This window comes from Tenrec ecaudatus, chromosome 9 (assembly GCF_050624435.1).
Source record: "Tenrec ecaudatus isolate mTenEca1 chromosome 9, mTenEca1.hap1, whole genome shotgun sequence".
In the NCBI taxonomy this organism is placed as follows: Eukaryota; Metazoa; Chordata; class Mammalia; order Afrosoricida; family Tenrecidae; genus Tenrec; species Tenrec ecaudatus.
The window spans coordinates 19,717,362-19,789,450 of record NC_134538.1 but is presented as its reverse complement, the minus strand read 5'-3'; the positions used below and the strand labels follow the sequence as shown (position 1 = coordinate 19,789,450).

General features: G+C 42.5%; 1 protein-coding gene and 2 pseudogenes across 1 annotated transcript; all 3 read left to right on the top strand.

The window, feature by feature from the left end:
• Positions 1-14,086: 14,086 nt before the first annotated feature.
• On the top strand, positions 14,087-14,353 carry LOC142457146 (large ribosomal subunit protein eL42-like). The gene has a single exon (XM_075558498.1). It carries the CDS (start codon positions 14,087-14,089, stop codon positions 14,351-14,353), a length of 267 nt encoding a protein of 88 aa, XP_075414613.1.
• Positions 14,354-39,352: 24,999 nt separating this feature from the next.
• On the top strand, positions 39,353-40,837 carry LOC142457145 (serine/threonine-protein kinase RIO3 pseudogene; annotated as a pseudogene).
• Positions 40,838-41,070: 233 nt separating this feature from the next.
• Positions 41,071-42,154, top strand: LOC142456303 (nucleoporin SEH1-like; annotated as a pseudogene).
• Positions 42,155-72,089: the final 29,935 nt, after the last annotated feature.

Sequence of the window (72,089 nt, the reverse complement as noted above, 5' to 3'; positions counted from 1 at the left end):
GTTGTAAGAGTAATACATGAAGCGTATAAGCAAATGCAGTGAGTTATATATGTAATAGTTGTTGAATTGGAGAATTTTTTGTTGTGTATATCTTGCCAAATAAAAAAAAGTAACTATATGAATAACAATGAGTGTAAAGAAGAAAAATTTGGATCGATAATGATGATTGTATGTCTTTCTTTTCCTTTTCCAGAAACATCTTTATTGATACAGTTTTTATTTGCCATCCCTCTGTCATACCCTGAGCTAATTACTATCCCTAGGCTGCCTGGGGAGGTGCAGGGAAAGGAACATATTGGGCAGACAGACGTGGGACAGAGAACTGTGGGGGGTGGATACTGCTCCTTCACATGGCAGAGGATGTGGAAGGCCACCATCAGGCAGGAAAGCCCCATGGTCATCGAGAAAATAAAGCCCAGGATGAAAAAAGAGAAGAGCTGCTGCTTCAGAGAAGAGTTCCTGGTAGAACCAAGGATGAAGCTCCCAAACCCAGTCCCAATGCCGGCTCCAAAGCCCGCCACTCCAACTGTGGCAGCCACAGTCACAATGAACTTGTCTGCTGTGTCAATGTCCCTCGAGATGGCACTGGCTTAGAAGCTGCGCCTAGGGATCAGTGAGGTCAGGGAACTTGGGCTGTCAGTTACTGAAGTGCTCATCATGAGTGTCTCTGGCTGTTTGTGCACCAATACAGACAGGGTCGGGTCAACAAATGGAAGCTGCTCCTCACCAGGGGAATGGTGGAGACGAAAATGTGCACACATACATTTTTAGGGGATGAGGGTAGTGTCAGGGGAGCTACTTTTAGTGCAGACAAGACTTCTTGATATGAATAAATTATTGAATTGCTGCATATGTGCCTGAAGTTCCAGTAGAACTTTTAAGAAGGAGAGGTTGTCTGTTACTTACACAGACCTTCAGGTAGGACTGTGGGTAACAGGCTCATGGCCCAGGATCTCTCTTTGTGAATAAAATTCAATTAACACACAGCTATGTCCTTCTCTACTGCCTGCTATTGTTTTCACACTCCATCAGCAGGGTTGAGTAATTGTCTCCAAGGCTATATGACCAATGGAATAACAAATTATGGTTTTCAGGCCTTTTTCAAAACCCAAATTTGCTGATCCCTGATGTAGGGGAAGAGTCAGGAAGAAAAACAGCAAGGCTTTCTGAAATACATAATTTTAAACTATGATTATTTTACAAGATATTTTAAAATTTTCACCTGCATGGATAGGTTAGAACTACCAACCCTGGTTGCACAGTGGAGACTTGCCCAGCTGTTAAATGAAAAGTAAATCATTCGGACCCACCAACTGCTCTGTGGGAGAAATTTGTGGTAGAATAATCTCATAACGAAATACAGGCTGGGAAATCTTTTTTTAAAAAAACAATTTATTAGGGGCTCATACAACTCTTATCATAGTGCATACATATACATATATCAATTGTATAAGTCACATCTGTACATTCTTTGCCCTAATCATTTTCTCCTCTTTTCTTTTTTTACATTTTATTAGGGACTCATACAACTCTTATCACAATCCATACATATACATACATCAATTGTATAAATCACATCCATACATTCCCTGCCCCAATCATTCTCAAAGCATTTGCTCTCCACTTAAGCCCTTTGCATCAGGTTCTCTTTTTTTTCCCTCCCTCCCCGCTCCCCCCTCCCTCATGTGCCCTTGGTAATTTATACATCGTTATTTTGTCATATCTTGCCCTATCCGGAGTCTCCCTTCCCCCCCTTCCCTGCCGTCCCTCGCCCAGGATGGAGGTCACATGTGGATCCTTGTAATCAGTTCCCTCTTTCCAACCCACTCGCCCTCCACACTCCCAGCATCGCCCCTCACACCCTTGGTCCTGAAGGTATCATCCACCCAAGATTCCCTGTGCCTCCAGCCCTCATATGTACCAGTGTACAACCTCTACCCTATCCAGCCCTGCAAGGTAGAATTCGGATCATGGTAGTTGGGGGGAGGAAGCATCCAGGATCTGGGGGAAAGCTGTGTTCTTCATCTGTACTACCTCGCACCCTCATTGACCCATCTCCTCTCCTGAACCCCTCTATGAGGGGATCTCCATTGGCCAACACATGGGCCTTGGGTCTCCACTCTGCACTTCCCCCTTCATTCAATATGGTATATACACATACACATACATGTACACATATATATATATACATACACACACATATATACATATATACATATACACACATATATCTTTTTTTTTTGCGTGATGCCTTATACCTGGTCCCTTTGGCACCTCGTGATCTCACTGGCCGGTGTGCTTCTTCCTTGTGGGCTTTTTTGCTTCTGAGCTAGATGGCCGCTTGTTCCCCTTCAAGCCTTTACGACCCCAGGCACTATCTCTTTTGATACAGGCTGGGATATCTTATAGAATTTCTAGTCTGTCCTATAGGATTACTATGAGTTGGAACTGGTCAATGTCAACAGATTTATAGTTTGTGTGAAAGGCAAATTTTTACAATATACTGTACTTGAATAAATGACACCAAGTTTCACACCACCAACTTTACAGTCATTAGCTGAGTCCTTAATAGCACCACCCAGAGACTCCACTGCGTCTGCCTGAAAGATATTCACTGCTGCAGTTACATGATCTCCTATCAACTTGCAACGGAATGAAGTCTAGCCTGTCAATCAGGTCATAGCTTAATGACCTCATTTGGAGGCACGAAGGACCTCACCGAAGGCCAGACACACTCTCTCCCTGCCAAGCATTCCTGTTGACAAGCCACATGGAGCTATGCAAATGGCAGCCAGAGCCTTGTAGCTGGGGAAGCCATATGGAGAGAGACCCATGCTAGCACTAAGATGCTTTCAATGCCACTGTATCCACAAGACCTTCCACCCACTAGCCTGTGATCTGCCTGCACTCAGCATTGTTGCATGAGTCTGAAGACAAACTTAGAGACTGGTATCAGACATATGGGCTGATATTGGAGTGGGCTGGTATGTTTTCTCAATTTACAATTGCTCTTTATATAATGCTCTTTCTATACACATAGGAATGTCTAAGAATTTTTTTTTCTACAGTCCACGCAGACCAACATACTGACCTTCGGAAAACATGCTGATCACCCCTGGCAGAGTAATATCCACTCCATTTAGAACAAGCTCATTTGCTTGGTTTTCTCTCCAAGACAATGTTTTCTCTTCTTAAAACTTTGAATTCACAGATATTAAGGGTAGGTACTGAATCATAAAAAAATATAGATTCCAAGTGGGAAACTGAGAGATGAAGAACCCTGGATTGAAGTAAGAAATCAGACTTGAACCTCCCTCTCCAAATGCTCCTGAGGCAGAATCCTTCCTTCTTTTCAGACCCGTACAGCGCCCTGCAACACAGCTCCCTCCCTGCACGGGCGGTTTGTATCTGTACTCACACTGACTTCCCTCAGTGTGTTTTCCCCACAGCAATACATGGACGCGTGATTGACTTTTAGACTGTTCATTCACTGATAGTGCATTCTTAGCAATGTTTCTGGAGATGGTACACCAGCCTTCACAGAATCTGTATACTATGATAGCAACAGTAGTAATATATGAGACCCACTGTAGGCCTGGAGGTTGGCAGATACAGGTCACGGCAGGGCTACTCTAAGTGAATCCAGAGATTTCACAAAAGAATCTCAGAGACATTTTATGGTCCCTCAAGTCTCCTTCAGACTCAACCAGGTGCACATTAGTGTTGACATATGCAAACACAGTATATGCTGGTCATGAAAACCATCACACATTTCTACTGTCTCCTACTCACACACACTAACTCTCAATAACATGACTTGCTAAAATACCTGAGTGAAAAACCCAGACCAGCACAGACTCCATGACGACTCTGTGTTCATATAAACTACTGAATGGGGATACCTGGGGACTATGGGACTGAGGATCTACTCCCAGAGCTGTGTGGTTGGGAATGGTGTGGAGTTTACTAGCACACGGTGAGGAGGAGGGCTCTATTTGTATATCTTCCTATTATACAGTGGCAATTACGGCTAGATACTTTCAGAATGCTCACTCTCCCACCGTACACATAAATATCCCAGAAGGATTTGATGGCAATGGTATTTGGAAATGATTTTTTTTTTCTAGTGAGAAAGTGAATGAGAGAGTGAGTGAGTAAGTGAGAGAGTAAGAAAGTGAGTGAGTTAGTGAATGAGACAGTGAGTGAGTTAGTGACTCAGTGAGAGAGTGACTTAGTGAGTGAGAGAGTGAGTGAGAGTTAGTAAGTCAGTGAGAGTGACTTAGTGATAGTGAGAGAGTGAGTTAGTGAGTGAGTGAGACACTGAGTGAGATAGTGAGTGACTTAGTGAGTCAGTGAGAGAGTCGTTGAGGGAGTGAGGGAGTGAGGGAGAGAGAGTGAGTCAGTGAGTGTGAGTGAGAGAGTGTGAGTGAGAGTGAGAGAGTGAGTCATTGGGCGAGTGAGTGAGAGAGTGAATGAGAGTGAGAGTGAGTTACTGAGTCAGTGAGAGAGTGAATTACTAAGTCAGTGAGAGAGTGAGTGAGTGAGACAGTCTGGAAATGATTTATTATGTGATTGTGATACACAGAATAAAGTCCTGTTCATATTGTTTCATACACAATAAGTGATTTATATATAAATGATTTAAGACCGTATGTATGCTCATTTGCTTAACTTATTTCACTCAATTTATTTCATTTATGTGGCAATAGACCCATAAGTTTATATCTAGCCAGCACGAAGTGATTTTAATGCTCAACATCTTAGAGCAGGAACCCATGTACACCACTATTTCTTTATAGACATTTAGGTTGTTTCTCGTTTCTGGTTTTATAACAAAAGTTACTATTTGGGTCAACATTAAAAAGAGAGGAGAAAAAAAGCATTCACATTCTTATTACCAGAAATTACAGTAACAAACATGGCCATACTATAAACTTTTCTTCAACACAATTGCAATATTAAAAACAACAATAAATATCATATTTTTAGTGACAGAGTTCCCATTAGGACAGAAAACACCAAAGTCTTAATTTTACTAGAGGAGATGTCTTGGATGACATTTAAAGTGCATAAAGTTTTTTCGAAAATATTTAATAGTTTAAAGCTTCTTGTGTTAAAGTGAATAGGATGTCCCAGAAGCACAGACTTAGGACAATACTCGTTTTATTGCAGAACATTTCTTAAGATGTAGATAATAAACAAAAATCTATTTCCATCTAATCCTTTCATGGTGGCTAGGGTAGCAGGAGAGTAATCACTGACAAAATGCAACCAAATTTACCTCTCCTGACCCTTAGCAGAATAAAATCACTGAAATCATAAAATCTATGTCTAACTGGCACAGGTCAGAACAAATGTAAAATTTTGTCCAGAAGCAACTTTCTTTGGTTTGTCTATGTATGCAGCCTTCAATCTGAAGAGGAAGAATATAAAAATTTGTAGCTGAAAATCTTTTTCAGCAAGGGAAAAAGGAAAGGGCAGGCATAGCTTCTCGACCAGTACAACCTTTGCAGGAGGAAAGAAACAATGAGAAAGCCTTATCTCAGATCCAGGTTCTAAAAGAAAAGAAAAGGTCTTTCTTGAGACAATGGGAGTTACCTGGGCGCAAGATGGATGACCTTCAGTGGGGCCTAACACCCTGGCTATCTATCATCAATCCTCCAAGGCCAAGCCAAGCAGCTCTAGCACTGAGGAATCTTGGGCAGATTGCTCCGGAGGTCTAGTGGGATAAACGATCCCACCCACTTTCCGTCAAGTTGGGCAGTCATTTCCCAGTGACCTTTCTGTTCATAGTATGGACATGGCCTTCTTGGAGTTCACAGATTAGGGCACACATTTGCCCAATGCCCCGATTGGGAGCATTTGAAGCCAGGTCTTCATGGCACACTAGTGTGTGGCCCAATGACTAGTTTAGACACACCCACTCTGCCCTGGAGGGCACTTTCTAACATTTGACATTTAACCTTATCTCTTTGTAGCTTATGTAACTTTTCTTGATCCTCCCTAGAGTTGAAAACTTTTCTGGATTGAGAGATCTTGCTGTGAAGTCTGGGGTCCACATTGTAACCTTTTCAGTTTTCTTTTAATGTCTGGAGCTGATTGTGAGATGGAATTTGACTGAAGTACAATGATCCCTTATGGTGTAGTATGGTCTACTTTGGTATACTTAAACCTTCTGGAAGATGTGAGAGAAAATTGGCAGAATTTTGTTTTGGTTCCTGAATGATTTCCCTAATTTTGTAATAACTGACTTCCTTTGAGGCTTTTGGCAAGCCCTCAATGAGATACAAATCATATCATTTTGAAGAACACGGTCCTCACGACCATCGGATAATTCTAATTAGGGTTGTGCTGGGGACTGCCTGGAAATCCATGGGCTTATCCCGGTTCCGTGTATGTACTTTATCACGTCTCTTTGTGCAGCTATCCAGACTCGCTCCCTAACTTCAGGGGTAAAGGTAGTTGTTAAAATCATGTGGAAGTCATGCCAGGTAACATCATATGACTGAGTGAGGTATTTAAATTCTTTACTATAAATGTCTGGGTCCAATGTGTAACATCCAAGATGTTTTCCTAAACTGATGAGTAATTTAACAAGGGATATGAACTTTTACCAAAATCTCTGCTCCTGCGACTTTACAGAGAGCAATGAGGGGGTGAGGATTGAGGACGGATCCTTTGGTTTTGAAGCTGCTGCCTTTATGCTCAACGGAGCTGAACTTAAAAGACTGAGAGGCGGAGATGTGCTGCCAGTAGGGGGCAGGTGTCAGATGTCTTAGAACATGGCAAGGTTGGGAGGGGAACTGGTGACAGAGCAGAGGTGGGAGGAGTGGACAATCATGGTATGGGCAAGGGAGGAGTTTGGGTAGAAATTGTATGAGGTAACAGGTAGGGGATATTGGATTATAGTTTGAAGGCTCAGAGGTGGTGGGAGGAGGTTGAGACAAGGCAGGGGTGGGAGGAGGCGCTGAGGAGGAAGTCTAAAGAAGAATGAGACACGATAGCAGGAGATATAGGGTTACAGTCTGGCAACTGGGAGAATGCAGCAGTTTCCAGGGAGGTTGGAGAAACCTGAAGGGGGTTGTAATGGGGAGGGGAGAAAGAAGGCTCAGCAGCACTTTGGGCAGAGACAATAGGCACTGAAATTGGTGGCACAGCATGATCAGAAGGACTGATCTTAGTCTGAGAGGAACATTTGCCTGAACCAGTAGGACTTGCATGGTGGAACAATTCGGACATAAACGAGGTTGAGCACAAAGGAAAGAGAAAACTTGGATATAGGCAGTATCAGAATATATTTTGTAGATTAAAAGGAAGTTATTGAGATCCTGAATAATTTTTAAATCAAGTATACCACCTGCTGTCCATCTTGAGTTGTTGTCCAATATGTACTGCAGCCACACATTATTACATAAGAAAATCCGTTTTCCCCTTTGGATAAATGAGTTAAGACCCAGTGAATTGAAGTTTGTCAGTAAACAAACTAGAGGTGTTTTATGCCATTGCTTAGTGTGGTGTTTATATAATTGTTTGTGAATTTGATAATTAAGACGCAAGGGGGAGACTCCAGCCTGTCAACCAAAATATAACCAATGGCCCCTGTGTGGTTATGGCCTTCTCCTGACAATTCTGGGAATTCCAGAATTTCCTCCTCGGAGGCAGGACACAGACTCACTCTCTCTTTCGGCTCACTCCCTTAGAGACACACTACTGACCAGACACATGGAACTGTGCTGATAGACCCCGTGCCCTAGGAACTGGAGAAGCCATGTGGAGACCCCTGCCAATGCTGAGATGCTTACCCCACCACTGGATCCAAAGACTTTCTACCCACTTGTCTATGATCATCCTTCATTCAGCGTTATTGCATAGGTTTAAGTCTGAAGAGGATTTTATAGACTGATATTGGACATGTGGGCTAACATCGGACTTATGGGCTTGAACTGGACTGGACTGGGATGATTTCTTAATGTACAATTACCCTTTATATAAAACTCTTATACACATGAGTTCCTATGGATTTGTTTCTCTAGCCTACCTAGACTAAGACACTTAGAATTCTTACAAACCATTTTAAAAGGCTGAACGAAAATTTGAGCTCTCTTAAATGAGGTAGCAAAACAGGAGAGTGTCCTTACACTGAATAATTACCACCTAAGCCCCTGGACGTGGGAAGGCCATCTGACTGCGCAAAGATTTCTGGTATCTGGACATTTTCAGAAAGGCCAAGAGTAAATGAGCAGACGACCTTGGAGTAGGGAACTTTGGATTTAACACTTACCGATGCGTTTTCAGAAGGTCTTTAGCAGAAGATGTGGAGATCCCTTTGCTAGGCTTGCTCGAAGAGGGTCCAGAAAGGCAGCTGGGGCCTCTAGTGAATAGGGAAAGGAAAGTGTCACTCCAGTCCTAGCCTAGACAGCCTCCCCATGCAGGCCACCATGTATTAGGTTTTACAGAGACAAGAGACAGAATGAGACCTTTAATTTATACATTTATTGAGGAGGTGCGGTTTGTAGGGAACAAGAAATCAAAGGAAATTAGGTGAAAGGGGTTTAGGATAGTAATATTTAGAAAGGTTAGAGCTGGCCCATGGTGTAAAGCCAGAGGATTAGCTAAATTAAAAGGTGGAAAGTCCATGAGACCCGCTATTACATAAAGGAAGGAAACATTAGGTTTCATACAGACCCAGGAACAAACTACAGCAGAACTGGTGAGGAAGGGGGTAAACAGCTCTAATGTCAGCAAGAATCTAAGCGGGAGGGAGAGGTAGCCTTAAAGGTAGAATGAAGAGGTGAGAGCAAAGGAGGCCAGAGCAGCAGGAGGGTAAAAGGAGCCCAGTCCAAGCAAGAACAAAGGACCAATTTGGGTATGTAAGTCTTCGGGAGGTCTGCAACTGTTTTTGATAGGAGGGTGTCCCCACATCTTTCTGGTAGGTGTGCATAACGCCAATGAGCTGGCTGCCAGCTCCCACAGACCTACATCACGTAATTGGGCGGCAAGATGGGTGGAGGAAGCTTTGTAAACAGAAGAAACCTACGTTGTCCTTAGTAAAGGCTTCCAACGGACCCTAGAAGGGGCCCAGCTCTTCTATAGAGACTTGTAAGCTTTCCCAAAAAAGACTGGCTTCCCTTTGGCTGAGTTCAAGTTCATGGAACCCCATCTCTCTAGAGCTGGGCCTATCTCTTCTTCACTTGCCAGCTGCCACGGTGTTGACTAATAGCCACCAAACTGGGCCATCTCCTTGAGGTCCCCAGTCCTGGAAGGGCTTAGCCCAGCAACCTGGGAATACCAATCACGTTTCGTGCATGGTGGTTGTGCTGGGATATCGCTTCCAACACCCACCGGGCTGAGTGTGTTCCCTGCGGCCACATACCAGCTGGCACGATGAGCCAGGGAGTTTCCAGACCTGGACCTTGGGTTCCCCCCACACCCACCCCCACCCAACCCCACGCCCTGCTCCTGGGAGAAGGTACCGTACAGGTGACAAGGCTTAGGAAACCTCGGGAGGAAACCCTAACGTTTGGTGCATCAGCTGCAGCCACTGGCTTCCTGGGACACGTTGAGTCCTCTTCTTAGTGAGAGAAACAACAGATGTCGGGGCCTCCCCAAGGAGTGTCTGGGAGAAGGCACCGGTGTATGAAGAGGAAAACATGGAGGGTGGTTAACAGAAAACCACAAGGCAACGAACCTAGGAACCCCGAAGACAAGACCCCCAGCCCGGGATTAGCCCTTTCTCCAACAGGGATTCCCGCCACAAACCCCAACCAATCCAAAGGCTAGGGAATGCGATCGGCCTCCCGGGGCACCCGCTCACCAATCACCACTAGAGGCGCCACATGGGGGAAGGGGAGGAGAGAAAGAGCGCTTGCACCCCAGCAGGGCTGCTGTGTGCACCAGGGTACCCCACTCTGGCCGGTGCCCACACGCAGGTCCCCGGAGAAGGGCACCCCTCACCTAGGAGCTTGGGTTACACAGTGAGGGAGCTCCTCTGGCTCCATTAACAGCGCACAGTAAGTAGGACCCTCCCAAGAAGCCACACTTCCGGCTAGGACACCGCCACTTCCTCCCCGTCTCACAGCAACCCTGGATGGGAGGAGCTTGCGGGGTCAGGGTCTCCGCCTTCACTTCACCTTTGAGGCGGCTATGGACCCGCCCATTGCTATTGCTGCTGCTGCTGCTGCTGCAGCTGCTGCTGTTACTCAAACCCAGGTGCCTGGGGAAGTGCGGAGGGGCGGTGCTGTTTGGGCCGGGGGCAGGGGGCGGGGCCTGGGGCGACGCGGGGAGGAGCCAGGGAGAGGCGGTCCTCGGGCAACAATGGGCCCTCAAGCTGGCTGAGGCTGCAGCTGCAAAGGCTCAGGTAATGATGGCTGAGGCACCTGCGGGCAGAAATGATACTTTCCCCCAGCGCCGAGAGCGTGCTCGGGGGACATAAAATGATGCACAATGAACATGTGCAAGCCTGTGATCAGATTCCCCAGATGGGGACTCCTCGTAACTAATGCGAACCACCCAGCCACCCAACCCTGCCAAGGTGTTAATGGGGCTGAAGCAAGAACCGAAACTAATGACCTTTGAGGTGAAGGACCTTTCCGCGCCCCAAAGCATTGTCGTGTATGACTGCCTTTAGGAAAAGAGAAATACCTGGCATCATATGGTCTAGGTAAATTATATGTCAGTGTAACAAAATTTAAAAATAAAACTCATGCAGGAGCACTAAAAAGTAATGGGAGGAAGGGGGCGGGGTGGTTGCTAAACTTGACTATGCTTAGAGTTAAAGTTTGTACTTTTATCTTGTTTTATTTTGCTTGAATGCTATTGGGCAGTTAAACATGACAGTTCAATGATGCTTATCATGATTTCCGCACCCTGATAATTTAATTTATCACTCTCCAGAGGTTCTATCAATCCAGTGGTTTCAAGTGCATGTGCAGAATGTTTGTAGAGCCACTTCCAAACTGAGAAGTCTGCAATTTAAATTGACTTCCTCCAAGTAACTCTTGACTGCAGTGTCTCTCAGAACAAGGGTTTTTGGGGCAGACCAAAGTGAAGCATTTACCTATTAATTTTCATCCATAAGGATTATGCTTCTTTTATGGCTGTTATACTAGAAAATTCCTTTATGAAAGTTCTAGTCAGATTCCAAAGTTGCTGGCTGAAAATGGAGATACAAGAATTTCAACGTATTGTTACATATCCCTATATGGTCAGATAGTTCTGCAGACTATGTAGAAAACTCAGGGTCACTTATCAACAAATATTTACTGAATTAAACTGATTTATATTCCACGTTCTGATGGAGCCACCTTATCCTTAAATCTTGGGAAACAGAGGCTAGATTTGCAACTAAAAGGGATCAACAAGACTTTCCAACCATTGGCCTGTATCTTCCTGCATTCAGTGTCATTGCATGTGTTGTGTGAGTCTGCAGAGGAATTTACAGATTGGTATCGGACATAGGGGCTAACATCTGACTTATAGACTTGATCTGGACTAGGCTGGGATGTTTTCTCAATGTTCAATTGCTGTTGTATATAAAGGTCTTTCTTATACAGGTATGAGTGTCTGTGAATTTGTTTCTCTAGTCTACCTGAACTACCACATAACCCTGAAAGGAATCCCTGTTGGATTCTGAGATTAACCAGTAAACCAAAGCATTGTTCATTGTTCATTGTGACCTCCACCTGCATTTCTGTCACAGCCCTCCAGACATCATCCTAATTAGCAGTCCCACCAAATGTGTAATGAATTTTTTTTTGCCACACTCTCCTAAGGAAAATGGTGTAAGCCTCTGAAATCAGTAAAGGCTTATATGAAAAAAAAGAAACTCAGTATAAATAAAACACTATTAATAAGTTAAAACAAAGTAGGAAGTCTTTAATAACCAGACATTAAGACATATTATATAGCCATGGTAAACAAAACAGACTGGTACTGGTATAACAATTCATATGAAGACCAATGGATTAGAATTGAAAACCCAGAAATAAAATCAATACTTACAGAAATCAAATATTTAGTAAAGGTTTAAAGACAGAGTAAGTGGGGCAGAGATAGCCTTTTATCTCAGAGATGCAAGTTAAGTTGGATCTTCTCCTTCAAAAAAAATTTTTTTAAATGAAGAGGACCCAAACTGTCCACCATGTACAAAAATGAACTCACCATAAATCAGAGACCTAAATAGAAACCCCAGAAACATAAAGAGTAATAATGAGAAATTAGGGGCAAACTAAAGGCCACTAACACAGGACACAAACACACTGTGAACATAATAAAATATCTGCAGTATAAAAGAAAAGAACTGAGACCTACTCAAAATGCAACATTTATGCACATCGAAAGACTTCATCAAAGAATTTACAAAGAACGCACAGATTGAGAAAACCATTCAGAAATAATACATCAGATTAAGGGAAAATCTCCAAAACCTGTAGGCAACCACAATATTTAACAAGAAAAATACAAATACCCAATCGAAAAATCAGCACTAGAGAATTCATTATAGATGGCATCCCAGTGTCCAACAATCATATGTGGAAATGTTAATGTTCCCTAGGAAGAAGAGAAAAATAGATTAAAACAATAATCAAATACCACCTGATACCCACATTTTAATCAAAATTCAATAAGACAAAATAACAAATGCTAAAGGAGAAGAGTAGAAATTGGAATGCTCATACATTACTGGTGGAAATGTACAATTTTAAAATCTCCGTGGAAAACAGTATGACCCTTCCTTAAACAAATGCACACACTAATGTCTTATAATCTAGTAGTCTCTTCATTAAAAAAAATAATTTTATTGGTGGCTCTCACATCTCATCACAATCCATACATTCCTTCAATGTGTTCAGCACAATTGCAAACATGCCACCATAATCATTTTCAAAGCATTTCTTTCCCACTTGAGCCCCTGATATTAGTTCCCCATTTCTTCCCCCTCCCTCCCCTGCCTGCCCTCCCTCACGAACCCTTGATAAATTATAGGTTATTTTTTCCATATCGTACACCTTCCTCTGTCACCCCTCACCCACTTTTCCACTATTCGACCCCCTGGGAGGGGGTTCTAGTTTGATCCTTGTTCTTGATTCCCCCTTTTTCCCCAACCCTTCGCTATCCTACTGGTATCGCTACTCTCCTTATTGTTCCTGAGGAGTTTTATCTATCCTGGATTCCCTGTGTTGTGGGGTTTTATCTGTAGCAGTGTGCATGCTCTGGTGTAATCCAATTTGTAAGGTAGAATTAAGGTCATGGTAGTGGGGTGAAGGAAGCACCAAGAACTAGAGGAAAGTTGTGTGTTTCATCAGTGTTAAACTGCACCCTGACTGGCTCATCTCTTCCCTGTGACCCCTCTGTAAGGGGATGTCCAATCTCTACAGATGGGCATTGGGTCTCCACTCCATGGCCCACCTCATTCATATTGGGTATGGTTTTATTCTGGGTCTTAGATGCCTGATCCTGGATCCCATTGACACCTCATGATCATACACGCTGGTGTGCTTTTTCCATGTGGGCTTTGTTGCTTCAGCGTTAGATGGGCGCTTGTTTATCTATAAGCCTTTAAGACACCAGATGCCTTATCTTTTGATAGCTGGACACCATCAGCTTTCTTCACCACATTTGCTAAATGTACACACATTTTGTCTTCAGAAATGGTGTTGGGAAGGTGAGCATCACAGAATTTTGGATTGTTAGAATGGAGTGGTCTTGTGTTAAGGGTGTACTTGAGTTTAGGTCCAATATCCACCTGCAAACTTATTTCTTATCATATAGATATAAGTACATAGGTCTATTCCCCTCATTATATATATTTACATATGTACATTTAATATATGCCTTAAAGAAATAATGTACACAACACAGACATATGCACATCTATGTTTATTGCTGAATTTTCCAAAATGTAAAATACAAGGAAACAACCAACGACACCTATTAGAAAGCAACAGACAAGCCGTGGTACTTCCATGCAATAGAATATCATGCATCAATCTAAACAAAATGACTGTCGGGTTAGGCACAAGTGTAGTGAGGCAAGGATCGCAGACTCAGTTACCATTTACACTGTGTAGACCATATCTCTGCAAAGATGGTCAATGTATCCCAAGCCCAAAGAACTTTCTGTAAGAAGTGCGGCAAGCATCAACCTCACAAAGTGACCCAGTATACAAAAATCAAGGATTCCCTGTACATGCAAGGAAAGTGGCGCTACGATGGGAAGCAGAGTGGCTACAGTGGGCAGACAAAGCTGATTTTCTGGAAGAAGGATAAAACCACAAATAAGATCATGCTGAGGCTTGAATGTGTTGAGCCGCATCCTGAACTGGGAGGTGATAAGAGAAAAAGGGCCATGTGACCCAGTTCTAAGCCTTGTTTTATCTGGTAAATTTGAAAAGTGTTGAATTATCTATATAAGTCATATTATCTATATAAGTCATATTATCATATTATAAGTCAAATATAGTTACATTCTTACTTGAAAAAAATGTCTTAAACACCACAAGGCATGGAAAAAACTATTATGCTTCGCAAACTCAGTCAATTTTACAAACATAAATATTTAATAACCCTAGCATTATAATGAAAAACAAAGATAAAGAAACTTGGATACTTGAGAAGATAAGACTTTGATGACTGTGAGGAAGTAAAGCACAGGGAAAAACAGGGATGTGAGAGCGACAGGTCATTGAGGAAGATGGGGCAGAGAAAACAAAGCGAACCACTTACATGGAGTGTTTAAAATGATATTGCTTTTGATTTCCATTTCTTGAGAGATGGGCTGTGTAAATATTTGTAGTGTACATCTATTTTTAATCCCCCAAGATTTATTATTCCTCCAATCTAAATATTGGTCTAAGTGACTAACAAAAACAAAACAAAACAAAGAGCAGGAAAAGTAAAACTGTACTGGATAAGGTCTTTAACTATAGAAAAAAGTTCACTTCAAACAAAAAAGAAAAAAAATTAGTAAAGCCTTTTTTTAAATGGGTACCAAGCTACTAAGAATCATTGATTTTATTAATTCATTATGCTGGAAACTGAGAGCAGCATAGTAAAACACTACACAAACACGTAAGTAAAGAAGCAGACTAAGACTCGGAACAAGAGAAAAGAGGGAAGAAACTGGTGTTGCTGGTTTTTAAATTGAAATATGCTTTCTTCCAGAGTTGATAATGAACACATTTCCGTGGCAGAAAAATTCATTCTATCTCAGTGTCCAATAGAAATTTTCCTCTGTCAAAGGTCTTTTAATTCATTTTTACCATGATTGCCTGATGATCCCTGACCCCTTTTCATTGTGAGCCCAACTTCTGCTTTTTCACTGGCTGTTTCAATAGCAATGATAAACAATCCTGGCCTCAGAAGAGTTTGGAAAGGTAAAAATCTTGTGGGTCATTGACCATCAAGGACACCCATTCTATATAAGGTATTGAATGGCATATTAGATGAATTCAGATTAAGATAAATGATAGCCCATGTGATTTTAGGTGAAAGAGTGAAATAGAGCAGAAACCTCTTCAGCTAATTTATTTTTTTTTTAATTTTAACAATTTATTGGGGCTCATACAATTCTTTTCACAGTTCATATATATACATACATCAATTGTATAAAGCACATCTGTACAGTCTTTGCCCTAATCATTTTTTTCTCTTTTCTTCTTTTACATTTTATTAGGGACTCATACAACTCTTACCACAATCCATACATATACATACATCAATTGTGTAAAGCACATCCATACATTCCCTGCCCCAATCATTCTCAAGGCATTTGCTCTCCACTTAAGCCCCTTGCATCAGGTCCTCTTTTTTTCCCCCCTCCTCCCTCCCCCTTCCCCCCTCCCTCATATGCCCTTGGTAATTTATACATCGTTGTTTTGTCATATCTTGCCCTATCCGGAGTCTCCCTTCCACCCTTCTCTGCTGTCCCTCTCCCAGGGAAGAGGTCACATGTGGATCCTTGTAATCAGTTCCCCCTTTCCAACCCACTCACCCTCCACTCTCCCAGCATCGTCCCTCACACCCTTGGTCCTGAAGGTATCATCCACCCTGGATTCCCTGTACCTCCAACCCTCATATGCACCAGTGTACAGCCTCTGTCCTATCCAGCCCTGCAAGGTAGAATTCGGATCATGGTAGTTGGGGGGAGGAAGCATCCAGGATCCGGGGGAAAGCTGTGTTCTTCATCGATACTACCTCACACCCTAATTAACCCATCTCCTCTCCTAAACCCCTCTATGAGGGGATCTCCATTGGTCGACACTTGGGCCTTGGGTCTCCACTCTGCACTTCCCCCTTCATTTAATATGATATATATATACATATATATACATACATATATACATATACACATATATACACACACTTATATCTTTTTTTTTTTTTTGCATGATGCCTTATACCTGGTCCCTTGGGCACCTCATGATCGCACTGGCCGGTGTGCTTCTTCCATGTGGGCTTATTTGCTTCTGAGCTAGATGGCCGCTTGTTCACCTTCAAGCCTTTAAGACCCCAGACACTATCTCTTTTGATAGCCGGGCACCATCAGCTTTCTTCACCACATTTGCTTATGCACCCATTTGTCTTCAGCGATCCTATCATGGAGGTGTGCAGTCAATGATATGATTTTTTGTTCTTTGATGCCTGGTAACTGATCCCTTTGGGACCACTCGCTCACTCAGGCTGGTGTGTTCTTCCATGTGGACTTTGTTGCTTCTGAGCTATATGGCCGCTTGTTTATCTTCAAGCCTTTAAGACCCCAGTCACTATCTCTTTTGATAGCCGGGCACCATCAGCTTTCTTCACCACATTTACTTGTTCACACACTTTGGCTCCAGCCGTTGTGTCGGGAGAGTGAGCATCATAGAGTTCCAATTTAATAAAAGAAGGTATTCATGCATTGAGGGAGTGTTTGAGTAGAGGCCCAAGGTCCTTCCGCCACCTTAATACTTGACCTATAAATATAGACACATAGATCTATTTCCCCATCCTCCTATATATATTTGCATGTACATGTCTTTGTCTAGACCTCCATGAATGCCCTTTGACTCCTAGCTCTTTCCTCCATCTCCCTTAACTTTCCTCCTGCCCTACTACCATGCTTCATCGCCACCTGGGCTAGAGTATACCTCTTCTCTAAGCAACCTTACCCTTGATCATTTCCCAGCAGGCCTGCCACTCCCACTTCTCTACCATTTGGGGTCCCATGTTTTTCCCTTGTCCCTGGGTTTGTTAACACCACTTCCTTACCCCCCCCAACCCCCCACCCCAAGTCCCCCCAAAACTGTCGGTCCCGTTGTTTTTCCTCCAGATAGTTCATCCAGCCTGTCCTATTCAGACAGACCTGTGGAGTCACTAACATGCACGAAAACTAGACAGAGGAAAACAAAGCAACAGTATACAACCAGACAACAAAGCAACAAAAACAAACCACTGACAAAGAACAGAATAAAACAGTTCACAAGAGAAAAGCTTGTAGTTAGTTCAGGGATCGTTTGCTGGCCCTTAGGAGCGTTTTCCAGTCCAGTCTGTTGGGGCACCACGCCCTGGCCCCGAAGTCCACTTTCAGCATTCCCTGGGGACCTTGCCACTCCATTCCCTTGCTGTTCCGCTGCACTCCCCCAGTGATTTGCCTCGGGTGGTGGGATCAGGTCAGGTGCAATTCCCACACTGTGTCTCCGGTGCTGTCCCCTGTATCGCCCTTAGTCACTGAGGGGCATCATGTCTCATAGTGGGGCCAGCCATGTTGTTCTCTCTGTGGACTGGCTGCTCTACTCAGGAACATCATCATCACGGCCTGGTGGGCCAGGCTGTGCTCCACTCTCTCCTCCTGCCCCTTCATCTGCTCCCGTGTGCTCTGATCAAATATGTCCATCTCCCAGAGCTGCAGAGTCAATGTCGTCCTTTGGAAAAAATTCTTTTCGGGGGAGGGGCAGGAATCCACTTAATTTATGGTGCTGGGGCCAGCCTCCCAGACCTCTCCACCGGTTCCCTCCTCCACACCGGGATATTGTGTTCACACCTTGTGACACTGGGTTGAAGTCTGGTCCCACTTTCCCTGTGGAGATATAAACAATACCCTCCCCTTGGGTGGATTTATGCCCTATGACCCCACTACACTTTTCTTCCTTGTATTTATCCTTTTGTTTTCCTTTCCCCACCTCCTCCACCATTGTCTACCATGTACATCCCTGGTTTTGGTCTGGTCTCTTTCATACTACCCCGTCTTCACCCCTAAAATGTTTGTATATAGTAGCTTTTTTCCCTGTGCCACTTTTGCTTTTAAAAAAAAATTTTTTTTTTAATTCTTACCTCAGCGGACTCATGTTGTACTTGTCCTTTTTTGCCTGACTTACCTCGCTTAGCATGATTTCCTCCAGTTCTTCCCATGCCGCTATGTGCCTCATACGTTCATCACTGCTCTTTAGTGATGCGTAGTATTCCATTGTATGTATATACCACAGTTTTTTAATCCAATCGTCAGTTGATGGAAATTTGGGTTGCTTCCAACTCCTTGCAATTGTGAACTGTGCTGCAATGAACATTGGAGCACAGATGTCTGGTCTTGGTTTGCTTCTTGCCTCTTCTGGGTGTATGCCCAGTAGGGGGATTGCTGGGTCATATGGTAACTCTATTTCCATCTGTTTTAGGTATCGCCAGATTGATTTCCATAGTGGCTGTACGTACTTACAGTCCCACCAGCAGTGGATGAGAGTTCCTGTCTCCCCACAGCCCCTCCAACACTTGTTGCTTTCTGATTTTTTGAATTGGGCTACCTTTGAGGGTGTCAGGTGGTACCTCATTGTTGTTTTAATTTGCATTTCTCTTATGGCTAAAGATCGGGAACATTTTCTCATATGTTTGTTGGCCATTCGGATTTCTGCCCCTGTGAAACTTCTCTTTAAGTCCTTTGCCCACCTTTCAAGTGGGCTATTGGTTGTAGATTTTAGTAATAAGGCCTTTGTCTGATGTGTCATTGCTAAAGATGTTTTCCCAGTCTGTGGACTCTCTTATTACTCTCTTGGTGAATTCTTTAGATGTACACAAGTGTTTTATCTTCAGTATATCCCATTTGTCGATTTGTGCCTCCTCTGTGTTTGTGTCCTTCCCTATTTCTGATAGCCTGTGTATTCGCTGCGCCAAAGTTCTCAAGTTGGTCCCAATTCCCTCATTGATGGCCCTAATAGTTTGGGGTTTAACTTCAAGGTCTGTGATCCACCTTGAGTTTATTCTTGTGCATGGAGTGAGATAAGGGTCTTGCTTCATTTTTCTGCATGTTGATATCCATTTTTTCCAGCACCACTTGTTAAAGAGGGCATCTGCTTCCCATTTGATCTTTTTGGGGCCCTTGTCAAAGATCAGCTGTGTGTATGCTGATGCTTTTATTTCTGGGTTTTCAGTTCTTTTCCATTGGTCTGAGTATCTGTCATTGTACCAATACCATGCAGTTTTGAGAACTGTGGCTGCATAGTATGTGCCAAAGTCAGGTAAAGTAAGCCCTCCCACGGCGTCCTTCTTCTTGAGGAGTTCTCTGCTAATTCTGGGCTTCTTCCCTCTTCATATGAAGTTGGTAATCAGTTTTTCCATTTCTTTGAAGAAAGATGATGGTAATTGTATCGGGATAGCATTAAACTTATATAGTGCCTTTGGCAGAACTGACATCTTAACTATATTAAGTCTCCCAATCCAAGAGCACGGAATATTCTTCCATTTGTTGAGGTCGCTCTTGGTTTCTTGTAATAGTGTTCTATAGTTTTCCCTATATAGATCTTTTGTTTTTTCAGTCAAGTGTATCCCTAGATATTTCAGTTTGTGTTTGGCTATTGTGAAGGGTACCACCTTTTTGATCTCTTCTTCTGTGGTCTTATCTGATGTGTATAACAGTCCGATGGACTTCTGTTTGTTGATCTTGTATCCTGCCACTCTGCCAAACTCCTCTATTGCTTCCAGTACTCCCCTTGTGGAACTTTTGGGATTTTCCATATATAAAATCATATCATCTGCAAATAACGATAGTTTCACCTCTTCCTTCCCCAGACGAATACCTTTGATGTCACTTCTTTGCCTTATGCTGTTAGCTAAAACCTCCAGCACGATATTCAATAGGAGTGGAGACAAGGGGCATCCTTGTCTGGTTCCCTTTTTCAGTGGGATTGTGTTAGTCTTTTCTCCATTGACTACCACTTTGGCTGTTGGTTTTTCATATATAGCTTGTATTGTCTTGAGGAACTTTCCTTCCATTCCTATCTTCGCTAGTGTCTTAAACAGGCATTGGTGTTGGATGTTGTCGAATGCTTTTTCTGCGTCTATTGATATTATCATGTGATTCTTATACTTTTTCATGTCAATGTGACGAATAATACTAATGGTCTTTCGTATGTTGAACCATCCCTGCATCCCTGGTATGAATCCCACTTGGTCATGGTGAATTATTTGTTTTATATACTTTTGTATTCGGTTGGCTAGTATTTTGTTAAGGATTTTTGCATCAATGTTCATTAGGGATATCGGTCTGTAGTTCTCGATTCTTGTGGGATCCTTGCCCGGTTTGGGTATCAGAGTTATACTAGCTTCATAGAAGGAGTTTGGGAGTTTGCCATCTTTTTCTATGTTCTGGAAAAGTTTGTGTAGGATTGGTATTAGTTCTTCCCTGAATGCTTGGTAGAATTCTCCAGTGTATCCATCTGGTCCAGGGGATTTTTTTGTTGGTAATCCCTTGATAACCTTTTCTATTTCTTCTATTGCGATGGGTCTGTTGAGATTTTTGATGTCCACCGAGGAGAGTCTAGGGAGGGATTGTTTTTCCAGGAATTTGTCCATGTCTTCCAAATTGTTGAATTCATTGGGGTACAATCCTTCATAGTATTGTGTAACTATCCTTTTGATTTCATTAGGGTCTGTTGTAATGACCCCTCTTTCATCCCTTATTCTTGCTATTGAGATTTGTTCCCTCCTTTCTTTGGTTAGGTTTGCCAATGGTCTATCGATCCTGTTTATCTTTTCAAAGAACCAACTTTTAGCGATATTAATTTTTTCCAAAGTTTTTTTATTTTCCCTCTCCTGAATCTCAGCCCTGATTTTTATAATTTCTTTTCTTTTGCTATTAGTAGGGTTGTCCTGCTGACTCAGCTCTAGTTTTTGTAAATTTTGTGTCAGCGTATCCGTCATGAGTCTCTCTTCCTTTCTCAGGTGTGCTTGTATTGCTATGAACCTTCCTCTGATGACTGCCTTTGCTGTGTCCCATAAGTTTTGGTACGTCGTGTGCTCATTTTCGTTGGTTTCGAGAAATTTCCTGATTTCGTCTCGGATCTGCACCAGTATGCACTCATTTTGCAGTAGAGAGTTATTCATCCTCCAATTATTTGCTCTTATTTTCTTTGTCTTCCTTTTGTTGATTTCCAGTCTTATGGCACAGTGGTCAGAGAGAGAGGTCTGTATTATTTCAATGTGCTTAAATTTATGTAGATTTGCCTTATGCCCCAGCATGTGGTCTATCTTCGAATATGTGCCATGAGGACTTGAAAAGAATGTGAAATTTTTTGTATTTGGATGAAAAGCTCTGTAAATATCTATTAGGTCAAATTGTCTAATTGTGGAGTTTAGCTCTCTAGTCTCCTTGTTGAGTTTCTTTCCCTGTGATCTATCTTTCTCAGTGAGTGGTGTGTTGAAGTCACCCACTATAAATGTCGAGTCTGTGATTTCTTTCTTAATCTTTTGGAGTGTTTGGTTGACGTATTGAGCTGGTCTCTCATTCGGGGAATATATGTTTACAATGCTTAGTGGTTCATTGTCTATCATTCCCTTGAGCATTATATAGTGTCCCTCCTTATTTCTTTTTATGGTTTGCACTTTGAGGTCAATTTTATCCGAGATAAGGATTGCAACCCCTGCTTTTTTTGTGTTGCTGTTTGCTTGGTAGGTCCTTCTCCAGCCTTTGATTCTCAGCCTATTTTTGTCTGTAGCCTTGAGGTGTGTCTCCTGTAGGCAGCAAATTGATGGGTTGTGTTTTCTAAGCCATTCTGCAAGTCTCAGTCTTTTAATGCCTGAATTCAGGCCATTGATATTCAGGGTTATTATCTCCATGTGCGGACTCTGTGAAGCCATTTTATACTTTTTGTGTTGGGAGTTTTCCTACTTTCCTTTCTCATTAGTGTGTGTTTTGTGTGTGTATCATTCTTGACTTCTTTCCATCTTAAGTCATTGCTATCTTGGGGTCTGTTTTCTCTTTGTTGTGCTCTGGGCGAAGTTGTTCTATGTGCTGGTGTCTTATTTGTGCCTGGTGAGTGTTGTTCTTCTGCCCATACTGAGTCGGCGAGGATCTTTTGTAATGCTGGGTTTGTTGTAACGTATTTTTTGAGTTTTTCCTTGTCTGGGAAGACTTTTACTTCTCCATCGATCTTGATCGATAATTTGGCTGGGTAGAGTATTCTTGGATTTGCGTTGTTTTCTTTCAATTTTTGGAATATGTTACTCCACTCTCTCCTTTTTTTCATAGTTTCTGCTGATAGGTCTGAGCATATCCTTATGTGGGAACCTTTATATGTGATTGCTTGCTTTTCCCTAGCTGCTCTCATGATTTTCTCCTTTTCCTCAAAGTTTGAAAGTTTAACTATTATGTGCCTTTTTGATTTCTTCTTGGGGTCCCGTCGTGCTGGTGTTCTTTCAGCCTCCTGGATGGTTGCTTGGTTTTCATTCATTAGGCTGGGGAAGTTTTCCTCCAAGAATTCTCTCGCTATTGTTGCAGATGACTTCTTTGTTGTGTCTTCCTCTGGTAGGCCAATAATTCTAATGTTGTTCCGCTTCATAGCATCAGACATAGCTCTTAGGTTTTCTTCGGCTTCTCTGATGCTCTTATTAGATTTTTGTTCACGTTTATTAAAGTCTGCTTGGCTGTCCTCCACGCCACTGATGCGGTTCTCTGATTCCTCCAATCGATTCTCAAGGAACATGATTCTGCTATTGTGTTTCGTTACCTGCTCCTCAAGCTCCTGTATTTTCCTTTGGTATGTGTCTTTTATATCCTCTATCATTTCATCCTTTTTCTGTAGTGTTTCCCTCATATTCTGCATCGCTCCAAGCACCATTCTGAGAGCTTCTTTGTATGGCATCTCAATGTCTGCTTCTTCTATGTATGTTGTTATGTTCAGGACATCTTCTTCCTTTGCCTTTTGTTTCTCTTGTTTTTTCGTTGAGGTCATTGGGGGTGATGGCTGTTTGCTTTGAGTTGTTTTTGAGGGACCAGGTGCCATTTTCTAGTCTCTCTCTGGAAGACTTATAGGAATTCTTCTTCGATCTGCCTACAGCTGATTTTGCTATGGGATTAACCTACCACTTTATCTTCCTGTGGCTTCCCTATTAGGGGAGTGCCCCAGATGGCAGATCAACTGCCTGCACCAGTGTTGCAGAGGCTGGGCTGAAGTTCCCGCTATTGGTTTGAATATTGATAAGTGTTGGCTGAGCTGCCTTATGTCCCCAGGTACACAGGCAGGAACTCCCTGGTGAGAAGTCTGAGGAGTATCCCCTGGAGAGCAAGCAGGCCTTACCCTAGCCTTGGGCTATCTATGCAGGGTGGAGTTCACCTAGCTGGGTGTGACCCAGGCGCAAATGCCCTAGGGCAATGGGAGTGCCCCGTAAGTCCGCAATGGAGTGTGAGAGAGCAGGGCAGGAACAAGGGGGGTGAGAAAAATCAAAAAGTGAGACTAGACTGTGCAGGGGTACAGGGAAGCGAGGGAAGCAAAGGAAACTATGTAGCTGAGTCCCACTCCCTGCCTGTGGATCTACAAGGGCTTACTCCCTGCCCCAAGCCCCAGCGGTAGTTCGCAGCTGAGCCCCAAGAAGGGTCGCAAGAAAACTGCTGAGCCGCCCCCAGAGAGCAGAGAGGGGGGACAGAGAGCAGAGATGTTAACAGACGCCGCCGTGTAGCTGAAGCTTGATCCCTGCCTATGAAGCTGTGGGGGTTTGGGTTTATTCCCTGCTCAGACCACACGGCGCGGCTGTGGCTGCGTCTGTGCCTTGAAAAAGCCCCTGCGCAGCCCTCCAAGGCTGTGTGGGAATATAAAGCAGAGACGCAAACAGAAGCAACAATGTAGATGAACCCCGATCCCTGCCGGTGGAGCCGCAAGAGTCCTGTTCCTGCCCTGAGGCAGATAGGGAAAAACTGTGGCTGTGCTGAGACCAAGCCCTGCAACAGGCTCCAAATGGTCCCGGCTTGGGCAGATCCGGCAACTGGACTAGGGTTGAGCCCCAGCCGGCTTCCACTGAGGTAAGCCAAAAGCCCCCAGCCCCTCAAAACCCCGTGGATCTGTGCCTACTTATCTTTATGATGCACCTCCTGCGATCCAGTGGCGTTGAATTTCACTCTGAGCAACTCTCCTGGGCTGGATTCTGGGGAGTCCCTCTGGTGTGTGTCACTCCGTCGCCATCTTCCCGCAAAACTCTGTCTCTTCACCTAATTTAATTAGATGTTTTTTCTCTCTGAATTGCTAATTTTCAATAACTCAATGATGTGTTCAATTGTCACTAAGACCCATTTTTATCAGGTTTATGCTCACTTTATTACCTCTGTCTACTTAGAACTGTTCTTAAAGGAAAGACTTATCCCATTCAATTTTTTGTTTGTTTTTAATATGATGTACTTTCTCCCTGAATTGCTAATTAACAAAAAAGTCTGATAAATTGGAAAGCATGTCTTCCACCCACCACTTTTCTGTCAGTTTGTCTTTCTCTCATGGGTACTGTGCTGTTGTGATTCAAATGCAAAGGTGTTTCAAATGCAAGCGGGGGGTCATCCAGAGTGAAGAGCTTTTAACAGAACTTCCAGACTAAGAAGAAACTACTAGGAATGGATCAGTTGCCACTCCAGGACCTGATTTCACTTCCAGGCCCCTCCCTCCAGGAGTCCCTCATTACCTCCAGGCACTGCCCCTTCGGAAAGACCCACCCCTACCCAGGTGGTGCAATTTCCTGCCGAACCCACTTCCTCTGACTGAGAAGGTGCAGACTGAGCGGCCCACCAGGGTAAGTGAGTCTCTATTTTCCTATGCTGATCCTGGGCTTTGAGTCCGCTACAGGCCTGGCATATCCAGCTGTGACCCGATCCCTATGGATATTAAAGATCCTGCTCCCTTTCTGCCCAAGTTCCAGGTCGCCGCGACCCCCCGGGATATTTCCAGTTAAATCCTTTCTGAGCTGGTTACAAGCTTCTCTGCCTCCCGCTTTAGGAATATGCCGGTCCCCTTTTCCTGCCCAGAGCCCCTCATTCACCCTCACCCTTCACACCGGAAATGCCCGATTGAGGGTAGGTTCTTGCCTGGGGCCCGGTTCCCTCCTTGTCAGTTACCAGGCATGAGAGCAGGGGACCCCAGAGTGAGTAGCCTTTATTGAAAGGAGAGGCCAGCCTTGCAGTCATCGGGCCACTCCACTGATGACCGAGGTCTCTATTAGCACTTAACTTCTCAGCACCTTGCTTTGCAAAGGATACAGTAGCAGTGACAGCCCCAAATCCCCACACAGATTAGGTCCTCACATGGATTGCAGAGTCCCACACAGAGTAAACCTCCATTACTGCCTTCTGAGCAGGAAGCAAGGTTGTAGGTAATCGGGCCCTGAGGCTGCGGGCTTTGGACTGTGGATTACTTTCCCCTCTCTCCAGGCAGCCTGGGGAGGGGCAGTCTTTCTTAAAAGCTTGCCTGCCTGTGTATCCTTGATGGAGGTCACCAAACTGAAGACAGTACAGGTCTCCTAGCCATCCCTATGTGTCTTGCCCTGATTGCATGGGTCAGAAGGCCCTGGACCAATTGGAAGTGTCTGTCATTGTGATGTATTGTTTCGCCACCAACCATGCTTTTGTGACCATTTCTTTTGCCCTGCCGCTTCCCCACACCCTCTTTATCTCACATCTCAATTGTGAACCTGGGAAGCCATTTCTTTTTTTTTTTTTTAAACGTTTTATTAGGGGCTCATACAACTCCTATCACAGTCCATACATATACATACATCAATTGTATAAAGCACATCTGTACATTCTTTGCCCTAATCATTTTCTTTTCTTTCTTTCTTTTCCCTTTTCTTTTTTTTACATTTAATAGGAACTCATACAACTCTTATCACAATCCATACATATACATACATCAATTGTATAAAGCACATCCATACATTCCCCGCCCCAATCATTCTCAAAGCATTTGCTCTCCACTTAAGCCCTTTGCATCAGGTCCTCTTTTTTCCCCCCTCCCTCCCCGCTCCCCCTCCCCCATCTGCCCCCCCGCCCCGTAATCCATACATCATTATTTTGTCATATCTTGCTCTATCCGGAGTCTCCCTCCCCCCCCCTTCTCTGTCGTCCCTCTCCCAGGGAGGAGATCACAAGCGGATCCCTGTAATCAGTTCCCCCTTTCCAACCCACTCACCCTAAGCTCTCTGGGAAGCCATTTCAACCTCCTGGTGTTGGCTTCTCTCATGCAGATGACGTGTGTGTGTCTTTGTGCTGTCTTTGTCACTTACTATTTAACAAATGTTCCCTTTAAACTATATTTAAAATGGAGTTTCCTTTTTACTCTAAAACAGATCTTTCCTGCTTGTGCCACCTCAATCATTTCTTCCCATGAGAAACTACCTTGTGCTCTGTTTTAGACTGCAAAATGGACTCCAATCTCAAATATAATTTAAGGAGAACATTTATTAAGTCTTAGTAGTGATAAAGAGAACACAAAGATGCAAGCAGAAGTCACCTGGATGAAGGAGATCATTAATGTAAGTCAAGGAAACATTCAAGTCAGGAATCTCATTAAATAATATTGGAACATAGGAAACTGTCACAAGTTGATGGTTGGTGGACGAGCAACATCATTGTTATAAGTGGGACTACAGAAGCAGGGACAGGACCATAATTGGGGCACCCACACTGTCAGAACATTTTATAAAACTGGTCCAGGGCCATCTGATTTAGTCAGTCAGGGCTAAATATAAGGAATAGAGGACCCCTGGATTGGCTGGAGAATGGTGGAGGTTGTCTACTTTCAAAGTTCCTCTGCCTCTGGGCAAATTTAATCTATATGCTTGATTAATAATCAGAAATAATTCAATGGAGAATTAATCTATGTGGAGACCCTTCAATTGGACTTTAGGCAGTCATTGCCATCCACAGTCCTTTACTAATTTGGGTGCTAAGACTTTAATCTCTAACACAGCGCCCAGGACTTGTGTCGTAATCTCTACTGATGCTGTAACTTTCCACTTGTAGTGTGACGAGTCCAACTTGGGGATGTCTCCCCAAATAAACCTCACCTCAGAGATCTATCCTATTATTGGTTCAATTCTCTTCAGCACTACACTCTGCAACCAACTGCCACCACCCCATACCATCCTATTGGCTCTTAGAGCATTGCTGGCCCAGATATAAAATCCACTCAATTTTCTTAGTACAGAATTTTGAATTCCTTTTATATTCTCTTAATTTGCAGAATCCAGCAATTATTTATTGATGTTTCAGGTCCTCTTATATGTTAATCTGGAGAACGAATAGGTTTTCTTCACCTGTAAAGAGTTTGTTTTGAAAATCCACAGGGTAGTTCTCCTCTCTCCTATAGGATCACTATGAGTCAGAATTGACTCGACGGTAGTGAGTTTTGGTTTTGTGCATTAATATTATATTTTAGTGACACATGCCCTCAAGGTCAGCACTTCTTTGGTTGTTTTATTTTATTTTCACAATGACATAGAATTTAAATTGGTCCTTTATCAGTTATCCTAGTGCAGTGGTTCTCAAATTGTGGGTCACAGCTCCCCTGGCATGTTTTTCATATTTGACATGGTGATTTCCTAATGAGATTTTTGTGTTTCTGTGCACAGAAATTCTTTGTTTTAGGTCATTAATTCATCACTATGAGGAGCTTCAACACTACAGCAAACTACAGAACTTTCCTCACAAAATGGGTGGAAACAAATTCCCTGTTTCAGGGTCCTTAATAGAATCATTTTGCAGTTCCTTTTGTGTAAGATAACTGCTGTAATTTTGATCAAGATGGTGCTTTCTTCTCCCAAAAGTGGCACGGCTCTCTACTCTGCTAAAGAGATACATTCTTTGAAACCCACAGGGGCAGTTCTACCCTGTCATATAAGCTCTGTATGAGCCAGTGTTAACTTGATAGTATTGAGTTTGGTTGTTCTGGTTTAAGAGGCTTGTGCAGCTTCCCTAACAATAGATTTGTACCCTTGGAGCTATGCAAATAAGATGTCTAAAAACCTAACCTGGCAATTAATCACATTGGACATCGCGTTAGGCTTCATTGAGCCATTTCAGAAACAGAAATTAGGATCTCATTACCATCTAGAAAGAAGAGTCAGGAGTTAGGGGCCTTTGCACCCTAGATTCTTGTAATGAAACTCTTCAATCCAGAAGACAGAGAGCTGTGACACAAGAAAGAAAGAATTGGGGAGAAGCAGAAGCTTCGCTGTCAGCCAACAGCCAACTGTGTGACCTTTGGGACACCATCTTTCTTTCGAGGAGAAATATATACATATCAGTTTCAATTTTAAATAATATGTAAGTTTTTTTTTGGAGCCCTGGTTTTGACATGTATTAAGAGTTGGACTGCTAACCTCATGGTGAGAGGTACAAACCCATTAGTGGCCTGTTTTGGCTTTAGAGACTCAGAAACTGTACAGCAGTTTTGTGTCCTATCAGGCACTTACATATCTAACTCTTCTTTCTTGATGGTGCGTTGTAAAGTGTTTCTAAAGTGATTGTGCAATTTGTAGATTTTTTCCTCGAGAAAAATCATTTTCAATGTATAATAGCCTTTTATATAGCCTATTTAAAATATTTCCAGATGCTTTCTTTAACATTATAATCTTCAAAGTTCATTGACTTTATTCTCCTTGAGTGTCACACAGTAAGGAATTGATGGTTTTGTGTGCTGTGAGGTAGGGATCCACCGCTTCTCTTTCTTCCTTTTGACATGTATTTTTGATTGTCCAATCTCTATTTTTTGTAAGTCATCTTATATTCACTTGTCTGAAAATTATGAATTTTAGATTTTATTGCTCATGGCATAAGCATGTTTTCTGTCAGTTAATAAAGTGAGTGTTACCAGTATTGGGGACTTTGAGTTAAGAGGGAAGAACAGTAACAGCACCTGGACCTACAGGTTATGTGTTACATTGTATTTTCCCATCAGCCTGCAGATTGTGCATCACCAGCATCTTAGAGGAAAGAGGAAGAAGTGCCTGGTTTGGGTAATATTATTTCTGTGGTGACCACATGAGAGATTCAAATTTGTGAACATCATTAGGGCTGATCCAGATAAGAAAAAATAGAGCATCTCAGTTGCCGGCAGTGTTCTAAGGACCAAAGAAAATGGCCAACTTTCAGGTGATTTTGATGTACTTTATCCTTTTCTGTATTTCCTACTCGAATTGTAGAAACCTGTATAATACTGATTCAGTTCATTGAAAATGTGGAGATTTGAAATAGTAGAAGTTAGAGATCCACGTTGATTCTGATTTCAGCATTGTACTGGAGAAGATTAGGAATATATTGATCATAGGACTAACACTAAACTACTGACATTGAGCATAACATGTCACTGATGATTCTTTGGATGATGTTAGCTTTCAATTCATAATTCATTATTCTATGGCCAACCCATGAGAATCATTCAAATGAAATGCTATGCCTTGCTTTTAATGAGGAAATAAGATCACATCTTTCACAAAGTTCATTATTCCATGGGATTTTTGTCTCAGTAAGTTTCTTTAATGTTTCTTTCTGCAGGTGATGTGTTAGGTCTTCTCCCAAACAGCATTCTCTTTAATGCATCTAAAATGGGCCTTGTAGCAATACTGGTTTAAGCTTCTCACTTCCTCTAACTATAGATGTACGAGAGATCATCAGCACCAGCTCTGATTCCTATATGGGAGAGCTTAAACATACCTGTACCCTCCAATGGTTTTCCAATTCTGGCAGCAGTTAATTTACCACAGTTCTCTCCTCAGTTCACTAATTCGTTGCAGTGGCCACACAGAAATCACAGTCCAGAGTCATAGGTTCAAGTTTTATTAAGTAACAGAATGTCATTTGGGATCAGAGTCAAAAGGGATTCATACTAAGGAAACATCAGGCACATTTGCTCTTCTTCATTGCAGGCCTGTTTTCTCTTTCCACTATCAGACATTTTTCCTTCTAAAGATAAGCTTATTCCTTACTTCCATCTGCATAGACACCTTTCAGCTCCTTGAGGATATCCTCCTCTTGATCTTGCTTGCCTGTCCCACTATCTTGGCCGAAAAGCCTTCTCTGGACTTGGCCCCATTGGCTCCGTTGCTGTGTCTTTTCTGCCCTGGTCATTATCTCCATTGGTACAGCTCTTGACCCATGAATATTACAGTGCATTGCGCAGGAGCAGCAGTAGACCAGTCCCTAGGAGGTAGAGGTTTAAGCTGTTCTATGATTTACTCTGCAGTATCTCACAAAACCAAATAGCCATCAGGTAAATAACTCTTCAGGATGTGGAAGCTGGTGAGTCCCAAATCCACATTTCCGGTATCAATTTGGAATGTTCTTTTTAGTGATGTGTTTGCAGAGGCTGATGAATCAGATCCGCAGGTAGACAACAGTCCATGGCCTCACAAGTTAAAGTTGTTGAATCTGGTCAGAGAGTAGGTTGCCGGGGTGTAGGAGCCCAAATGGGAAGGTCACACAGTTGGCTGTTGGCTGACAGAGTAGTGAAAACTCTCAAATCAGGTCACACAGGTGTCTCCTAGTTTCAGGGATGTCAAGAAAATGGTTCATGCATTTCTGGAAGCTGGCAAATCCCCAAACCATGGGTTCATTATGAACTATGTGGCTACTAGGGCTAACAAAACCAAATCAACAAGCCAGCATCTCACTGTCCCTTTTGAACCATGCCTACAGGCAATTCTCTCTCTCTCTCTCTTTCTCCCATGTGCTCTGTCACGCGCATGCTCTTACTCTTTATATGATACGTTCTTGGGCCATCCTAGCGCATTCCCCGCCTAGGCAAGATTAAGAGGGCTTCAGATGTCAAGCCAATGGCAACAGAACTAGGAGGGGCCCATTGGTGAGCATGTGATTACAGGTAGCAGTTCCAAAAGGACCTTGTAATTAAAGTGAAGGCAATACTGTCCTGTCCGTAGGTGGCTGAGACGAGTTTGTTGTAAGGTAGGCAATACTGTCCGAAGATGGCTGAGAAGAATTTGGCTATGGTATACAAGAGGCACGTGTCATAAGGTGGCCTCCAAGAGCTTAGAAAGTTGTTCTGCACTCAGGAAGGAAGGTTTTGCCTTTGAGCTTTCTGTTCTTTGTCCTGAGTTAAAGGTTCTTGTTCCTGATTCTGAGTTAGACCTCGTTCCTTAGTAAACCACTTTGACTATGAGTTTTGTTTGGCCATAGCAATGGATTATCAAATCCAGAAGTGAGACAGAGTGGTGTGGGAGGAATGATTTGTGTAAGAATTGACAAAACGTGTTGGAGAGCTGAGGTATGTTTGACCTCCCCCTCATAGGGATCAGCTCTGAATTGCGCCTGATACATATCACAACTAAAGGTACAGAGCATCTCATAACGGTGATGCTGCTAGATCTCTTAATTACATTTCTTTTTTTTTTTTCTTCTTTTTTGCTTGACTTAAAATTTACTTGCAAAAATGGAGAGACTTAAAGGACCTAATAGCTTCCCAGGATCCAACTACTTTTTTAAAAATTGTTTTCGACAGTTTGTAATTACTACCACCTTTAGAGCAAAAGAAAACATTTCAAAGGAAACATTTCCTGGCAGATATTACTGTGGAACCCAGCTAACTGCTCTTCTTAATTACATTTCACAATCTAGTGTAAACTTGTTTGTTATGTAAACAGGTATGAGTTTATCTAGTGTGTGTGAGTATAAATGTGAGCTATTTCTAGCTCACTCAGCTAATTCCACTGCTAGAAAAAATTCTAATTTTATGAGGGGGTACATTGTTGGGGCAGTAGTGTCTCCAACACTGGATCGGATCCTTAGGAATGACTTTGTGATTGTGGAAAATATTAAAGACAGACAATACAGGCACAGGAGCTCCTCTTCGCATGTCAGGACTAAGTGAGTGAATGTATTTTCCACTGGATATATATGTATATATAATAGCTCTTACAGATCTTTCATAAGGAATGCACATCACGGAGTTAACATACATAGTCCATGGGTAATATCACTAGGTAACAATAACAAAGCAAGATCATGAGTCACTATCTTGACCTATGGCTAGTTGACGTCCAAATACCCCGTGTCTACCTCTTCCCTCACCTTTCCCAGGGGTTTATTACATTTATGGTGGGTTGGTTACAGAACATGATTGCTCTAATCAGCAGATAACCTTGAGGTATAGTAAAGTAGTCTAGTCAACACAAATGATTCCTCTAGTATGGTAGCTCCTTTAAGACTGCTCCTTAACGGAGTGCTATTGCGGGGGGAACATTAGTTGGCCTGGAGAATGTGTATTTGCAAACATTTCTCTCTTGGAACAATGGAGAGTTTTCTCTGAATAGGGCTTGTTTCCTGTGCCTATGGTAGCAAGTAGAAATAAGGTCAAATACTTTCTACCAAGTCCTCAGTTTACCACACACCATGGAATGTACTAGCACAGAATAGTTTTTATTTCTGTTTGGCTTTCTTTATTGTACAATATATTTTTAAATCTTCAATAGAAAATAATTAAATAGACTCCTTTTACTACAGGAATCACTGACATTCAACGACGTGGCTGTAAACTTCACCTGGGAGGAATGGCTGCTGCTGAACCCTGCTCAGAAGATGCTGTATCAAGATGTGATGTTGGAGAACTATCACAACCTGGTTTCCATTGGTGAGGACCATTTTGAAGTCATTGGTTTTTCCTATCTTATGTGTTAAAATCTTTGCCGTGTCTGTGGTGTTCTCAAAGAGGTAGATTCTCATTGCATTCTCTAGTTCTATGTTAGTGGGTAAGGTCTTCTACCCTTGAGAGAACACCCTTTCCTCTGTTCCTTTGAACATGATTTTCCTAGAAATACAACATTCTGCAGGCTTTACAAATCTTAGGTTCATTTTGGTGTGTCTGATTCTGTAATTTCTCATGAACCAGGTTATCTAGTTGTCACCCCCGTAGCTTTCACTCAATTGGAACAAGGAGAAGTGTGGTCTATATTAGAAACAAGCTATAGTGGATTATTTTCAGGTGTGTGGCCAAACTACCTTAAGGGGAATTGCCCGGGTTGGTTGATGTAAGTGGTAGAAGACCTCAAAAACATGATAGGTGTCGGATAATGCATAAAACTGTGTCCTTCTTCGAATGTGAGAACTCACTTTTTGTAGAAGTTGAGATAAGTATGTCTGTAGCTCTTCTGAGATTAGATTTCCATTTATTTGATTTACACTATGTTATGTTTGTTTTAGTAATTTTCTTTCTTGAATATACTCAAACCTTTCCCTCCTTTATGTTCTTCCTCCTTACTATGAAAGTCCATCTTATAAGCCTCTCTCAATACAGAGAACTGTCAGTTTGTAACTGTTGTCCAAATACAGCACATTCTTCCCCTATTGAGTAAGAATGGATTTCCCACCCCACCTTGGATCTTGAGCTCTCATCATAAATGGTCTCCATTGTCCTTCCTTAGCTTTCCCCCTTGGAGTTTCCCTAAAGGAGTTGGTTTTATTTTTCTCGTTTGTTCTCCCAACCCTTTAAAGTTTTCTTCATTCTGGTGATGTAAGTTCTTTTTGTTTTCTAATAGAGATGGTCAAATTGCCTTCAATGTTGGAATTACTTGAGACATGTTTCTCCATATTTTACTTCTTTTGGTGAAACATGTTTATGACTTCTATTATTTTCAGATATCTAATATCATCTTCCCAGCAGGAAAAATTGTTATCATTTTAGTATATCCTTTAGCACTGTACCTTCAATTTTGTTACACCTGTAGGATTTTCTGTAAAGTTGTCTGCTCCTCTGATAATCTTGTAAGTGGAAAGGACATTTTTAACATCTTGCATTCTTGGTTCTTTCATTCAACGCATATCTGCTGTACAGTCCTTACTATGCCGTTTGCCTTCTTTAGGCCCACCCCTTCCTAACATGTCCAAAATGGGAAAGACGACCTTGCTGCTTTTAAGGAACTCTTTGGGCTGTATTTTCCAACATTGAATTTTTGTTTGATATTAAAACAATGCATGGTATAGCCAGTACTACTCTCTCTTTTGTTTTCTGTCTTTTGAGTAACCTTTTGTTTTCCATATGTATGATGTCTTTGGTATCATCCCACAATTTATTTGGTCTTCAGTCATTAGTCATCAGTCTTTCATTCCTCAAGTTTATTCTTTAGATTGTCTCAAAGCTCAAATGAGGTGGGTACTTTAGCTACTGTCGACTTCTTTTAACTTCTTCAGCTTCAACTTGTATTTGAGCAATTGATGATCTGTCCTACGGTTGATTCCTGGCCCTGTTTTGACTGATGAGCTTCTCCATCATTTCTTTCCACAGATATGGTTGATCTGATTTTCAAGTCGTTTATTCAGAAAATTCCATATATATAGTTTTCCTTTTTATTTTTTCATAAGGAATTTGCTATGAATTCATCATTAGTTTCTCAAAATTGTATTGTTGGTTTTGCATGTCACTTTTATCACCAAGGCCACATTTTTCAACTACTGATGCTTTTTCCAAATTTCACATTCATCATTGTACATGATTACATGATTGATCAATTTTAGGCTACAAAAGTTAGGCGAAATTTTCAATACATACATTTTTAATCATTGTATTTTGAGCTCTTACAGAAGCCATAACATTCCATAGTTCAATCACATCAAGCAGTATTACACAATTGCTACCACAATCACTTTCAAAACATTTTCTTTCTTCTAGAACTCCTTGCTATCAGCTCCCTTTTATCCCCTCCCACATCCACCCTTCCATTTCCTTATTGTGGAAAACAGAACCTGGATGAAAGTGTAAGCAGCCTCATCTCTACATTCCTGACCATAGGGCTTGGAAGACAAGTGCTAATGCTAGAGGAAATCCTCCACAGTCCAGAGGATATAGGTAAAACTGATAATACACAATCTCCAGATAGAGGTTTCTCTACAACTGCCTTCCATTAAGACGCTAGTATAAAGCTGTCTCCTACAGGCACCTGACTTTCATTACTAGGCTAAAAGATGCCTCACTTTAAGAGCAATCAGGTTCTCCTTGTTCTTATCAAGGAGTCAACTATTCCTTTGGCTCTTATATGCCTTCTGGATGGGTCTTAAGAGATAGTTGTGTAACTGAGGGGCAGAAAAAAAAGGGACAGAAAAGTATTTAGGTGGTCACCTCTTCCATGATGTCAGGTCTGAGCTGGATAGAGGGAGACAATGTATACCTTCACCAATTTATAGAATTTCAGGGCATGCAAGCTTGCCCCCCAACACACAGAGACACCGACCCACATAACAAGGTGGGTAGTGTCTTTGCAGTGGAGGTCCCTGAGTTCAGTGGTTGAGTAACTTAACATCAGTGTTGAGGGCAGATATAGGGGAGTAACTTGACCCTGAGCAGGGAGAACAATAAGAGTGTGTCTGCTCCTATAGATAAAGCTGGTGGCTGTTAGAGATAAGCCATGCACTCTTATGAGGATATTGTGGAGATGAATTTTCAATAGGACATTATGACTGGGACTCTTCTCTAATGCACAGATGTGAAGGCCTCCCTCCACCCAGAATCCTGGCCTTGCAGGCTTCTTTAATACAGACATTAGAGAATTTATCTGCAAATGCTGTCTTCCTGGTCTTCAGTTTCCCACAGCCTGAGACTTATCATGAAGTGTTCTAAAAGGATTAGGATATGCCAAATTCACCTTTGTCCATTCTGTTGTGTGTTTGGCTGCTGGAGACTTGCATGTCTCATGACTATATAAACTCCCTGCTAAATGACCTCGATCACTCATCAGCAACGCAGTTGAGGCCCCTGTACCCTGCATTTGTTGTCTGCTTTATCTTCCTAAATTTCACACGCTGCTCCTAAGGTCCCACTTGACTGTGGGGATCGATCCCACATTTTATGTTTGCATTAACAGTGGGTGCAAAAATTTAAATTACACTTGGTAGTCACTGCTCTTACTTGCAGGCATATGAAAAATTAACCTACCACTGACAACATGGTATTTCAGGAAAGATATTGCAATGTACTTTTTATGACGATGAATATGACACCAGTCTTCTTGGATTTCTCAGCCTTATAAACCACTTCATAATCAAAAAGCAGCTAATGCTTAATTAAAGTCCAATGATGCATAGCAATCTTTAAACATTTCATTTTGATAACTTGCAATTTTTATTGGTAGTACTTCATAAATTCCGTCTTCCAATTAGGAGTGGATGTTTGCCGCTGCTTTTTTCTCATTTTCAGTCATGCCATGTCACCGACTGTACGTCCCCAAACAGTTACTCCATCCACATCATTACTGTTGACTGTACTTTGATAAGTTAGTACTTCTAAAGTGTTATTTCAGTGCTATTAAAACTGGGGGTGGGGGCTCATGTTCTAGAAGTTAATCACCAGTTTTTCCTCCCAGTCTGTATTTCTGGAAATTCCACTAAGACCTGTACAACATGTGGGCTCCTGCTGGTGTTTGAAATACTGGTAGCATTGCTTCTGGCATCACAGCAACATGCACGCCACCACAGGAAAACACTTGAAGCTGAGTTTTGTAAGCTGAATGTAGGCTCTCCATAAACATAAGGATTAAATTTGTGTACCATAGTACCTCTCGTATACCTGTAAATATGTGTTCTCCCAAGGTGAACATTCTGCATTTTTCACATTTCCAATTTGTCTAGTACTTGGTTGTCTTTCAGTAAAGATTAAGGAATGAATACATCTGACCTATAGCAACTGAAATTAGCAAGCCTTGCCACCCTTGTGGTCTATGGGTCTCAGTGTCTTGCTGGTATTTACATTCTTTGTATATTTTCATGGTCCTATTAAGCAACTACCAATTCATTGCTCATTATTTTCACATCCAACCTGATTTCTACAGTAACTGCTTTGACCATTTGGATTGTTTACACAATTATGTTTGTACCAATGGGCAAGAAACATGAAGCATAGTATTTTATTTACATTCATATAAGCGTTTGTCACTAAAGATCTACCTTGTATCAATGCATGTTTTAAGGGGTGCATTTTAAATCAAGATGATGGAGAGTTTCAATGTTCTGTTCCTTTATAGAGATCCACAAAGTTGATGATCATTTGGTGGAGCACTCGCAACATAAAAGAAGTGTGGACAGAACCGAACAATGCTATAAATTTAATACATTGGAAAATATTCTTCATCAGCACAGAACTAATTTTCCTCTAAAGGAAAATTATGAGATATTAGGCTTACATGGAAAAATTGTAAAATCAGATTTAATCATTCTGGCATTAAATCTTAACAGTAGCAGCAAATTAAAGAAGTCAGTTGTTTTCAATGGAGACGAGAAAAATTTTCTCGGTATTGAACAAGATCGATTTTGTACTGAAATGAAATTCCCTAAGTGTGAACAATCCAGTAGCATGAAGTCACGATGCATTCAGCATCAGGAATCAGACAAAATTGAGAAACCACGCAGAGGTGATAAATGTGGGAAAACCTTCCAGGAGTCTTTCCTCTGTGAGCATCAGTTCATTCATATTCTAGATAAGACTTATGAATGCAGAGAGTGTGGGCAAGAATTTGACAAAGTATTCAAACTCATTGTATATTATAGAACAGCACATAAAGGACAAAAGCCATATACATGCTTGGAATGTGGCAAAGCTTATGACAGCAAATCATTTCTGAAGGATCATCAGAAAATTCATGTGACAACGGTGCCCTGTGTATGCAATGAATGTGGAAAAGGATTTAACAGGACCGGTGAACTCACTGTTCATCAACGAACTCATACTGGAGAGAAACTCTATGTATGTGGTGAATGTGGCGAAGGCTTCATTCAGATAGCACATCTCAAAACTCATCCACGAACTCATACTGGAGAAAATCTTTATGTATGCGGTGAGTGTGGTAAAGCTTTCAGCCAGAAGCGATGCCTTACAGCACATCAGATATGTCACACAGGAAAGAAACCCCATGTATGTGGTAAGTGTGGAAAAGCCTTTACCTGGAAGAGTAAACTTACTGTTCATCAGCAAACTTGTACTGGAAAGAAAATCCATGTATGTGGTGAATGTGGAAAAGCCTTCAGTCGGAAGATTGTTTTCACTGATCATCAGCGAACTCATACTGGAGAGAAACCCCATGTCTGTGGTGAATGTGGAAAAAGCTTCATGTGGAAGTGGAACCTTATTGTTCATCAGCGAACACACACTGGAGAGAAACCCTATATATGTGATGAATGTGGAAAAGCCTTCAGCCGAAAGAACGTTTTCACTGATCATCAGCGAATTCATACTGGAGAGAAACCCCATATCTGTGGTGAATGTGGAAAGGCCTTCATGTGGAAGAGGAACCTCACTGTTCATCAGCGAACTCACACTGGAGAGAAACCCTATGTATGTGATGAATGTGGAAAAGCCTTCACCCGGAAGAATGTTTTCACTGATCATAAGCAAACTCATACTGGAGAGAAACCCCATGTCTGTGGTGAATGTGGAAAAGCCTTCACGTGGAAGAGGAACCTCACTGTTCATCAGCGAACTCATACTGGAGAGAAACCTTATTTATGCGATGAGTGTGGTAAAACTTTCAGCCAGAAACACTACCTTACAGCACATCAGGCATTTCACACAGGAAAGAAACCCCATGTCTGTGGTGAATGTGGAAAAGCCTTCATGTGGAAGAGGAACCTCACTGTTCATCAGCAAACTCATACTGGTCAGAAACCCTATGTATGTGGTGAATGTGGAAAATCCTTTTCCGGGCAGAGGAACCTGGCTGTTCATCAGCAGATTCATACTGGAGAGAAACTTTATATATGTAATGAATGTGGAAAAGCCTTCACCTGGAAGAATGCTTTCACTGATCATCAGCGAATTCACACTGGAGAGAAACCCCATGTCTGTGGTGAATGTGGAAAAGCCTTCATGTGGAAGAGGAACCTTACTGTTCATCAGCTGATTCATACGGGAAAGAAGCCTCATGTATGTGGCGAATGTGGAAAAGCCTTCATCAGGAAGCATGAGTTCACTGTTCATCAGCAAACTCATGCTGGAGAAAAGACTGTATGTATATGATGAGTGTGGGGAGGCTTTCAGCTGAAAGCACTGCCTTATACCATATCAGACATTTCACAGAGGAAAGAAACTGTTTTCATAATATAAATGTGGAAAATCTTATCGGAGGAAGTCAAGTGTCATTCAACATGAGAAAATTCTTAACAGGAAAACCTGAGGTGAGTGTAACAAGGCTTTCAAAACAAAGAAAGGGACTAGAGTTTGGTCCAGACTGATTGCGGGATCAGGTGATTGTAACTTACCACATGGTTCCCCATGCTCTGACTTGCTGTCAGTTTACTGACATGGTCCACAGGCATGCGCAGAGGGACTTCCAGATTTCTGCATGGTGCATGGGCTCCTCTGTTCTCTTTAAGCTTTCAATGCCCGAAACAGATCTGGATCTTGTGTTTCTAGATCACAGCTCTGCCTAGTAATACAAGGCCTACCCAGATGTTAGTAATGCCTGCCCCACCTCCATGTTCTTTGTCACTACCCACCACCCAGACACAGCACAAAAGTACCATAAAATATGATTGACAAAAATAGAAGAGATATGAAAATGATTAGTCCAGAGGAAGAATGGACCACAGTCAACTTCAGCCTCCAGGAATCTGAGACCATTAGAACTAGATAGTACCCGCTACAACTGCTCATTACTCTGAAAATGATCACAAAAGAGGGTCTTGAGTAGAGTGGGAGAACAAAGTGGACCAAATCTCCAAATCATAAAATAGATAAGGCTTTGCCTGAGAAATAAAGAACATTCTATTGTTGAAAAAGCACTTGATCATAAGACAGGTTTACTTATAGAAAAAATGGTGAAATCTGGACTATTGGAGGCAAACACTGACTGTATTAGTACAGGAAAGGAATCTCTTGTCTTTCGTGCATATGGAGGGAGCATGGAGGATGCAAAGGAAGATAGTAACGTTGTACCTACAGAATGTGCCATCAAGGTATTTAAAACAACCCTTATTGAGTTTAAGAATAGTGACAAATATATTAAAGATGATTAGAGGTTTAAAGCTCGCTTCAGTAAACTAAATTCATGTAAGATCATCCACGTGTGGGCAGCAAAAGAAATGCACAATTTCAACAATGCAGAGCAGTGGAATTTCTTGTCCAACAGTTGTTATGCTCAAGAAACACATTTCAGTTATGTCTTTTATTGGCTATGATCAATGTTCCCACTCATAAATTAAAAGTAAAGCTCAGTAGTGAAGAATTGAAATATGCCCACCATCAAACTCTTGATTTAATGCAGCGGTTATATAATGAATATGCAGTGATCCATCCTGACATCAGTAAGTATAACACGCTCTGGCATGCTGGAAAGGTCTGGTTGATTGGTGTCAGTCAGTCTGTAGAACCAGCTCCTTCTCACGGCCTGGAATTCCTGTTCTGGGACTGTTCGAATGTCTCCCGGTTTTTCCAGAAAGGGAGCATTATGGAAACTCAGTGAATGAGAACTCTTTAATGCTGTTTCAGGCTTAAACATCTCAGCAGATAATGAAGCCAATTTCTCAGCTGAGATAGAAGCTTTGGAGAAAATGAATGAAGATCATGTTCAGAAGAATGGCAGGAAAGCTGCTCCACTTGTGATGACGACAGAGGTCACCAGTACTACATAATGAATAGCATCAATGCCTGCTGCCTTTCAATATTAACAGTGACTGTGGCCATGATTGTAAAGGAAAAGTGCAACTTTGTTTTCATAAAATCTGCTTTGAATAGGCATGATTATTGGGGCATCATTATAAGGAATTGAATGGAATGTCTTCTATACTTTAACACCCAAAAAGAGACATCATGGTTTTCTGGTGAGGACCGTCGTGAACCATGGAGACGCGTGACCGGCGCAGCCATGTTTGTGGCCCACAACATTGCCGCAGATCACAAGGATCTGATACATGATGTCTCTTTTGACTTCCACGGGCGGTGGATGGCGACCTGTTCCAGTGATCAGAGTGTCAAGGTCTGGGATAAAAGTGACGTTGGGGATTGGCATTGTACTGCTAGCTGGAAGACTCATAGTGGATCTCTCTGGCGTGCGACATGGGCCCACCCTGAATTTGGGCAGGTTTTGGCTTCCTGATCTTTCGATCGAACAGCTGCTGTGTGGGAAGAAATTGGAGGAGAATCAAATGGTAAGTTGCGAGGACAGAGTCACTCGGTTAAGAGGACAACTCTAGTGGATAGCAGAACATCAGTTACTGATGTGAAATTTGCTCCCAAGCATATGGGTCTTATGTTAGCAACCTGTTCCACTGATGGTATAGTAAGAATATATGAGACATCAGATGTTATGAGTCTTAGTCAGTGTTCCCTGCAGCATGAGATCGCATGTAAGCTAAGCTGTAGTTGTATTTCTTGGAACCCTTCAAGCTCTTGTGCTCATACCCCCATGATAGCTGTGGGAACTGATGACAGTTGTCCAAATGCAATGGCCAAGGTTTCAGATTTTTGAATATAATGAAAATACCAGAAAATATGCAAAAGCAGAAACTCTTAGGACAGTCACTGATCTGGTACATGATATTGCATCTCCACCAAATTTAGGAAGGTCGTTCCATATTCTAGCTGTAGCAACCAAAGATGTAAGGATTTTTACATTAAAACCTGTGAGGAAAGAACTTACTTCCTCTGGTGGACCTACAAAATTTGAGATTCACATAGTGGCTCAGTTTGATAATCATAATTCTCAAGTCTGGCGAGTGAGTTGGAATATAACAGGAACTGTACTGGCATCTTCAGGGGATGATGGTTGTGTAAGACTGTGGAAAGCTAATTATATGGACAGTTGTAAGTGTACTGGGATTTTGAAAGGTAATGGGAGCCCAGTCAATGGGAATTCTCAACAAGGAAATGTTAATCCTTCCCGAAGCTCAAATATCCCAAATCTGAAAAATTCACTAAATGGATCATCTGCTGGCAGAAAGCACAGCTGAGCACAAGCTAATTGGAGTAACTTTGCTGTTTTGCTGCCACTTCCTTACATGCATACAGGAATGGAAATCAAACTCCTTTTCACTTAGCAGCGAAATTTGTCCTCTCCCAGATACACCAGCAGCCTCCATATTACTAAATGCAATTAAAAGCTCAATTAAAAAAATAAATGTATATTCCTTTTCTGTACTAGACAGTATGTTGACACTATTCGAAACTTTTGTAATATAAACGTAGAGGATTTTTGTTAAGAAAAGGTCAGTAAGACAGTCTGAGCATGGAACTAATGCGTGTAAAAATTAAAAGGATTGTTAATATTCCTTACAGTAATTGGGAATAGTAAACATATCACTTCATTCCATTTGGAGAATATAAGCTTTATCTTTTGTTTTCTAACATAGTAAGCTAAGTGATAAATTTTTATAATTTCATTTTGAAAATTTAATAAACAATCATAAAGACTATATGGAGTACTAATTTGTTTACACTTTATATAGTTGGTTTGTACACTTAGTACAATTTGTTTTCTCTTTGTAACATTGAAGTATACTAGTAAAAGTGTGAGAGAAGCAATAGTAAAATGAAAGTAATTTATATGGCTTTTAGCCATTTTTATGCAGTTAGTATTGCTTCAGATATAATTTGGCAATACAATTTAAAAACTTGTACGCTTAAAAAATAGTAACCACTAAGAAGTGAAATGTTCCTAATGTGTCTTTGTATGTTTTATGTTGTGATTTCATGACTTGATCCTTCCATAAAGTGAAAATTTAGAAATATACTATAATTTGAGAAACAGTTAAAATTTTATGAACATTGTATATGCACATAGTTAATTCGATGTCCTAGAGGTTTCTTAATTTGGTTGACTGTTTCAATTATTTTTTTATCTTATAAGTATTGATTGTTCTACTCATGCTATAAATCTCTATCTTAAAATGCAAAAGTATTACCAGTACGATAAAATGACATAAGTATAATAAAACAAGAAGGCTTCAAAGAGATTGTTGACAAAGGAATCGAGAGAGAATGAAATATTTCCACAAAAATGTTTAAGCCCCAATGACACTGAGTTTGAGTTTTATGACATCACATGTTTACTTACCAAAAATCTGTATTGATTGTGAGCTTTTTGTAGGAAAACAACTACGATCCTTAATTGTATTTTTTCAGAGTGTTCCAGGAGCTCACCATATTGGGATATTGTACATTAATTGGTTCTCAGTATCATGTATGCACTAAAAATGTGTGCCTGCTGGTGCTACATATAAAAAGCTTAAAGAGAAAAAGCTTACTACATTTGTAAGTTTATAGGATAATTTCAAATAAAGTTTTGACAAAATGTTTTAAGTTAATAAAATATCTTTGTAAAATGCATAATAATAATTTAAAAATAAATATAGCGAGATTGTATTTCTTCCAAGTTTCTGTACTTAAAAGTCTTGATTTGAAAAAGGGTCTTGATTTTTACTATTATGTTTTCTTAGTTTGGGCATGAACCAATACTAAACCTCTTTTGCTTTTGTCTTTTCTGCTTGTGTTTTTTCTTCCTCTTTGCATGTACTCTTTTCTCTTTATTTTTCCTGTTGTTTTGTGTTTCATTTTTGTTTTCATCATTTCAGCTATTTCTTTCCCTCTCTGGATTCCCAACAAGCTGATTTGAAATGGTTGTTATGCTCAGCTCCTTCCTCTCCTTCTTCTGGTAGAGCACTCTTTCTCAGTGTCCATACTGCCAATCTTCAGGATCCTCACCCTCCCAGAAGGCATCTTAACTCATTACCTGAGAGGAAGGGGTTGAAAACTCTGGTTTAACATTTCAAACGCATACTCAACTGCTTACATTCCAGTTACTTTCTTTCCCCTTCGTTTTCGTTCAGAAGACTTCTAATTTAGATTCTTTATTGCATGTTATAACTAACTAGAACACAGTATGAAACCTAAACATATTTATGCTTCTGTATCACAGGTGTATTTGCTTCATTGATTTAATGAAATAAAATTTGTATAAGACCATTTAAATTATCTTGTTCTATAAATATTTTGAACTAGTAATGGTCTTAGGTTTCTTAAAGCTTTGTCATACTTACTGGTTAATGTTAAAGTGTTTTATTTTAAAGTTCACTCTGCTTTTTAATTTAATTTAATGTTGCAGCTGACTAATATGTAAAATAAAATTTTGTGTATTTAGCAGGAAAATAAAAGAGAGACATCATAAGTTTGTGGAGAAGATTAATGCATAAAAACTACTTAACTATGCTGGCCCAAAAGTTTCTTTAAACTTTCCAATTTGGGGGCATGTAGTTAATATGATTAAACTATAACTCACACAGCTATAATGTAAATGTGGATTATTTGAAAGGGCTGGCAGTAAGATTTAAACTATGTTTGACACATACTTTGTTCAGTTTACATTTTATTCAAACATTTTGGTTGTTAATTTTCTAGGGAAATATGTCAAATGAGAAATAGAAAGCAGCTCAGGTACCAAACTAACTAGTTGATTTGAATGATCTGATCTTATAATAGTCTTTAGTACTGTGACTAGCTGGGCCCTTCTACAAGAAAAACAAGCTCACTACTTTCTGCATTAGTTTGTTAGGGCGAGGATTACAAACTACAACACGGTGAATCCTACTGTTGCCATTAAGTCAGATTAGAGAAAGAAAAAATCAAAACATGTTAACAGTTTCAAATGCCAAAATTGGTCTTAAACATTTTTTTTTATTTCTCTGATACAGTTTTAAACTGCATTTCAGGTAGATACTCTTTATAAACCTAAAATGTTTACTATTAGGAAGCAAAGGTTAAGTGTCTAGTTATTAGTGACAGAAATTCCAGAAAACTAATTAATTAATTAATTTTTTTTACATTTTATTAGGGGCTCATACAACTCTTATCACAATCCATACTTATACATATACATACATCAATTGTATAAAGCACATCCGTACATTCTTTGCCCTAATCATTTTTATTTTATTTTATTTTTTTAATCTTTTTATTGGGGCTCATAAGGCTCTTATCACAATCTGTACATACATCAAATGAGCAAAGCACCCTTATACATTCGTTGCACTCGTCACTCTCATATTTCAACTTCCACTTGGGTTCCTGGAATCAGCTCGGTTTCCCTTTTTTTCCCGCCATCCTCCTCCCTACCCGATCCCACCCCCGGTCCCTTGATAGTTTATAAATAATTATTATATCTTATCCTACACTCCCCGGCGTCTCCCCTCACCCGCCTCCCTCTTGCCAATCTCCCAGAGAGGAGGTTACACATAGATCTCCGAGATCGGTTCTCCCTTTCTACATGCCCTTCCCTCCTGGTGTCACCACTCCCACTGCTGGTGTTGAAGGGTTCGTCTGTCCTAGATCCCCTGTGCCTCCAGATCCCCACTGCACCGCTGTACATTCTCTGGTACAACCAGGTCCGCAAGGCAAGGTAGGATTGGGGTCATGATGATTGGGAGGGGAGGAAGCGTTCAGGAACTAGAGGAAGGTTTTGAGTTTCATTGTTGTTACAATGATCCCTGTGTGGCCCATCTCCTTCTCACTACCCCTCTGGAAGGGGTGTTCAGCTCTCTACAGGTGGGCATTGGATCCCCATCATGCACTCCCCCTCTTTCACGGTGATGTGATTCTCACCACCACCCCACCTTTGATGTTGGAGACCTGGTCTTCTCTGTCCTTCATGGTCACCTATGTTGGTGTGCTGCTTCCGTGTGGGCTCGGTTGCTTCTGGGCTAGATGGCCGCAGTTTGCTTTCAAGCCTTTAAGTTCCCAGACGCTATATCTCTCAGTAGCCGGGCACCATCCGCCTTCTTCACCACACTTGCTTATGCACACTTTCGTCTTCAGCCATTATGTGAGGAAGGTGATCACACAATGATTGTTTTTGTTCCTTTGTATCTGCTACATGGTCCATTCAACACCTTGTATTCGCTTAGGCTGTGTGCTTCTTCTCTGTGGGCTTTGTTGCTTCTGAGCTAGATGGCCGCTTATTTGCCTTCAAACCTTTAAGACCCCAGACGCTATATCGTTTTTTGATAGTCGGGCACCATCAGCTTTCTTCATCACATTTGCTTACACACACGGCTGTCTTCAGTGATCATGTCGGGAAGATGGGTATCCTGCAATGGCTGCTTAGCAGGGCGAGGTGCTATTGTATTGGGGGATTATGCAAGAGGAAGCCCAATGTCCATCTGCTACCCTACTACTGAACCTATAAATAATATGCATATAAATCTATTGCCCCCATAATCATAAATATATTTACATATGTACATGTCTGTATTTAGGCTTCTCTGTATGCACTTTGCCTCCTACTCCTTTCCTCTATTTCCTTTCGCTTTCCTCCCGACCCATTACCATGTTTGGCCTTCATTCTGGATTCAGTAGTTCCTCTCAGTTACCTGGCTCTTGGTCACTCCCTTCCAGTCCTCCCCTCCCCTCCCTCCTCTGGTTTTGAAAGATTCGCTGTTCCCTTGTTCCTGTGTTGGGCAACACATCCGCCCTTCCCCTACCTCCCACGCTCTTATGTCCCTCCAGGACCGTTGGTCCTGTTGTTTTCGTCTCTCATTATTTGTCCAGCCTATCTTGTCTAGGTGGACCTGCTGACATAGTAATATGTGCATACAAATGGATATGACTTTGACTGCACCCAAGTGGCCCATAAGAACATGGCTTTGACAGAAGCAACATCGACACGCTGATAAGCAGAAAAGCCACTAACATACAAAATTTACAAGGTAAAAAACAAAACAAATTTAAAAAGACTAAGCAAAAAGATAGCAAATATTAAAAGAAAAATTGCTAGTAGTTCAAGGTCATTTCGTTGGCCTTTAGGAGTGTTTTCTAGGTGTAGCTTGTGAGGCGCCACGTCCTGGCCCGGAAGACCATCCTTTATACTCCCTCGGGATCCCTTTGCTCTGCTTCCTCCACTGCTCCCTTGCACGCCCTCAGTGTTTGCCTCAGTGTGGTGGGGTCAGCTCAGTCGCCCATCCCCCTTTTGTCTCAGGTGCTGTCCCTTGTAGGGCCATGTGTTGGTGCAGGATGTCGCATCACGTAGTGTGGTCAGCTGAATGGTCCTCTCTGTATGATGGGCCCTTCTAGCTGGTCTATCGACCTTGGGCTTGGTGGACCCAGGTGTACTCCACTACATCCTTTCTCCTTCTTTTGTTTCAGCTTCCTTCTGGATGTGGTATGGTGGGTCAGTTCCTTTCCCACTCCAGACGATCTATTTTTGTTTTCTGTGGTATTCCCTTCGAGTGTGGGGGTCGGCCTAATTCTGGTTTGGGCCGGCTTGTCGTCCAGCCTCTTTGTGTAGAACTCTGTACTTTGCGTTGCCCTCCTTGTTTGGTGTGTCGTGTTGGGGTCCATTTGCATGTTCCAGATCTGTGGGGACACAACCGATACTCTCCCCCCGGGTGGGTTAGTACCCTGCCACTCCCCCCCATACCATCCATTCAGATTCTCCCCCTCCCGGTTCTCCCTCTCCATACCCCACTACTCCTTCTTTATGCTGGGCTCTCATGTACCTCCCTAGGTGTGACATGTCCTCCCTCCAACTATCTATGCTTCCTCCCGTTTATTGTGGGATGGATGTTTATTCTTCTATTTCTGTCATGCTGATTGTACTTACCTCAGGGGACTCATGTTGTACCTGTCCCTTTGGGTCTGGCTTACCTCGCTTAACATAATTAATTCCAGCTCTTCCCATGAAATAACGTGTTTCATGTGCTCATCGGTGCTTTTCAGTGCTGCATAATACTCCATTGTGTGTATGTGCCAAAGTTTGCTAATCCACTCGTCTATCGATGGAAACTTAGGCTGTTTCCAAGTCTTTGCTATTGTGAATTGTGCCGCAATAAACATTGGAGCGCATATGACTGGTCGTGTTTTATTTGCTGCTTCAACCGGGTATATGCCCAGTAGAGGGATGGCTGGGTCATAAGGTAGATCAATTTCCATTTTCTTTAGGTATCGCCGGATTGCTTTCCACAGTGGCTGTACAAACCTGCACGACCACCAGCAGTGGAGGAGGGTTCCTACTTCACCACAGCCCCTCCAACACTTGTTGCTCTCTGATTTACTGATCTGGGCTAGCCTCAGGAGTGTTAGGTGGTATCTCATGGTTGCTTTGATTTGCATTTCTCTTATGGCAAGGAACTTCGAGCACTTTCTCATATGTTTATTGGCCATATTGATCTCCTCTCTAGTGAAAGTTCTTCTCATTTCTTTTGCCCACTTCCTTAGGGGGTTAACTGTTTTCTTCTTTTTGCAGGTCACGATGGTGTTGTAGATTTTAGTAATGAGCCCTTTGTCTGATGTGTCATTACTAAAAATCTTCTCCCAGTCTGTGGGTTGCCTTGTCACCCTCTTGGCAAAGTCTTTCGAGGTGCACAGGTGTTTTATTCTTATTAGATCCCATTTGTCGATTTCCAGTTCACCTGTGTGTGTCCCCTTCCCTGTTGCAGTGAGCCTATGTGCTCCCTGGGCCAGTGCTCTGAGATTAGTCCCGATTCCCTCCTTAATGGTCCTGATGGTTTGGGGTTTGACTTCTAGATCTGTGATCCACCTTGAGTGTATTCTTGTGCATGGGGTGAGGTAAACGTCTTGTTTCATCTTTCTACATGTGGATATCCATTGTTTCCAGCACCACTTATTAAAGAGGGCATCTGCTCCCCACTTGTCGTTTTTGGGACCCTTGTCGAAGATCAGTTGTCTATATGCTGATGATTTTACTCCTGGGCTTTCTATTCTTTTCCACTGGTCTGAGTGTCTATCATTGTGCCAGTACCATGCTGTTTTGACCACTGTAGCTGTGTAGTAGGCATTAAAATCAGGTAGGGCGAGTCCTCCAATTGTGTCCTTCTTGAGGAGTTCTCTGCTAATTCTGGGTTTCTTCCCTCTCCATATGAAGTTGGTGGTCAGTTTTTCCAATTCTTTGAAGAAGGTTGATGGTAATTGGATTGGTATAGCATTGAACTTGTAGAGTGCTTTAGGAAGAACTGTCATCTTTACTATGTTCAGCCTACCTAACCATGAGCAGGGGAGGGTCATCCATTTGTGAAGGTCACTTTTGGTTTCCTGTAATAGGGTTTTATAATTATGCTTATATAGGTCTTTAGTATTTTTTGTTAAATATATTCCTAGGTATTTCAGTTTATTCTTGGCTACTGCTAAGGGTACTTCCCTCTTAATCGCCTCTTCCATGGCCCTGTCCGATGTGTATAGAAACCCTACCGACTTCTGTTTATTGATCTTGTATCCTGCTACTCTTCCGTATTCCTCTATTGCTGTAAGTATTCCAACTGTGGAGTTTTGGGGGTCTTCAATGTATAGGATCATGTCATCTGCAAATAACGATAGTTTCACCTCCTCCTCTCCCAACTGGATCCATTTGATGGCCTTCCGCTGTCTTATGTTGTTAGCCAGAACCTCCAAAACGATATTGAATAGAAGAGGGGACAGGGGGCATCCTTGTCTTGTACCCTTTTTCAGTGGTATTGTTCTTGTCTTTTCTCCATTGACTATGATGTTGGCTGTTGGTCTTTCATAGATAGCTTGTATGAGCTTGAGGAACTTACCTTCCAATCCTATCTTCATGAGTGTTTTGATTAGGAATGGGTGCTGGATGTTGTCAACTGATTTTTCTGCATCTATGGAAATTATCATATGGCTTTTATCCTTTTTATTGTCGATGTGATGTATGATATTGATGGATTTTCGGATGTTAAGCCATCCCTGCATCGCTGGGATGAATCCTACTTGGTCGTGGTGAATGATATGTTTGCTGTTCCTTTGTATTCTATTGGCCAATATTTTGTTAAGGATTTTTGCATCTATGTTCATTAGAGATATTGGTCTATAATTCTCTACACCTGTGGGGTCTTTTTCCTGTTTGGGTATCAAAGTAATGCTGACTTCGTAAAATGACTTTGGGAGCTTACCGTTCTTTTCTATGTTATGGAATAATTTGTGGAGGATCGGTGTCAGCTCTTCCCTGAATGTTTGGTAAAATTCTGCTGTGTAGCCATCTGGCCCTGGGGCCTTTTTCCTTGGTAGGTTTTTGATGACACTCTCTATTTCTTTCTTCGCTATGGGTTTGTTGAGGTTCTTGATCTCTGTCTCAGATAATCTAGGGATAGATTGTTTTTCTAAATATTTATCCATGTCTTCCAGGTTTCTGAATTCATTAGGATACAAACCTTCATAGTACTTTGTGATTATCCTTTTTATCTCATTGGGGTCTGTTGTTATTGCCCCTGATTCATCCCTCATCCTGGCTATTGATGATTGCTCCTTTCTATCTTTGGTAAGCTTTGCCAGGGGAGTGTCAATTTTATTTTTCGTTCATAAAACCAGCTTCTAGTTGCGTTAATCCTTTGCATTGTTCTTTTGTCTTCCCACTGGTTTAACTCCGCCCTGATTTTTATTATTTCTTTTCTCTTGCTATTGGAGGGGTAGTTCTGTTGACTCTGTTCTAGTTGTTGGAGGTTTTGTGTTAACATATCTGTCATACGCCTTTCTTCTTTTTTCATATAATCATTCAGTGATATGAAGCTACCTCTGATAACTGCCTTTGCAGTGTCCCATAAATTTTGATATGTTGTATGCTCGTTCTCATTAGTTTCTAGAAACTTCCTAATATCCTCTCTGATTTGGACCTTAACCCATTCATGTCGCAGGAGATCGTTGTTTATTCTCCAATTGGTGGCCCTTGCTTCTCTGGGTGCCTTCCTATTAATCTCCAGCTTTATGGCATGGTGGTCTGAGTAAGACATCTGGATAATATCTCTGTGTTTGAATTTACTCAGGCTGGCCTTGTGTCCCAGAATGTGATCTATTCTTGAGAAAGATCCGTGTGGATTGGAGAAGAATGTGAAACCTTTTGCTTTTGGATGAAAGGCTCTATAGATGTCTATCAGGACCTGTTGCCTAATTACATTGTTTAGCTCTCTGGCCTCTTTGCTGAGCTTCTTTCCCTGTGACCTGTCTTTCTCTGATAGTGGATTGTTGAAGTCCCCCACTATTATTGTTGTTTCCGTGATTTCTTCTGTCATTTTTTAATAGTTTGTTTGACGAAATTTGCCGCGCCATTATTAGGTGCGTAAATATTCAGTATGCTAAGTGCTTCTTGGTTTGCCTTTGAGCATTATGTAATGTCCCTCTTTGTCTCTTTTTATGTTTTGGATCTTGAGATCCATTTTGTCGGAGATTAAGATAGCCACTCCTGCCTTCTTGGAGTTACCATTTGCTTGGTAAACTTTCTGCCAGCCCTTTATTCTCAGCATATGCTTGTCTGCTCGCTTAAGGTGTGTCTCTTGCAGGCAGCAGATTGATGGGTTATGTTTTCTAATCCAGTCCTCCAGCCTCTTTCTTTTAACATATAAATTGAGCCCATTTGTATTCAGAGTGATTATTACAATCTCTGGTTTCATGGTTGCCATATTCTGTTTTGTGTTTGGGGTCTTTGCCTATCTTCCTTCATATCAGTGTACTGCGTTTGAGTGGAGGGTTTCTATCCTGTCCTCTTTTCCATCTGAGACCGTGTTGTCCTGGTACGTGTTGCTGGCATGTTGGCTTCTAGATGGAGATGGGCTATATGGTGGTCTCCTGGTGGTTCTAGTTGGAGCTTGATCTTCTGGCCATAGTGAGTCAGCCAGTATGTTCTGCAGGGTCGGGTGACTTGCAGTATATTTTTTGAGTTCTTCCTTGTCCTGGAAGACCCTTATCTTACCCTCTATCTTAATGGATAACTTGGCAGGGTATAGGATTCTGGGGGAGACATTTTTATCTTTCAGTTTTTGGAAGATGTTGCTCCATTCTCTCCTCCTCTTCATGGTTTCTGCTGATAAGTCTGAGCATATTCTTACCTGCGCTCCTTTGTATGTGACTGTCTTCCTTTCTCTTGCTGCTCATAACATTTTCTCTTTTTCCTCTAAGTTGGATAATTTTACAATTATATGTCTTGGCGTGTTCTTCTTGGTGTTTAGCTTAGCCGGCTTCCTCTCTGCTTCCTGTATGAGAGTCGGATTCTCCTTTGTTAGGTTGGGGAAATTTTCTTCCAGAAATTCCTTTGCTATCTTGGCAGTCGATTTGTGTGTTATGTTGTGTTCCGGTAGACCGATTATTCGAATATTATTCCTCTTCATAGCATCTGCCATTGATCTCAGGCTGTCTTCTGTTTCTTTAATTTTCCTCTCTGATTGTTTTTCTCGCTTGCTTCGTTTGATTTGAGCGTCCTCGAGTTCACTGATACGGTTCTCAGCCTCCTCAAGCCTAGATATAGCTTCTGTGACCTTTTGTCTGGCCTCTGCTACCTCCTCTGTTAGTTTCTGCAGTTCCTTTTGGTGGATAGTATTCATCCCCTCTATTGTGGACTTCATCCCCTCTATTGTGCATTTCATCCCCTCTATCGTTGCATCCTTATTTTGGTTTGCTTCTCTTAGCTCCTGTATTACTGCAAGCAGAGTTCTGAATATTTCCTTTTGTGGCTGATCTATATCTGTTTCTTCTATGAGTGACGTTAGGTCTGTTAAAGTGCCTCGTTTCTCTGATTTTTTTGTTGGGAGTGATGTGGTCTGTTGATTTTTCCTTGATCCTTTCATAGGCCCCATGCTTCTGGGAGACAGGAGTAACCTTATTGTGTGGACGCTCAGGCCACTGTGCTGTCTCCTGGGGTGGCTGGGGCGGGCTGCGGCAGGCTTAGGGCTGGCACTGGGGACCCCACAGGGTCCCCAGGTGGTGAGAGCTGGCTGGAGCTCACTGACGGCTCCTCAGGGACTGCAAAGCCGAGTCCCAGGCGCCACTGCAGGTGGAATGTTTGATCTGCCCGGGCTGTGAGCGGGCGCGGGGAGGTCCCTCGGAGAGCTGCGCAGACAGTGGCGCGACACTGCAGGGAACAATGGTGTTCGCCCTCCGCCCTGCTCTGAGCTCAGAACCCCGCGGACCGTAGTGGCTTGGCGCGATACCGCAGGGGGTAATGGCGCCGGCAAAGGAGGCTTGGCGCGAAACTGCAGGGGGCAATGGTGCCCTTCCTCCGCTCAGGCTCAGATTCGCGGCCGCCGGGGTCCCCGCAGCACCCTGGGGAGGGCACCTACTCTTGTGCCTTGCGCAGGGAGGGGCCCTTGGCGGGCAGACTCAGCAGCGCGGGCTGCGGCGCTCCGCGGAAGCTCAGGGTCCGGGACAAGCGCGGGTTGGGCTATGGCTCCTGTCGGCGGGAAGTGCTCTGCGCAGGGTCCCGGCCAGGAGTGGAGCTGGCGCTAGGCTGCCAGGGGCGGGTGGGGGCGAGCGGGGGTGGGAGGCCGGCGCACGGAGGGCAGGTGGAGAGGTCCGCGGCAGCGGTGCGGGTGGATGGTCCCCCGTGGGGGTCGCCAGACAACCCGCAGGTCCGCTCCCCTGAGCTTGGATGAATGGAGGGAGGGACGCGGGCCCGAGGGCAGATCACTGCCCTGCGGGGAGAGGGGAACCGCGGGAGAGGAAAGCTTCTCTCCCAGTGGGGATCCGCGAGTGGGCCGCTGGTGTAGGGGAGCGTGACCTGCTGCGCCTGTCTAGGCAGGGCAGGCAAGCGGCTCTGGGCTGGGGTCCGGTGTGGGGATGGAGCCTAGGCCGGTCGCCAGTGAGCTCACAGCAGCTTAGTGACCAGAGATGTCCCACGAGTCTGGTCCTCTTTCACCTAGACCCCTGCTCAGGACAAATACGTGGGGTGGGACTGGGGTGCTGTCCCAGGGGGATATTTCACTCACCAGACTCCTACTATTCAGCTACCTGGTCGCCAAGCCCGCTTTGTTTGGAGGAGCTCTCAGAGTATGCGGGTGTCCCTGTCGGCCATCTTCCAGGACTCTCAAAACTAATTTTTTTATAATCATTTTACTAGGGGCTCATACACTCTTTTCACAATCCATGCATACATCATTTGTGTCCAGCACATTCGTACGTATGTTGCCATCATCGTTCTCAAAACACCTGCTTTTTACTTGAGCCCTTGGTATCAGCTCCTCATTTCCCCCTCCCTTCCCGCTAGCCCCTCTCTCAGAACCCTTGATAATTTATAAATAATTATTATTTTATCATATCTTATACCATTCAACCTCTCCCTCACCCAGTTTTCCGCTGTCTGTCCTCCAGGGAGGAGGTTATATGTAGACCGTGTCATCTGTTCCCCCTTCTCCTTCACCCTGCCTCCACCCTACCGATATTGCCACTCTCACCACTGATCCTGTGGGGTTCATCTGTCCTGGATTCCCTGTAATTCCAGCTCCTATCTGTGCCAAACATCTTCCGGTCCAGCCAGTTATGTAAGGTAAAATTGGGATCATGATGGTGGGGGTGAGGGGGAGGAAGCATTTAAGAACTAGAGGGAAATTGTACGTTTCATTGTTGCTACACTGCACTCTGACTGACTCGTCACCTCCCCATAGACCTTCTGCAAGGGGATATCCAATTTCATCCAGATGGGCCCTAGATCCCCACTGTGCACTCCCCCTCATTCACAATGCTATGATTTCCTGTTTTTGTCTTTGATGCCTGATACCTGATCTCTTCAACGCCATGTCATCTCACAGCCTGGTGTACATTTTCCATGTGTGCTTTGTTGTTTCTCAGTTAGATGGCCCCTTGTTTATCTACTAGCCTATATGGGACCCCAGATTCTATATATTTTGATAACTGGGCACCATCAGCTTTCTTCAGCACATTTACCTATGCATTCGCTTTGTCTTCTGAGTTTGTGTTGGGGTAGGCTGGTGTGCTTCCATGTCGGCTCTGTTGTTTCTTAGCTAGATGGCCGCCTGACTGTCTTCAAGCGTTTAAGACTCCTAATGCTATAACATTTGACAGCCGGGCACTATCAGCTTTCTTCACCACATTTGCCAGAAAACTAACTTTAAAAAGCCTTACCACTTAAATGTTTTGTTTTGTTCACAACTTTTGCTTATGCACCCACTTTGTCCTCAGTGATTGAGTTGCCACAGGCCAGTGTGCTTCTTCCATGTAGTTTTGTTGTCTCTCAGCTAAGTGGCTGCTCGTTTATCTTCAGGTCTTTAAGACTTCCGGTGCTATATCTTTTGGTAGCTGGGCACTGTTAGCTTTCTTCACCACATTTGCCAGAAAACTAATTTTTAAAAGCCTTACCTCTTAAATTTTTTGTTTTCTAACATAGGCTGTTTCACATACAGCAACAAACCATTGCTGTGTGACAGTCTTAAAATGTGTTGTGAACATACTTTTTAAAAATTAGGGTGTGAGGTAGTATCAATGAAGAACACAGCTTTCCCCCAGATCCTGGATGCTTCCTCCCCCCAACTACCATGATCCGAATTCTACCTTGCAGGGCTGGATAGGACAGAGGCTGTACACAGGTGCATATGAGGGTTGGAGGTACAGGGAATCCAGGGTGGATGATACCTTCAGGACCAAGGGTGTGAGGGACGATGCTGGGAGAGGGGAGGGTGAGTGGGTTGGAAAGGGGGAACTGATTACAAGGATCCACATGTGACCTCTTCCCTGGGAGAGGGACAGCAGAGAAGGGGGGAAGGGAGACTCCGGATAGGGCAAGATATGACAAAATAACGATGTATAAATTACCAAGGGCATATGAGGGAGGGGGGACTGGGGAGGGAGGGGGGAAAAAAAGAGGACCTGATGCAAGGGGCTTAAGTGGAGAGAAAATGCCTTGAGAATGATTGTGGCAGGGAATGTATGGATGTGCTTTTTACAATTGATGTATGTATATGTATGGATTGTGGTAAGAGTTGTATGAGTCCCTAATAAAATGTAAAAGAAGAAAAGAGAAAAAAAATTATTAGGGCAAAGACTGTACAGATGTGCTTTATACAATTGATGTATGTATATGTATGAACTGTGAAAAGAATTGTATGAGCCCCAATAAATTGTTAAAATAAAAAAAAATTAAAAAGGAAGAGATGGACCTTAGTGACTCTTCACTCCTGGAATTGTACTGGCTCCTCTGACTCAGGTTTCTGTCAAACAACATGCAGTCTTGGAGGGGAAGGACAACATCTGAGAGGGATGCACTCTTTAAAAGATGCAACTATACAAAATCAAAAGGATAGTGTTTGTTTATTGATCAAAACCTGAAAGCAGGAAGGGACAGGAAGAAGGATGAATAATCTTGGAAAAATAGGGAGGGAGGGCAGAAGTACGAAGAGTGCAGGTACATCTTGGGGACTGCAATCAACGTATGAATTGTTGAATGGAAAACAAAGGAAACTTTATTGTTTCCATTTGGTAACCAGGTTAGGGGAAGGGCTCCAGTGCTGGACGGGGAGATTCAGGTAGATGGGCTAAGGCCGATTGCGGTGGGGCAGAAGGCCCCTCGCAGATAGCTTGGCACTGCAGTTTCTAGTCCGGTTTGAGTGTGAGCCTCTTGAGATACTCTCCCAGCTCGGCCTGGGGACTGGCCAACCTGCTGAGGTGGGTCCGGTGGTCTCCCATCTTCTTAAGTTTCACTCCTCATCCAGGAAGTGGTTCTCCAGAAAGTCACAAGATGGGGATCACTGTGAGTGGACCCCATGCATGCAGTCCAGAAGGGCCTGGTTGAGGGTGTTCTCCGTGGACAGCGCAGCTTCCATGGCATCCAGGTTCTACCCCACTCATCTTGGGACAGCTTCTGTACATCCTGGAAGAAGACACAGCTGCTGCGCTGGTTTTGCAGCTTTAAGAGACGCTCGGTCCCCTCGCACTTCTCCGGCACCAGCTCGCGGAAAAAGTGTCCCATGCCCTCCAAGTCCACATCATCCTGGTTGCAAAAGGAGCCCAGAGGCCCGCAGATGCAGATTGACCAGATGGTTGACGCTGACCTCAGCTTTGGTGGAATAATTGTGATGGATCTGAGACCTCATGACTGGTCGGTTTGGAGGTCACCACACACAAAATAGAAGTGTTAACTGATACCAATAAGGGGATGGCCAACAAGATGGCCCCGAAGATTACGCCAGGAAAGGAAACTGGAGAGTGGTCGAAGGTTGGAGGCAGGGAGTCCCCGGATCTGTTCCATTCAAACACTGTTGAAGTAAGACACAGATCCACGGGACCACAGGGCGAGCTTCTGTAAAATTTTAAATCGATAAAATGTTGAAAAAAATGAAGAGCTCAGGTCTCATTGATGATTTCATATAGGACAGTTACCATGAAGCTATAACGAGTGTGAGGAAACTTCTCCCTGTATTACTAAGTTTTCTTGACATGAAGAATCCCACAAAACTGAAAAAGCTTTCAATTCAAACAAGGTCGGAAAAGCCTCCACAGGAGTCATGTGTCATCACATACCAGTCATCTGCAGAAGGAAAGCCCTGTCAATATAGTGACTTTGTATATGCCTTCTCTGGCTTCTCTCGTGTCAGTGGGATGGCTTTTAGCCAGAAAGGAGTCAAGTCACAATAGAGGATTTGTACAGCTCAGAAGCCATGTGAATACAGTGAATGTGGCACTGCATATTCGTTTAGTGACTCTGACAGTACCTCCAGTGTCCAGTTACGTTTTATTTTATGTTCCACAAAGCTCAGGATCAACGTTGATGCACTAAGTATACAGGAGGGCTGAAAATTGTCTGCTTCATTTTGACTACAGTGCGTATCCTGAGAGAAATCATGAAAACAGAGACTGGAAAAGTCTGAGAGATTCATCCTCTGTGTGTATATACATTGATACCAACACCAATCTGATTTGATGTCCCTGTTGATCCATATTAATCTAGTTACAGTCTTTAAAAAGTGGAGAGATACTCTGTCCATAGACCAGGAATGTAAATGACCTTGCTGTCATGCAGAATGCATTGGAAAGTGGCTTGTTGCAGATGCATTTAGGTTAACATATAGCCTTTTGTCTTTTGAGCTCCTTCATGACACACTTAAATCTATTGCAGTTTTTAATATTCCTGTTCAACCCAGCTTTATCTCTTTTAAGTTGTTATTGTTGTTTAAAAATATATATTTCCTGTAAATGAAACCCATGATGGCTTATTTTAGTAATGCTGGATCATATAGGAATTCCGCTTCTGTTTACTTTAAGTATTTCCCTATCGTTTTCCACAGTGTCTGTACGTATTTACAAGTCACCAGCATTATATATGAGTTCCCATCCCTCCATAGCCTCTTCAACATTTGTTGTTTTCAGTCTCCTTTATTTGGGCTGGCATTGTGAGTGTAAAGTGTACTCTGGTTTTAATTTGCATCTCCCTGCAGGCTGATGATTGTGAGCATTTTTTCATGTATTTATTAATTATTTGTTCTTCATTCTGAGTGAATTGCCTGTTCATATCTTTTTCCCATTTCTTGACTGGGGCTCCTGTTGTTTTCTTATTGATATGTTTTAGAGTTCCATATATTTTTGTAATTAGCCATTTGTCTGATGTGTCACTGGTTAAAAAAAAAATTCCAAATCTGTGAGCTCTCATTTTATTCTCCTGATGAAGTCTTTTGATTTCCATAAGTGATGTCATTTCAGCAAGTACAAAACATCTGTCTTGTCTTTGCTGAATGTGCCTCCTTCATTACACTTGGTAGTCTATGCATGCCCTGCAATAGGGTTGCTCTTTGCTGTATAATGTCATCATAGGTGGTAACCACCAAACAGTTCTGTCTTGGAAGAAATACAACCAGATTGCTCCTTAAAGGAAAAGGTGGCAATGCTTGTATTACATATTTTGCATACATTGTGTTATGTGCTGTGAGAAATTAATAAACACGATGCCATTTCTTTCCAAATTGGGAGTCTTTTCTCTAGCTGGTGGCTACTGGGAGAATTCAAGTCTCAGAAATGCTCTGAGGGCGAGCCCCAATCACAACTACACTGACAACTCCCTCAGAAGAATTCACTTCAGAGGACATCACTGAAGCTATATCTCAGGGAGAGGGACATGTCTGATCAGAGCACACAGAAACAAACTAAGGGGGAGAGAAAAAGTGGAGCATATCCTGGACCACCAAGCCCCAAGGATGATATTCCTGTTCAGACTAGCCAATGCGCAGAGAGGATCATAGGGCATGCCCCACCATGACTCACAATGTCCCTCATTGACCCACAGTGCTACAGGGGACAACACTGGAATCACAGTGCAGGAATTGTACCTAATCTGACCCTATCCCACCTAGGTTGAACACTAAGGCCATGCAATAGAACAAGGGGAGCAGAGCAATAAAGTCCCTTGGGAATGCCAAAAATAGAATGCGGGGCCAGGGCGTGACACCCCCTCAGACTTGACCAGAAAACACTCCTAAAGGTAAAAAACAAAACAAAAAAAAAACACCCCACCTTGAACTATCTATAGGCTTTTCTTTGTCGTTGGGTTTTTTGGTTGTTTTGTTGCCTTGATTTCCTGTCTTTTTGTGCTTATTATTGTCTCTGCATGTCTAGCTAGATAATCTAGGTGGAATAAGCAATCCAGAGGAGAAAACAATGGACTGATATTTCGGGGGCCAGGGCAGGGGTGAGGTGGGGGAAGAATTGGGAGAGAGATTGGCTGGGGAAAGGAAGTGGGTGTTAACAAACCCAGGGACATGGGGAAAACCACACCCAGTTTGACAAGCAGGAGGGGTTGAGGGCTCTGCATTCCTTTTAGCAAGTGGTTTACAGAGGCTAAGATAAGTGTTACTGTTTTCTAACTTCAGGAGGGTGAGAGGGAATGGAGTAAGGGACATAGGGCACATTCAGCGAACAGGAAGATGTTGACATTCAAGTAATAATTCACTGTGAAGCACATTTTGGAGCAAAGCCTGGGTGGAGAAGGAGGTTACATTATTTAGGCATGACAGAGGCTTGGGAAGAATATTAAAATTAAGTGGGATCACGCAAGTCAAGTTTCAGAGAGGTTCTTACATTCCCTACTGGTATTAGGTACAAATCAAATAACTGATTTTATGGGGGTATTATGGAGCTCCGTTGGATTTTCCCAAGGGTCTGTTGAATATGTAAGACCATTCATTTAACTGGTTATATAGGACTGAATGAACTTAACTAATGCAAGTTTTAAGAAAACCAAGGACCTATTAAGCTTGTTATTATGGCAGTAATCTATGTTGAGTAAGAAAACAGCTTATGACACTGTCTCTACCCTGCCTTTCTTTTAAGAAAAATCATTTTATTTTGGCTTCGTACAACTCTTATCATGATCCATCCATCCATCCATCCATTGTGTCAAGCACACTTGTACACGTGTTGCCATTATCATTTTCAAAATATTTTCTTTCTACTTGAACCTTTGTTATCAGCTTATTTTTCCCCTTCTTCCCATGCCCTCCCTACTTCACGAATACTTGAAAATATATAAATTATTGTTATTTTTTTCATGTCTTACATTAACTGATGCCTCCCTTTACCCACTTTTCTGTTGTCCGTCCTCCAAGGAGGGGGTTATAAGTTGATCGTTGTGATCAGTTTCCCCTTTCTCCCCCAACATTACCCTTACCCTCCTGGCATCGCTACTCTCATTATTGGCCCTGAGGGGTTTATCTGTCCTGGATTCCCTGTGTTTCAAGCTCTTATCTGTACTAATGTACAATCCTGGTCAAGCCAGATTTATAAGGTAGAATTGGGATCATGATAGTAGGGGGGAGGAAGCATTAAAGAACTAGAGGAGAGTTGTATGTTTCATCGGTGCTATACTGCAACCTGACTGGCTGGTCTCTTCCCTGTGACCCTTCTTTAAGGGGTTGTCCAGTTGCCTACAGATCGGCTTTAGGTCTCCACTCCACATTCCCCCTCTTTCACAATGATACGATTTTTGTATTCTGGGTCTTTGATGATTGATTCTGTTGTTGTAAATGAAGATACAGAGGAATGAGAAGCACATGGAATGAATCTGTTAAAAAGCAGAGGGCTACAGCTCACTCAGGCATGTAGCAAGGAACTGAGCTGTGTCATTTCTATTGGTGTTCAAGTTTAGGAATAAGTGACTGGTTACATTTACTCAAATTGTTTTTAAGTCTGAAATTTGACTTTCTCAAAACGACATTATCTAAGACAACAAATCATCTGGTGGTGTAAAGATACAATCTATAAAGCAAAGAACAAAGACCAAACAAACTCCAGGAATCACAAACCCAGGAAATGTTTGCATTTCCTTGAGAATCAATACGATCTGGTTGCAGAACATGCTGACCTCAAAGTGCATCCTTAAAGCCTTGATTTTTTTCCCCAATTTCTAGCCATATTCCGGCTTTAAATGCCTGATACTATCGACACCTCATGTCACATAGGCTGGTGTGCTTCTTCCATGTGGGCTTTGTTGCTTCTCAGCTAGATTATCTTTAAGCCTTTAGGATCCCAACCATTATATATTTTGATAGCCGGGAACCATCAGCGTTCTTCACCACATTTGCTTATGCACACACTTTGTCTTCAGCGATTGTGTGGGAAGGTGAGCATCATGAAATGCCAGGTTATTAGAAAAAAGTGTTCTTGCCTTGAGGTAGAACTTGAGTAAAGACCCAATGTCCATCTGCTACCTTAATTCTTAACAAATTGATGTATACAGACATCTATCCCCTCTCATTATAAATAAATATATTTACAGGTGTATATGCCTGTATTGAGACTTCTATAAATGTCCTTTGCCTCCTCATTTTTTCCTCTATTTCTTTTTACTTTCCTCTTGTCCCACTATTACGTTTGGCCTTCTTTCAGGTTTAATAATTCCTTGCTGTTACTTTGCCCTTAATCAAGCCCCACTAAGCATCCTACGACCTTATCTCCATTGATTTTAGTTCACTTGTTCCCTTGTCCCTGGGTGGGTTTCCCCCCACCCTTTCCTTTGTCCCACTTCCCCTTCTCCTGTATCTCCCCCAGAACCATTGATCCCATTCTTTTCATCTCCAAATAGTTTATCCCACCTATCTTATCTAGCTAGACATGCAGAGATATTGATAAGCACAAAACTCAGGTAAAGCCAACCAAAAAAACAAAGGAAGTCAAGACCGAAACAGTAATAACAACAACTACAAAACAAAATAAGAACAACAAAAAGAAAGCCGCTGACAAAAATGGAAAGCCTATAAGTAGTGCAAGGTCTGTTTGTTGACCTTTACAAGTGTTTTTCAGAGTCTGATGAGGTGTCAGACTGTCTCCAAAGTCTATTTTTGGTATTCCTCAGGGATTTCATCACTTTGTTCCCCTTGCTGCTCTGTTGCATTCCCTTAGTGTTTTGCCCCAGTGTGATGGGGTCAGATTGTGCACAATTCCTGCACTGGGTCTCCAGCATTGTCTCCCGTAGTTTTTTGGTTTCGGGAGGGACGTCGTGTCTCGTGGTGTGGCCAGCCAGGCCTATGGTCCTCTCTCTGCATGTCTGCAAGCAGGAATATCATCATCCGTGCTTTGTGGGCGAGGACATGTTCCCCTCTCTCTCCATCCCTCTTTTATTTCTCCTGTGTGCTCTAATCAGACGTGTCCCTCTCCCCAAGCTGTAGCTTCAGTGCTGTCCTCGGAAGTTAATTCTTCTAGGGGAAGGGGAGTATCTACATAGATGGGATTGGAGCCCGTGATGCAGACCTTTCTATTGGTTCCCACATGCCAGTATGATGTATTCACGTCTTGGTGCATCGAGTTGAAGCCTGGTCTCTCTCCCTCTCCTGTGGATATAAAAAAAATTCCCTCCCCTTGGGTGGGTTATTGCCCTCCTCCCCCTCTACTCATGTCTTTTATTTCTCTCCTTCTTTCCCCCTTCTATTCAGGTGGCTTCCATACTTATCCCTGCATTGGGTTTCACTGTCTTTAATTCTTGCTCATGTTTTTTGACATTCTTCTGGATTTAGGTGGGGCTTCTCTTTATAGTACGAGTCTTGTTTGCATGAAAATAGCATTCTTGAAAATTTTTATGCCTATCTATATAAGATAGTCAGGATAAGCAATACTTAGGAGAAAGCAAGAGGATGGATGGTTCTGGGGGACAGGAGAGAGGAGTAGCTGGGGGAAAAGGAGGGGGAGCCAAGAAGCCCAGGGACAAGGGAACAATAAGAGATCTAAAATTAATGGTGTGGAGGGAATAGAATGGCTGGGGGCAGGAGGGGCTTCGATCCAGTGAAATGTAGGCGAGAGGAAGTACACACAGCCGAATGAAGGTCAAACATGATAATGGAATAGGGGGAGAGTAAAAAGAAATAGAACTAGGAGGCAAAAGGAATATATAGAGTTATAAACATAGGCATGTTTATATGTATATATATATATATATATATATATATATATAATATATTTTAGGTTAAGTATTAAGGTGGCAGGCAGACATTGGGTCTCTATTCAAGTCCTCCTTGCAAGAACACATTGTTCTCATAACCTGGCATTCTGTGATGCTCGCCTTCCCATCATGATCACTGAAGACAAAATGGGTGCATAATACAGCACCTGGAGTCTTAAAGGCTTGAAGGTAAACAAGTGGCCATCTAGCAGGGAAGCAAAAAAGCCCACATGGAAGAAGCACACCAACGCCTGTGATCACATGGTGTCCACGAGATCAGGTATCAGAAGACCCAAAACAACCCTTTTGGTGCAAACATGGGGTGTCAGAATGGTGACTCAAAGCCCATCTGTAGACTATTCGACATCCCCTCACCAAAGGGTCACAAGGGAGGGATGAGCCAGCCATCATGCAGTATAGCACTGACAAAGCACAACATTTCTCTAGTTCTTTAATGCTTCCTTCCCCCCACTCTCATGACCCCAGTTCTGTCTTACAAATCTGGCTAGACCAGAGCATGTGCATTGGTACAGATAAAGAGCTCTCAACCCACAGAATCCAGGACGGGTAAAGCCCTCAGGACTATTAATGAGCGTAGTGATACCATGAGGGTAGGAGAAAGGTGGGTGGAGTAAGGGGAAACCGATCGCAATGATCCACTTACAACACCCCCCTCAAGAGGGATGAACAAGAGAAACATGTGTCAAGGGATACAGTGGACATGAATGAAGTGAGACAGCAGATGGTGTAAAATATGAAAATTAAAATAATTATAAATTATCAAGAGTTCACAAGGGTAGGATGGAGATGGAGGAGGGGTTAAAAGGAGAAGCTGATACCAAGGACCAAAGTAGAAAGAAACTGTTTTGGAAATGAGGTTGGCAACATATGTACAAATGTGCTTGATATAATTGATGTATGAGTTGGTATAAGAGGTGTAAAATCCCACAATGAAATGATTTATTAAAATAAAAATTTAAAATAGCAATTTTCAACTAGATCAGCACATAACCTCTCTTTAAGGAACAGGAGATTTAACCCCTTACAGTTTAGGGGAGTCACTTCTGCCAATGACTACTTTCTCTGAAAGTTGGGTTATGGAATTTTCTAAGAGACCGATATCTATCCTTACTCTTTGGGATAATTCTCTGAAATTTAGGTTATTTTCCTATTCCAGTAGCAGCTGAGCCAGCTACTCCAAACCCTACTAGTTGTGGGATTACTAAAGGAACTCGTGTACATCTTATTAAAGGGAATTCAGGGGAAGCTATGTGATTCAAACTTTGTTCTCCCTGGTACACTGAGATTCAGGTAGCCTGAACAAGTTTAACTGAGAAGAGCAGATACAATTGAGTAATCCAAAAGAGCAGGCAAACCAGCTTTAGTCAGGGGCATGGTGAAACAGGACTATACCTTTCTAAGTGGCTATTCTGGTACAATTATATTCAGCTGAGTAGGAGAATGTGGATGTCGGCTCCTGAGGGGAGGTGAAGCACCATACTGATCCCTGTAGATCTCCAATGGTCAAGGGGGCTTCACACATGGCACAAGCAATGGTTTTACCTGGGGCACTAAGGGGAAGAGCACTCCATGGTAGAAAGTGGGTTTGGGCCTTGTGGCAATTGCAGAAAACTAGGAAGTAAATATTAGGAAACACCAGAGAGTCTTAGCTTTAAGGCATCTTCTGGGGTTGAGCTCATCACCCATGAGTTTTCTTCTGGAGCGGCCTTCAAGTGGGAGTGGTGAATCCAGACGGAGAGCCCATTGATCTTAACAGCCATAAGGGTGGTGAGGATGGTGGCATAAGGTCCCTTCCAGTGAGGAGTAAGTCCTGTAAAGGTCAACCAATTTACCAGAAAGTTGTCTCCTGGCTGGAAAGGGTGTGCAGGTGGACGGGCGACATCTAAGCGGGATGGGAGAGCAGTATTTCACAGGGACCTGTGTAGTGCTGCTGAGTCATTTGTAGGGCCCTTAAAGACGTAAGCAAGTTGTAAGTATGTGCGCACATGAGTTTCCACAAGTTTGCAGAGCAATGGAGGAGGTCTTTTAAGCACTATTTCCTACGGGGTGAATCCCTCCTTATAGAGGATCAATGTGCCTATGGGTGTTGGGAGGGGAAACAGGCAGAAGATTTGTCCAATTTCCACAAGTTTCCAGATTGAACTTAGTAAGGACCTCTCTTAAGGTCCTCTTCATCCTCTTGACTTGCCCCGAGTTCTGGGGTGTATAGGCACAGCGAAGTTTCCAAACAATTCTGCGTCCCTCTTAGATTCAAGTTGAAATACCTGGGCTGTAAATGTTCACCCTGTTGTCTGACCCCAGACTCAGACACAAGCCAGAACAGGCTTGATTTCATGCAACAACATTTTAGTAACAGAGTAAGTGGGGTAAGCCTTAACCTATCCTGAAAAGGTGTCTACAAATACTGATACTTGTATCCTGAAGCTGGGGATTTTATTTCAGTAACATCTAATTCCCAATGTTCGCCAGGTGAATTCCCTTGCATCTGGATTTCGGGGGGTCCTGCCGACTTGGATTTTGCATTTACTTAGCACAGTGGTTTTAATGCCGTGACCTTTAATACAGTTCCTCATGTTGTGGTGACCCCCCCAAACATAAATTTTTTTCATTCCTACTTCATAATTACTTTTGGCACTGTTATGAATCATAAGGTAAATATCTGATATGCAGGATGTATTTTCTTTTTTTTTCTATCTTTTATTTATTTATTTAACAATTTATTAGGGGCTCATACAACTCTTATCACAGTCCATACATATACATACATCAATTGTACAAAGCACATCTGTACATTCTTTGCCCTAATCATTTTTTTCTTCTCTTTTCTTTTTTTACATTTTATTAGGGACTCATACAACTCTTATCACAAACCATACATATACATACATCAATTATAAAAAGCACATCCATACATTCCCTGCCCCAGCAGGATGTATTTTCATTGTTACAAATTGAACATGATTAAAGCATAGTAATTAATCCGAAAACAATATGTAATTATATATTGTGAAATATTTATTTCTAATTACAAATCAATGATGTTATCTTGAAGCATGGTGTACCATGTTGACAGTCTTAATATAATAACAGTAAACTACATTGCTACATTTTGCAACAGTATGCATAAAGAGCCAACATCAGTGTGAAGGTTGAAAGAGCTTTCTCACCAGATCAGAAATTTTCAGAGCAGTCTTTGCAAGAGCACAATGAAGATCTTCTTCCACAACAAGTCTACTTCTGTATTTAAACTTGAAAAACAACCAGCTGGAAAACCCAAAAAAGATGTCTTTGGAAATGGAAGAAGAAGAAGCGCAACACAGTCTCAGACAGAACAGGATATGGTTGCACACACTTGATCCAGAATTTTGTAACTGTCATTATAGGGAAATCTGTTCTCACTGCATCACTGTTAATAAGTTCTATGAACTCCTCTTGTGCTGTCTCAGGAGCATCTTCAACTTTGACTGTGAATGGGCTTCTGGCAAGTACAAATGGGTGTGAGGTAGATTTGGAGAGTTTGATGAAATTTTGTCTGCAAGCACGTGCAAGTATTCTTTCACAGAAATGATCATCATAATCCTTTTGTCTGGTTCAATGTCATGTTCCTGGAAAGCATATAAGGTAGGAAACACGTAAAGTTTGTTTATTTTCATCCTTTTTTTTTTTTGCCAAACTGAAGATTCATTTGGAATGATTGGATCTTTTCCGACAAATCAAGGCATGTTGCATTTGGTCCTTGCAGTGATAAATTTAACTCATTCAAGATGGCACAGATGGCAACCAAGTAAACTATTTTCTGCAGTTCACTTTTATCGCTGAAAAGTGCTTCGAACTGAAGTTGAGTTCAACACAAAGCTCGAAAACACGTTTTAAAACTTTTTCTCTCAACAACCATCTCACTTCAGTGTCAACTAGCAGAGCATTATTCGGCGCATCCAGCTCATTGCACACTTACAAAAACAGTCAACTGTTTAAAGTGCACACCTTTACAAAATTGACCGAACTTATGATGCTTTTCATTACTTCTTGTAACTATTGTGGCAACGTTGCTAATATTTACTGATGAGTCATGCAGTGAGTTCTGATGACTTTTGGTGATTCATTCAGTACTAAACATTGAAATCCATTGTGACATCCTAGCATAGCCGGACCACCATATGTGCAAACACTACAAACATTTTCCAAAAAGATCGTATGCTCTATACGTAATGGAATAACTGTGTCAAATATATCACATGCAATAGTTGTTGTTTCAAGAGGTTTTCAGAAAAGGAACTCCTCTTTAAAGTCGCCATCATTCATATACCTCTCATAAACCAGTAGCTGAACAGGTTGCAACGTCTGTAGATTCATCAAGCTGCATGCTAAATATTGGAAGTGGAGCAGATTTAATTTCCTGGATTACTTGATCAAGAATATCAACAGACACGTCATCTATTCTTCTGCAGAGAGTGTCGTTAAATAAGGAAATTGCACTCAATTTCATAACAAATTTGTCTCTGATCATAACTCAATGTCTTTGGCCATAGGAACAGTAAATCCTCAGCAATAGTGTGAGGTTTCATAGCTCTGGCCATTCTGAGTGCCACCAAATATGAAGCTTCTATGGCTGCTACGTTTTGTTTCTGGTACTTGCCACCAGTGTCAAGTCTGGCTGTCCTAGCTTTTCTTCTATAATAGTTGGTATCCTTGCCGGCAAAGCTCAGATGCTTGCTATCAAAATGGCATTTTAGTTTGCGGGGCTTCATAGATTCAGCTGATAAAACTTCATAACAAATAACACATTTCAGTCTCTCAATCCCTGCTGGAATGATTCAGGTCAAATCATATTGTTAAAAACGCGCACTATATTTTCTTTTCTTTACGTTCTTCTATATGATCCATGGTCATAGGATGGTTTGCTAATTAAAATAATATATAATAATAGCTTTAATAATACAAAAGATGATACATGGCATAGTTCAGTCAATACAGATCATTAAATTTCCCCCTGATTTACCGTTCGGTGTTTTTATTTTTACGTACCTTTTACTATCACAAGGGTGCAGTATTCACATAAACTGCAGGTGATTTTAAAAAGACTGTTCAGCATCCAGAATAAGTTCCTGTGGTACAGAAATATTTTTTGCCTAGTTGATGGTTTTACAGTAAACGATTTTACATTATCCAGTATTTATAATTCACGAAGTGTTGTTTTACCTCCAAATCTGTTGCTTTCAACACAGTTGCTTTTACCAGAGTAGCTGCTTTCTGCTCAGTAGCTGCTGTCTACACAGTAGCTGCTCTTTACACATGTAAATGGTCTGCATGAGTACATTATGACACCAACCCTGCCACATACACCTGTATTTGTATGGCGTGTATGTGATAGTGTTGGCATGATAATTTCTTCATGCTGGGTACTCGTATGTGGGGGTATCTGCATGTGGGATCCACCTGAAGATGGATAGAATAGTGGTATCTCTGTTTGTAGGACTATCAGAAATATGTGTTTTCTGATTGTCTTAGGAGACCCTGTGACAGGGTTGATTGACACCCAAAGGGTTCACATCCTACAGGTTGAGAAACACTGACTTAGCACACACAACCTGTGTACATGGGAAGTTATTGAGAAACAATTTGGTTGAGCTATTTGACATAATACCATTCTTGGACCAACTGAGCTAACTGAGTCTGACCTCCATGAGTGGACTGGTACAAATCCATTACCCAGGAGTGGCCTAAAGGCTCTGGGACCAAGATCCATCCATCTGTCAGGGAGCATTGTGCACCTTGTGGATTCCTTTTTGGCTTTTGATTGTTCTGAAAAATCAACACCTTCTGGGTGTAAAATGGTGAGGGAGGAAGCACCGCAGATGGAGGCATTACCATGGCCATAGGAGCCGGGCTCGTTTGGACGCTGTTCCCCGGGCCTCTTTGTCAGCATCTTGGTTTCCCTTGGGTCTAGGGGAATCACCTGTTTGGGATCTGGGTAGACCAAATACTCATAAGTGTATAAGAAAGAGCTTTATATACCAGAGTAAGTAAATATTGATAATACATCCCAGCCCACTCCAGATCAAGCCCAAAAGTCGGATGTTAGCCTATAGGTCTAATACCAGCCTATAGATTCCTCTTGAGATACATGAAACACATGCAATGATGCCAAATGCAGGAAGATCACAGGCCAGTGGTGTTTGGGTCGGGTCTGAACTGGGCAGCCCCCATTTGGACTCTGCTGAAGCAGGTCCGGGCCCTGCACGAGCTTCCCTGCACATCTCCAAGGTCAGCAACAGCTGTGCCAGAGAAGATAGCCAGTGAAACCAGATGTTACTAGCTCAAAGAAAGCAGCAAGGAGTCCACCAGCAATTCTCTTGTTTTCCACGCCCCATATGCTAATTTCCCTAAATTCCTTACCACTCCTTTAAAAAGCCCTAGTCCCCAGCTGCTGAGCATGACTTCCCTGACCTGTTGGCCTAGGTCATGGAACCTCGTCTGGGAGCTCCCCTCACCTAATAAAGCTATTTGTTTCTACTCTTCCTTGTCCTGTTATGTCCGTCTTCCTCCCTATTCCTCAGTTTCACCTTTTACATTGGAGCCGAAAATTGGGAAAGGTAGCTACATGCTGAGCTCTGTGCTGTCCAGACCCTGCATCGGTTAGGACACAGCCCATTCCTCCTCTCCTGTCGAACCTCTGGAGCCTGTGTGAACAAGCGACTTCTGGTCAGTATCTCTCTGTGTATGTTTGTTCTGTCTCGTTTGTCTTGTTTGCCACTCTGGACACCGAGGACCAGCAAACTCATAGGGCCATCTTTTCTCTGTGTCTACCTGCGCTCACATGTCTACCTTTGCTCACATGGCCTCCAGCCTTTTGTCTCTGTGCTCACCTTCCTGGGACTCCTGCTGACAACAGGACTCCTAGCACTAAGCTCATTAGTCACTGGAATGCAGAGGGTGTCTGAGTCCTGTCTACCTGTTTGTGTGTTTCATGTTTGCAACTCTGCAGTGCTTTCTCTAAAGTGTTCTACTTCCCCTTACTCTCACCCTGAACCAAGGCCTGACCAACCTCCATTTTTACCCGCCATGAAGCCAGGCCCCCATCCCCCTCCTTGGCTTCCATTGTGTCTCTCTCTGATCCGAGGTCCCTGTCTGTTGGTTAAAGCTGCAGGCCTTCACCAGGGATCCTTCCTGATCAGCAGAGTCCAGGACTTTCCCACTAGGCCCCTAGCTATAACCGGGACCCTGCTCAGGGTTACCTGGCCACCTCCTAAGCTACGGGTGTGAACGAAGGGTGTGAACGGGGAAGCGATGCCCTTCTCCTGTCTGTACCCCCTGCAGTTTGAGACAAAATGAGAAGTCTTCGGGCCCAATCCCCTAAGGACAGTCCTTTGGGGTGCCTACTGCCAAACTTACTGAATTGGGTTTGGCTCCTGATCTCCGTCTTAAACGCCTGGTCTTTTTCTGTAACCAAGTTTGGCCTCGATACCAATTGGACACTGAGTTGTGCTAGCCAGAAAATAGCATTTTCAATTTTAACATTCTCCACAACCTCAACAGTTTTTTACATTAAATTCACAAATAATCAGAAGTCCTATATGTTCAGGTCTTTTTCTTTCTTCGCTCCCATCCCTCTCTACTACCTGTTACCGTGTTCAAGATCTCTTATCCAAAATCTCTTAATCAGGCCCAGACAGTACTCCCCTTTTGTCTTTCCCTGGACCCCCTGACTCCTTTTCTGTGCCCCTGGTAAGGCTTCCTCCGTTTTCTGGGTACCTCTCGTCATCACCTCCCCCACTATCCCCTCAACTCCCAAAGGCTAAGGCACTGTGCCTCCGATATCCGTCCCCTCCCCAGAGCCAGACCTCTCAGACTCCGTGAAGTCTCTCCTTCTCTCCCCTTCTGGGCTCCCTCCCTGCTCAGCCTCCTCTGAGCCAACACCAGCACCCTCTCACAGACCTTCCAGATAGGGAATCAGAGCACAAATCCATGGTCACCACCCTGAGAACAGCGAGGGGGAGGGGTCAGAAAGCTCTGGTAAGTAACAACTTTTATCACTGCTCTTTTGATTTTAATGTCCTCTGAAATCTCCACAATTTCTGCCAGTAAACTCAAAAAGAGTCTGAGATTCTGTACTTCCAGGCTGCCTTTCTTCTGAGTTCCGTCCTTTTCTCTGTATTTTCTGCTCCCCTTCCCAAGTCCTCTTCACTAAAAATTTCTCCTCTCCTCCTGCTCCTGGACCCCCTCTGGTGTCTGCCTTTTCAGACCTGCCTGAACACCTTGTCACCCCTCCCCTCCTACTCATTGCTCTCCTATTCTGGCCACAACCAGAGCGCCCCCCCTACCCCCCATGTCCTCTTTTCGTGATCTACCTGCCTCCATGGAGGAACCCGAATCTGTACTCGCCTGCCCACCAGTTAGCAAGCACTTGTGATCACAGAACCCCCCTTGTCCTTTGTCTACTCCGGAGAGTGGCGGGAACTGAAAGAGTGGGTCTGTTCATGTTCCCTTCTCTCACTAATTTATTTCAGATTAATTAAGAGGGAAGTACCCTTCACAGTAGCCAAGAACAAACTGAAATACCTAGGAATATATTTAACAAAAAATACTAAAGACCTATATAAGCATAATTATAAAACCCTATTACAGGAAACCAAAAGTGACCTTCACAAATGGATGACCCTCCCTTGCTCATGGTTAGGTAGGCTGAACATAGTAAATATGACAGTTCTTCCTAAAGCACTCTA

Excerpts from the sequence above, each read along its gene's own strand:
- LOC142457146 (XM_075558498.1), top strand. The coding sequence starts at position 14,087 with ATGGTCAATGTATCCCAAGCCCAAAGAACTTTCTGTAAGAAGTGCGGC.